This window comes from Cupressus sempervirens, chromosome 2 (assembly GCF_028749045.1).
Source record: "Cupressus sempervirens isolate cs-2001-9-10 chromosome 2, ASM2874904v1, whole genome shotgun sequence".
Lineage (NCBI taxonomy): Eukaryota > Viridiplantae > Streptophyta > Pinopsida > Cupressales > Cupressaceae > Cupressus > Cupressus sempervirens.
Genome location: NC_143119.1, coordinates 557,896,102 through 557,968,190, shown reverse-complemented (window position 1 = coordinate 557,968,190; position 72,089 = coordinate 557,896,102).

The following is a 72,089-nucleotide window of genomic DNA, read 5'->3' as shown; positions in this document are numbered from 1 at the left end:
AGATGGATATTATATCATTATAGAAGGTAATGATCCAAAGGAAAGAAAATCAACCAATTAAAAAATCAAAAAAAATTGGCAAAATGAGATGAATTATAAACTATTGATTATGATCCAAAACTTTTGAAGATTTCCTATTTAAGGAGGGTACTAATCCTAGGATCATGATGGAATGCATGGAAGAATGAAAGTTTTTATGTGAAAGTGAAGGAGAGAACAAGGATAAAATAGAGTCTGAAATGAAATCAGATAGAGCAATCCAAGTAATAAAGGACTAAATGGAGATATTAGATTGAGAGATTAGATCAAGACATTGCATAGAGGAGATCCAAAATTATCTTACAAAGAAAACTAAGGATCATGTACTAAATCAATTTTTAAAAAGATTGAATCAAGGAAAATCTATTAACTAAGTGATCATCACATATCTATGTAAATCTCCTAATAGATTCCTTACTTTATTGTATGTGTAAAATCCTTCAATAGGAGAAACCCATCATAGGGTAGATCATACATTATGATCAAACATTATAACCCTAACAAGTTAACTTTACTATTGCAATAGTGAAGATTTGTTTGTTTCATCCTGACCTCATTTTAACCTTCACATTGACGTGTTTCAAGGTTACCAAATCATTCTTATGTTTTGAATCTTTCATGGATGTTATTTTTAGCATTACATTTTTATATTACATTTGAGATATGAAATTAATTTAGTGTGCATTCAGTAATTTGGTTTTTTAAGTAAAATTTTAAGATCCTGATTCACACCCCACCCCCCATGCCTCTTAGTATCTTATTTCCCATTAATCCTTCCAATAATTGGTATCAAATCTTTTTTTTCTTGGAAGAAGCCTAATAGTTTGAGAGGATTAGATCTTGGAGATAGAGGAATAGAAGATGAAAAAAATCATTAAGAATCAAATGATTGAAATCCAAATCATATTGCAACAACTTGAGTGAGCAAGAGAAGAGTTAAGATAATGTAATACCTTGCACAAAGGTCCTTGGAACAAGGATTCAATACAAGCCAAGATTTAAAAAATTAAATAAGTATATATGTACACAACACTCAACATACAAGGTTCATAAAGATCACAATGAAAGACTTAACCATAATCCTAACAACCAAAAATCTCCAAATGACAGTACCAAATTGACCAACACAATAGAGAAACAAAAACCAAAGGAGACAATAAAATAAAGAATCTAAGATCTGTCAAAGCATAGAAAATTACATAAACCCAAAGGGTACTTAAAACAACAAAAAGTGATCCTTGAAAACTAGTGGAGATGCCCCTATTTTTCATGCAAAGACCAACAGTAGATAGAAATCTTGCACAAGGAAGTACAATACACCAAATGAGAAACCATCTTTCACATGAGGAAATACACCAAATGACACAAGGAAGTACTTGGCTCAAGAGCCAAAATACCAAAAACTAGTGTGAGGTTTTGCATGAGGAAGTACCAAGGAGTTGTACAAGAAAACCCAACACATCATTAAAACTTTTGCACTTTCGTGCAAGAAGGTGAAATTTTGCGTGAGGATACAAAATAGTGATTCAAAAAACATTAAGGTACAAAGATAAGAAATGAATTTCCTCCATGCCAAGAAGTACCAAATCCAAAAATTAAGGCATAAGCACTCAAACACTAAACTACAAGATTTAACAACAACAACTATTTGAATCATGCAGTAAAAGGATGTACTAAAATAACATCATAGTGAATTGAAACAATATCGCAATGACTAAAACAACCGAACAAAGTGCATGGTTCTCCCAATCATAATAGCATCATGAGACCTCAAAGGCCCTAGCCATCCCCCATACATAACACCCCAAACTTCCAACTAGATAGTAAAAGTTGTCTTATAAGGACGTCACTACTAAAGTGTAATAACATCATAAGAACAAGAAATCTAACATGCTAAACCAAAAGCAATAGATACTCCAACTAAGCAAATAACATCATAACATCATATGCTAAACATCATAATAAGGAAATGTATCAATACTAACATCATCTAAACATGATATATAAATATTCCAATGAAATCATAAATCACAAGAAAGCATACTCCAAAATCAGAAGTACCAAGTGAAAACATCCAACAATGGTCACTCTGGGATAATAGATTGCCTCTATATACTAGTCCCGAGCAGTGGTATAATACCTACACTTTCCAACCATGTGGAACCCATAGGTCCCCTCCTATCTAGAGATAATGATCCAACTACTAAAACACAAAAATAAAATGTCCATGGCTAACACTCATGCCAGACAGTATGATGACTAAAACCAAGATCAAAGACAATGAATAAACTACATGTCATGGTTAGACACTAAATGGGATACTATGTAGGGGTTGACATCATGGAGAGTCTCTTAGTATCATAGGGCCCAAGCTTAGATCACACACCTCAACTCTCCAATAGAAGGCGCTCATAATAAACATTTTATTATCTTAAATTTTATCACCACCAAGTATTTTATTTAGTTATCACTTATTTAAAACTTCCTCTTCCAACCCACTAGGAAATAGTCACCAAGCTGTAAGATAGAATCCCCCTTCATAATCTACCCTATTCTACCCATGCTCATCCAACAATGAGGGCATGTAGACATGCATATTCCTAACCCAACCCCAAATGATCATAACTTCTTACAAGTCCACTAAAGATTGGGCCTTGCAAGTTACTCATCAAATGTACATGTACATACTCATGTGTGGCACACCACCATCATGAATATCATTACACAAGGACTAGATGAGAACACAAGAAAAATATCTTTCAACCAAAAAAAAGCTTGGGAGGATGGATGTGAAACATATCCCAATGTAATAGAAAAGTACAACAATGATCTAACTAACATCCCAATGGATAATCTAGGTCCACAACCAACATCATGCCAAGAAAACCTAAGAAAATAAGGTGGTACAAAAAATGAGGTAAAAACCCCAAAAATTGGAAAACATCAAAATTAAAACCCATTTTTAATAAAATTTGGGTTAAAAAACATATGAAAAAATGACAAGCATAATAGTATGAAATCCCAAACCCTCAACCCAAAAATTGGGAAAATGTTCATACCTGATGAATTAGGATTAACTAGTAAATAGAAACAAAGAGGAACACTAGTTCTCAACTTCCAAACCAATAACTACTAGAAAAAAATAAAGAAACTAAGCTAAAACAAGAAAATGGGAAACCCCTACCTAACAACAAAAGGGGTTGAAATAGGAAACAATAAAATAAAATAAATCACCCACAAAAATTGCAAAAAATCATGGCATAGTAAGGTCTCCTCAAGCTAGATCCAATGAGACTAACCTCATGAAGATCCCATGCTTGTAGCTCTCACAAAAAATAGAAACATGATCCTTCAGAGAGGATTCTCAAAAAATATCTCAATTTTGTATTTTGCAAAAGTTAGAAGTGAGGAATTAAATTCCTCTTTCAATACTTATTCACTTTTTAAGTTAATAATCGATTAGGGTAAATAGCCAATTAGACTAGCTAGACTCCAAATCAACCCAAATGAAAATAGGCTATTTCTAGTAATAGGAATTCATCTATGGCAAAGCTATTAGAAATTAAATTCAGTAAAATTTAAACCTCAAAACCCAAAATCACTAAAATTTCCTTAACAACTTTTGTGACAATGCAAAACTTTAAATGCACAGACATTCTCATAGGTCTAATCACATAATTCAAATGAGATCAGATTTAATAATCATTAAAAGGTTTAATTTATCAATTAAATGAGAATAAGTTGACCATACACAGATGACATTAGTAAAATATGAATAGTTGAATCACTAACTTCATGTGCCACTACTAGGGATATAAATCATATACACTAAAAGACATGATCAAGTGTAATTGCATATAATAACATAGCCAAAGCAATAAATTCATTAAATATATAGTTTAACCATTTACTCAATTATACTTAAATAATCCATTTACATCACTCACATTCAGACAAAGCATAATGAAGCAAGAATGAAGTAAATATCCATAGCATAAGATCCATCACATAAAAAAATTAGAGATATGTCCATATACTAGATAACCAAATATTATCATAGACCTACTATCATCTCAAAAATGGAATCAACATGCAAATATGATATACCAAACAACATAGTAGTATAGCATCTATGATACTGAAATAAAAGTATAACATCTAGCCCTTAGGTTATCTCAAAAGGTAACATAACAAGAGTATCAAGAGCATCAAGTATCTCTTGAATCAAAATATAACAAGGTTTAGACTACAAACACAAGAGGTACTATAGAAAATCACTGAGAAAAAGGAAAGAAATAGCAATACAGTAAAATGACACTCTATACAATAAAATAGACATAGAAGAACTACTTGACAGTAGAAAGATTAGTGATAACAATGAAGAAATAGTAGAACTATTGGAGGGGAACAATATACTAAGAAAAGAGGCAAAAGAAATCAAGAGAGAACAAGAAACCCAATCAGCAAGATTATGTGAAGTAATAAAGAAAAACAAGAAAGTCAAAGAAGGCAAATTCATGGTTGGAGAAGATAAAAGAAAGATGGTAACTAGACTTGAAGAGAGGGATCATTTGAAGAATAAAAGCTTGCAAATAATTAGTTGGATATGATGAATCAACTGATACTTTCAACTCAAGAAGCAAATAGAAGGGACATGAAAATCACAAACTTGAGGTCACAAAATGAACAACTAAGAAATGAGTCGAGGAATGAAAAGAAACTTTTGGAAAGAATGAATAAACTAAGTGAGGCTATCAAATACTTTGAAGAACTATTGAGATCATCTTGATCAACAAGAGATACTTCTAGATAGGCATACAACAAGTACTTTCCATCTATTGAAGAAGGTGAATCATTAAAGTGGAGAACAAAGAAATGCAAACATCAAAGCCAAGCCTATATGTCATCATTATGGAAAATGTGGACACACAACCAACATATGCAGAAGCAAGAATGGTATGCAAATTTCTAAACCTAAGTCCATTAGTAATATTTTTAATTACAAGAAGGTGGGACATCAAGAACATAAATGCAGATCAAAAAAAAAGTGATTCACTCACTAAATTTAAATAATATTGCTATAAATATTAGAAATATGGACATAGAGAACATGAGTGCAAATTCAATAAAAATTATGATTGGATATCTAAGGAAAAAAGCTTGTGCATCATGAGGAAAAAAAAATTCCTATAATTAGGACTACAACACATGGTATACTTGTCTCTATTGTGGAGAGTATGGACACATTCTAGAGAATTGCATAAAGATGCATTTTAGAGGAAATTACAAGATGTGGTTCAAGGGAGAACTAGTATGTTTTAGTTGTCTCAAAGTTGGATATATTAGTAGAAACTACAAAACTAGAGCACCAACACCAAAAAATGGAAATGAAAAAGGCATAGACAGAGTTGAGGTAAAGAAAACATGGAAAGAAATAGTGAAAGCTAGAAGTAGTTGAGCAAGCAAAGTTCAAATCTCTCAATTCAATGGATTAGGTGATCACACCACAACTAACTAAATAAAGAATGTATGTAGGAACTGTATATTCAATGGTATATTTTACATCAGTCCCTAACATATATGTGCTAAAATTTCATATTTGCATAAGCAAAGATTCATCAAGAATAGATCTATAAAGAGAAAAAGAAAAAGAAAATTATTTGCAACACAAAGTACTAAGAATAAGTGGTATAGTATGTATTGACTGACCATTGTAGTATGGACCAAGTGATCGACTAATTTGATTGGTTGACCAAATGAATTGGCATTGGACAAGTAAGGTATTTATCAAATTTTAGCATTCATTCTTATTCACCAAGTACTTTTAGAGCTCACATGCAATTTAAAGGTGATTAAGAAAAAATTAGTGATGAAATGAGTGAAATATAATGGAGCATTGGTAAGCCTAACAAGATTACTAAGTGTTACTTTAGGTATTGAGTAAATTGTTCTCTAAACATATATTAGAAGAATTTGTTTTTTTGAACCCTAGATTGAAATGGCATTAGTGAGCAAAATTTTCAAAGATATAAATGCTTAGATTGTAAGGAATGACTAGTGTCCTCTACCAAATTTTAGGAATAGTGTAAATGTTGAGAAGACTGAAGATAATATTGGTGCCCTTTCATCAATTCCACCCAGAGCTTTAACTATTCAGGATGAAATATCCTTCTATCTATGAAAAGTAGGAGAGATTGGAGATTTCATAGATTAGGGCAGCTTTTCAAAAGCTATGCAACTATAGAATCTTGAAAGATGAAAACAAAATCATTATTAAGAAAGGGCTTACCTATGGCCTAGGTTTTCCAAAAGTTTTTAAAGTAGAATGGATAAAAGTTTTACTTAGTTGCATCCATGACATGAAGATATGGTTAGAGGGAGAACCAATTTAAATCAACAAATCCATATTACATTGAGTTATTGGATACCCCACCTTGGATTAGCCAAAGAGCATAAGGAGTGGAGCACGAAATGAAATTTAGAAGTTAACCAAAGAAAAATGGAATGGTCGAGGGATGTCGACTTTTAGAATTGAAGACCCTCTTATTGAGTTTGTAGTTCATGTGATAGCACACAAATTTTAACAATCTAATTGATTGAACAACATACCATGCATTTAAGTAGACCTAGGATAAAAGATTGTGAAAAAGGATCATGGTTATGACCTTGTCGAGCTACAACTACAACAACTAGCAGAGAATCTAGAAGCTATATGGAAAGAAAAGAATACATCATATAAGATCAAATATTTTCTAGTGTGTATATTTTTCTATGTACAAAATTTATTCCCTACAGTTGGGATGATAACATGGGATAGAAGTTGACTTGCTATGGAGAAAATAAATGACTTAATTAATAGCTTGGGAGAAAATTTTAGAGACCATACTAGATAATTATTTTAAGAATTCAAAATAAAGATGAGAAAGAGAATGAGAATTGCCAAATCCATCATAAGTAAACATTATGGTGAAATATGTTTTGTAGTAGATGCAAATTTTGTACATGGTCAAGTAGTATTACCAAGAATTGCATTGTTGAGACCTATGTCATATGAGGTCAACATTGATGAGGTTACAATAGTAGTGACTACTCTTTTTATTCAAGATATAGGTACAAATGCCACAACATTTGGCATATATGAGACAATAATGGATAAACTAATTGTAGAAACAAGAACACCCAAAATAGAGAAGAAAAGAAAGAAGAAATGTCTTGAGGGAAAGGATGGTGAAGAAGGTGAAGGATCAAGACAACCTACTAAGGTTGATGAAGGAAAAGGAAAATAACTAGTTGTTTCCAAGCCCAAGGAAACCAAGAAGAAGAAATTAATAATTATTGATCCAAAGGCAAAACTTGATCTTAGTAAAGATGTAAAAAAGGTTATTACACCTCAGAAGTCAAAAGGAAAAATCATAACTAGATCAAAGATAGCTTAGCCCCCAATTGTGAAAACAAAAGGAAGTCCATCCAAGAAGAGACCAATCAACTTACCAAAATAGAAAATACCATATAAGGAGAGAAGAAAACTAATTGTAGAACCAAAGGAGGAAGAAGATAAAGAAACTAAGTTTGATAAATTGAGAAAACTGCCAATTTTGAAAAGACTTCCTCCAATGATTATGTATCAAGTATGTAAAAAGATTAGATAATAAAAAAAATTTGTAAGATTCAAGGATATTACTTATAATTCTTTGAATAATGATGATCAAGATAAGCTTGAAGGACCTATGATTGATATGATGATCAAACTTAGATCTACGCCCTTGGAATTGGGAGATGGATTCCCTATAAACTTGTATAAATAGATTGATGCCAAATGGAAGTGGGCATTATCTATAGAAATAAAATAAGAGAAACTATGTTGGCACAAGTTATGCTAGACTTAGGGAAGACATGTATATCTATAATCCTTAAATATTTTGTAAAGAAATTCATGCCAAGGGATAGAGCATATAAAATTTTGAGAAATAAAGCTCATGAAGTTGAGCAAGATTGTACTCATATATGGAAAGAAGCATTTGCTCTACCTACTCCAATAGTCAAAATTAGAGATGGTAGAGATGCAATAGAATTTGAAGATGCCTATAAGGAAGAAGTTGCAAAACTAATAAAAGAAATATGAAAACTATTAGATTAGTGTGAACAACAAGAGGTTGTTACCATCAAAGATGTATCTGACACATTTCCACATAATAAAAATGTACTAATTGATGAAGACGTGAAAAGTTTAAATTCAGAGACAAATCTACCTTGTACAAATCCAACTTTTTTTTACAAATTGTAGATTATCCAAGGATTTAGAGTACAAAGACTAATAATTTTGAGGTTACATCAATTATGGAGGATACAAATATTGAGCAACAGTGAAAGGCTATAATTATGTTTTCATAATTAACTTGTACACCTATTCTTCAGATAGAGGTGATGATAGAAGAAGTCAAAGGCACATAGTTAGTAAAAGAGGATATGAGAAAAAAAGAAAAAAAAAGATTTCCAAGCTCTTATATAGCTACTAAGTGCAAATCCTTTAGAACCATTGGCTAGAATACGTAAGTAGCAGGTGACACCAAATCAAAGGAGACAACAATAGGTATCGAGATCAATTGAGTAGGGAAAACAATTATAAATATCATTACCCACTGATACAACCCCAAGATCTTAGATTATGACTCACTCAAAAGAAATGGTTGATGATTCAATAAGTTTAGATGAGGTAATTACTTTACCCATGTATGACTTGAACAATTTGACACTAGAGAAAATGCAAGAATTACAAACTTTGCTAAGTCACAAGGCAAAGAAAGAAGAGTTGTGAAGAGAGTGCAAGAAGAAATAGGTATTACACACTCCTAAGGAAATTTGTGTGGATGCATTTCGCATAGCTGACATAGATAGTCAAAATCTAATTTTGGATCAGTCAGTGTATATAATTGATAAAGTTCAATTAGGAGATATAGATGTTGACATTATAGTCAAGCTTGTTTATTAGCGACACACACTTAATCAAATGGTTAGTAGCTACTGGGTGTATCTTATAATATACAATGTTAATCAGGTAATTTAGGTTCTACTGAGTTCTAGAAATAGTATTTAGTTCACACTAAGCAATATCTACCAAGTTGATGATTATTAGCGTAAACTAAGCTTCATAGTGTTTATTGAGTTTCTTGGTGCAAACTGAGTTCTCCAGTGTTTACTAAGTTTGTAGCTTCAATAATATGAGTCTAGTGTCGACCAAGCTAGGATATGTCAACCAAGTGATTCAATTTATACTAAGCTCATACTAATAGTGTTGACCAAGCTATGCAGTGTCAACCAAGTGATTCAATTTATATGTCAAGTTTTGCAATGTTCAATGTGCCACTAGTGTTGACCAAAATGAGACTACTTGGAAGTGATTAGTATAAATTGAGCTTCTACATCTATCGAGAGCATGATGATTTCAAGTATTGACAATAGTTTCTGAGTATCAAAACCTTAGCAAGTTTGTCTTTAGAACCCAAGATCTAGTAGTTGGGCCGACTTTGTGTATTTTGGTAAAACTTGTATTGTAGCCAACTTTGATGAATTGTGATTTGGATTGGTATATATGTAATGTATTGTATCACATCCAAAGGAGAATATGAATAGTATGAATATGAGACATACTAAGAGAAAATGTGTGAATTAAGAAGGCTACCAATAGTATAATGAGCAGTAAAGATTTATCTATCATAGTAGGTGATCATTAAACTCCAAAGGAATCCCAACCAGAAAATCAAGTTACAAATCAAAGATTAGCTACTAGTTCATCCTAATAAGTGGAATAGTTAAATCCTTTCACAAGGTAGACTTCACAGTCTTTTTTAAATCTCTTTACTGAGTGCATACTTTAGTGTATGTTTTGTAAATATTTTTAAAAGATGGACCTGGTAGTCCTTATTACTCCTAATAGGGAAGATCATTAGAAGTGATCATTGTAAGACTTTTTATACAATAGTACTAAAGCTTTTGGGTATCATCCCCACTCCAATTTTACTTTATATTTGTAAGGTTTTTGGGTTACTGTATCTTGTGTCAAAGTGTTATGAATGTTTTAATTCTTTTAATTTTTCATGCATGCAATTAGATTAGAATACTTATGAAGGATTAATTGGTGAATTAAGAATAAATTTTATTGCTTCCTGATTCACCCCTCCCCTCTTGATAACCTAGCCTATCTTATACTTCAAACAATTGGTATTAGAAATTTTTGGTTCTCAAAGAAGAAGTTTAAAACCTTGAGCAAAGATTAGAGGCAATGGAGGTATTCATACTTGATAAGGCTATTGACAATGAAAAGATATATTTGAAATTTTCTATTTAGAAACTTAAGAAAGGAAAGGAGAAACTCTCTCAATACTTAAAAAGAAGAAAAGATCTTGCATTACAAATGAATGATAAACTGTGCATTGAAGAAAGAATTGAAGATATCAATTTAGAAAGTAATTTAGATGAAGTTAATGAGGTAATCAAATAACTATTAGAAAAGAATGGTAACCTTCAAGAAGAACTTAGAAAGCTGAAAAGAGAACAAGAAATTTAGTTAATAAGATTTTGTGAAGTCATGGAAGAAAAACAAGCAAGGATGGCAAGTAGGCATAAGATTTAGAGGATCTCATGAGGGTGGATGAGATATTAGGCAATATCAACATTGACACACACCTTGAAGGGTAGTGGAATGATGGAGGAAATATGGATGAAATAGATTGAGGCTTAGATATATGAGGTAGCAAAGCCATTTTGGAGGAAGGTGGAGTAGAAGGATTTGAAACCTTTTTAGGAAGATGTTGGGAAGAAGGTGGAGTGAAAGCCTTTGGAAGCTTGAATGTCAACTTTGATTTGTTTTCAATATTCAAGTCCTTCAAAAGAGACTTGGGAATCCATATAGCTTTTGATTTTTCATTAGATGCTTTGGAATGCATTTCTTCAATAACAGATTTAAGAACCCATACTTTGTTTGGTTGAGCTCTTTGAATAGTGGACCTTTGTAGTCTCTTTTGCATATTTTTCTTCTTGAAATTCACATGTCGATTAGGGGAGACATAGTTAACTTTTGAGGATGGATTCATGCACTTGTGTTCGATTTGATCATCCAAATTTCTTCCAAAGGACTTGGGATTTATGGATGAATGAGGCCAATATGATTGGTTTAGATGGAAAGTTGAATGTGAAGAGTTCAAGTATGTGCATCTTTGTTGATCTTGGGGTAGGGTAGAAGGAATGTGTAATGAACTGAGAGGGGAAGTAGGAGATAAAGGAGCATAAGGTCCCAATATGGATGGAAGACTTGAAGAATTTAGCTTAGATGGATAGGGACCAAGGATAGATTTAGAAGATGTGAATGGACCATGAGTATGGATATCAGCATCTTTAGAGTGAGCAACAAGACCAAAGCCATCAATAGATTTATGAGTAACTGTTATAGGAGCAATACCTTTGACAAGAGTATTTAAAGCTTGAGCATAGTTTTGAAGTGAATGTAGCAAGGTAGAATAAGAGACTGAGGGAACACTTTTATCTTCAAAAGGAATTTTGGGTAACATAGGAAAAGTATCCTTCTCTTGGTGTTTTGTAATCTCCTTAAGGATGGTGGAAGGAATATCTTGATCTTGCTTAGTAGGGGTGCATGACATGGGAGATGGAGGACTATGTGCCTCTTGAGATGGAGGCACAAGATCTTGGAAGATTTGAAAGGGGATGAATGAATCTTGGTCTTGATCAACACTTGTTTCATCATCATTTAAGTGGTCCTCTTGACATGAAACCAAACCCAAGGATGAGGAAGTATCTGAATCTATATTCAAATATATTTCTAGAGTCTCCATAATAGGCTCTTGAAGGGACAATGGACGAATAGTTGGATTGGGGATAATAGGAGGAGCAACACATGAAGGTTTTGGATCTTTTCTTTGTGTAGTATGGGAGAGGTTTGTAACTAAGTCACGATTAGCTTGAGTTTCCTTTAAAGGTAGTCCTTGAGGGTACACATAGTCAACTGGGGGAGTAGTGAGTTCTTCTGGTGAATATGTGTTGGAAAGATTGGACAATTTAGAAGGTTGATGTATGTTGGAGGAAGTAGAAGTTGTGTTTGAACCATTGCTAGACATGGTTTCATGATGTTGATCCTTCTTGAGAGTAGAATATTTAGTAGCTAAGAGCTTAGAATTCTCAATTATGCCATTGTCAAAGAGATCTTGGATCTTGTTTTTCAGCTCCTTACAATGTGAAGTTTTGTGTAAATTATGTCTGTGATAGGCACAATAGTTACTCATAAAGGAAACTCTTGCGAAAGTGACCTTAGGTAACACAATGAGTTTCTTTTGAAGAAGTTCTTCCAAGGTTAATTCATAAGATTTTCCCAAAGGTGTGAAATCATGCTTTGGTTTAGGTTCCCAAGGTTTTTCTTCAAAGATATTTCTAGATTTCTTGGGTCTATGTGAGGTGCTCTCAGATGTCTTAGATTCAAGATCACAAGAATGTGATTTTTGGTTTTCATAGAAGGAAGGGAAAATTTCTCTTAAGGAGAATTTTTTTGATGATGTGTCATCTTCCTCCTTCAGTCTTTGAATTTGAGCGCTCATTGATTGAATTTGTTGCTTCATGTTTGCAATAAGTAGCTTTTCTTCCTCACTAGGAATATTGGATTTAGCGTAGTTGTTGTTAGCCATTTTGATGTACTATGTTTCAAGTATTGACAGCCAAGTTTTAGAACATAAGTCAAGTTGCCAGAGTCATAGACAATGACAAAAAACAAAAGCTTAGACAAGGACCACATTAGAATGTAGTCTCAGAAAAGCAAGATAAGAGTGCAGTATACTAAGGTACAAATAGTTTGATTTGAAGGCTAGAATAGCCAAATATTATGACTATCATGACATGGATTACAAAAAGCACTAAAGGACAAGAGCAAGATAACTGAGAGACAAGACTAGTTAAAGCATGGATCACAAGTCATTAGCTAAGAAGGATGCCACTGTTTGGGACTATTTTTAGACAGAGAAATAGTAAACCAATGTAGGAAACAAACTTGGTATAGAGCACAGATAGCTCTAAGAAAAAAACTTAATAGTTTAGACTCAAGATCTCGCATGAAGATCCTCTGAAAGGTGGATGAGAAAGTACACAGGGCCATGCAAAGACTCAGGATATCATAAAGATTTCACGTGAGGATGTGTTGTAGGCCATGAAAAGTAGTGCAAGGTTAACTTGGATAGCATAAAGATCTCACATGGAGATGTGAAACTATTTGCATGAGAACTTGGACAAAGCTGTGTGAAGAAGTAGTAGGAAAACAAGTATTCGCACAAAAGTTTGCAAACTATGTGCGAAAATGGAAACCAGACTGACAACTAAACTGGATTTTGAAAAGACTTTGAAGATTTTAGATAGTTTTGGATAGATTTTTGATTTGTTTCAGTAACTAGGTAGATAAATAGGCACGTAGAACAACAAGCAGGTGATTTCAAGCACGTCTGAAAATAATGAGCAAGGGCAAAAGCAACCTTGCACATGAACAATATAGTGACTTAGTTTGTACTAATTCTTAGGAGAGCTATTTGTGTATATTTTCAAAGAGTTTTTCAATCACGCATACATCTCTAGAAAATAAGAGTTGGTCTCTCTAAGGTATTTAGTAATGGTTTGACTCTGCAACTTTTATGACTCACAGGGGTTACCTCCAATCCTAGTGCATTGAGGTTTTGACACAGTTCGAGAACTTAATCTTCAAAAGCTACTAGGGAGATCTGACAACCCACAATGAACCACACCCATGGAGATTTCTTCCACAAGGACATTTATATAGCGGTTTTCACTACCATGGCAAAAATGGCTATTACCGCTTGAGGTTTCGTCAACCCAATTTTCCCTAAAGAGGGATTGTATGCTATAGTTAACCCTCTCTAAAGGTGACTGACTCACAATAGTATACCATAGGGGGACTTAGCTTCCAGATTCAAGGTTTTGATACCTTTTCACTTTTAGCCCAATCAAAGAAAATAGATTAATTCAACACGCTAAACTAAGAGTATCTCTCAAAGATCTATGATACCATCTCCCAGTGATCTATCAACCTCTCCGGAGAAAGGATGCCTCAATCAACAAGTTGAAGATTCATCTATCTATGAGATGCTCAAAGTATCCTCCCCACCCACAAGGAATTCATCTTAGAGAGGAGTTTCACTAGGAACCCACTCCCTCAAGATCCACGAATAGTGTTCATGGGGGCCTAATTACTATGTTTGTACAGATGTTAATTCCCCAAAGAAAATCTATCCAAAAGTAATCAAAAAGCACAAGGTGGTACACTTAATGCTTTAACTAACGTGAGGTGATTCCAAAGATGTGGAACATTTAACCCCTCACACAAGCCAAAACGAGTTCACAACTCATAAACTAGTGAGTTTTGGAAAGCACAAAAGGGTTGCCTAGTGGAGCATTTAATGCTTCTTTCCTATAGACCCCTCCCCTTTAACGTGGTGCTAATCTTGCAACCACAGGGTGGAACAAGGGGCTGAAAGATTAGCAAGTCCAATAACCCAAGATAGCTAATTAGATCTATCACTAATAACTAAGCCTGCTAGATGAAACTAATAGAGATCACAACCTAGTATCAAATTATGCATGTGTTGTAAAATGAGAACAAAGAAAGAAATACACACAAGCTTGACACAAGAGATGTTTGTTTTAGCTCCAAATGAAGTGTTATCAGTTAAAGAGAATTACCTAGTAATCCTCAAAATGCGCTTAGTAGATGTTTTACCTATTTTTAGCAACTTTATCATGCTTTTCCAATTGTCCTACAAATCATTGTTATGCTGCAAAAAAATCAAAAAAATGGAAATAAAGATGCTTAAGAGAAGACATGTTAGTGAAAACTAAAGCTTAAGAGATTTTGTTGAGATATTTAATTTAATAAAATGAGATATGCTCTCATAATTACCTTTTCTATTTAATTAAATCATTCTATTTAATTAATTAGAGGCACTTTTCTTATTTATTTAAATAACTTCATTTAATTAATTAGGAATAACTTCTCATTTAATTAAATAAATTAGTTTAATTAATTAGAAGTAAGTTCTCCATTTAATTAAATAATTTTGTTTAATTAATTAAAATAAGCATATTTATTAAATTAAATAAATTTAATTCCATAGTACATGAGCCTTAGGATATAATTCAATTTAATTAAAGTATAAATACTTTATAATTAAATCAAGTAGGTTTAATGCGACTAATATGAGTACGTACTATAGGAATTAAATAAGAAATATGATGAATGCAGATTACGGTTTTTTGCATCTAACAATTAAGTCAAGTAGCGAATAGTAGAATGAGAATTGCCTATTAGAATAGGACTTAGAAATTATCAGAAATAGACTAGAATTGGTTGAGATGGCAATGAGCCAATTTTGGGGTATTACACCTACCACCTCTGACAACCTACACAATGTTTAGAAAATTTAATATGGGTAGGTGAGTTTCAAATTTGGAAAAGAGGGGGAAATTTTTTTGGAAAAGAGACAAAAAGGAATGTATTGATTCATTTATTCAATTTAGTAGATTAGAGAGAGAAGAGATCAAAAATTGCAGAGAAGGAAGAAGAATAAAGTAAGTGATCAGCATATCTAGTTGTGTAGAAGACAGAAGGAAGTTTGTGTCCTGCCTACATTTGCACATGTTCCCTTGTTGGTTGTTCTATAAGTTTGTGTTTGTTGGATTTATCCTATTGAAGTAGTGATTGGTCCAAGTGCCTTTTGTATGCAGCCTGTTGGTCTGATTTTTTGTATGATAAAATTTCCTTTGTCTAGGTATAAAAATTTAGATTGTATCCATTAATTGTGAATAGGGTTTTTGGTCTTTAGTCATCCATATTTGTTATCTTTTCAAAGTACTTGTTAAAACCCTATGTCTCATTCCTTTAAAAACTTTAGGGCACAAAATCCTTTTAAAAAAAGAGAACTTTGGCAAATATTCTATTTTTTGCACCCTCAAGATAGTTTTTCTCTCATGTTCCTCACCATCCAATTTGGAAAAATCTATAGTTATTGCTATCTGACTATAGAAAGATATGCACTTTTTATGCATAGCGAAGTAGCAAGCATCAAAATTTTTAAAAGAACACGACAGTAAAATAAAGGCACGACAATCAAGGATTTATGTTGTAGTAGAATTTGTAGTTGTGAACACCTTATTAGTACCATTAGGTAGGAAAAGGGCCCCATAAAAAACTAGCTAGAAAGTGGCACCAAAATAAAGTTTTTTCTGATCCCTCGCTACCTCGCTATCAAAAAAACTAAGCATCTCACCATTAGTGAAGTAGCAAGTAGTCGATAAATCAAACACACAGTGGCCTTCAAGTTTCTTGATAACTATAATTTGTCCAAGTGGCATATTGAGTAATAACTACTACTATTAAAAGTAGATAATAACGGTGATGGTGATTCGATTGGTTTTTATTCTTCTGGTGTCGAGTTTTGTTAATGCCACTAGAGCTCGCTACCTCACTATCAAAAATTTTTAACATCTCACCATTAGTGACATAGTGAGGCACTGTGAAATGAACACATGGTGGGACCTCAAGAAACATGGAAAGGTGACTAGGATTGAAGAAAGGTTTTGTTTGCTACCACCAGTGTAGAATTACCTATGTCATCAGTGCTCCAAACCCACAGCCCATTCATAAAGCATATAAGGGAGTTTGATTATCAAATCAAGCTTGAATCAATGATCCTCACTATATCGCTATGGACAGTTGTGTGTTGTTTAATCTATGCAACATAGAAAGTATGGGACCCACCACTCTTCAAAGTACTTCATGCATTTTTTTTTACCTTTGATTTGATTTTAGATCGACGGTCGTCGCTATTTCATCATGAAGAGTTGCTCAAAGGATATGTATAGCGAGGTAGCAACCTATTGACATGTGTCCTCAGTCGCTAGTGGGTCTAGAAAAAAATTCTATCAAGGAAGGAGCTATGTACATGGTCCATTCTCATTGGATTAACTGGCCAAATTGTCAAGTGGAATGCCAAGTTATCATTTTTTGCATCCCTTGATCGCAATATTTTTAAGATCGATGGCGCAAATTTGAACGTAGAAGGTAGTGCTATTCTTTGTATTAATTAGACATGAAAGATTTGTGTGTCAAGAAAAATAGCATATAATACAAAAAAATTTCTCATTTACACCTTACGTGAACAAATATTTTGAAACTTTTTTGAGTAGAAGAAATTACTAAGAAGATCATGCCAAAGTTGGTAAGATTGTGAAATAGTTTGCTTGCGAAAAATTTGTAGAAATACAAAGAGAACTAGAGAAGAATTCAAATAAGTATTTTTACTGCAATCCCTATAAGTGTTTTTAGTTTTGCAAAGCATAATCAAAGATGCCTCCAAAGAAGGGATTTTCAAGTTAGGAAAATTATTTGGATAGAAATGTACATGATGATTTTCTTGAGTTGCTTCCTAAGTCTACTATTGAGACAGTACAAGTTAAGAAGTTGGCCTCATTAAACCCTAGGTTGAGGATAGCAGATAGATTGTTTGATAAGGGTAATTGGGTCTAGCATGCTCATACCTCTCAAACTAGTTTAAAATTGTTCAAGAAATGGTTTATGAAAAGGAAATTGTTCACCCCGCATGCCAATATATGGAATTTTGACCTACAAAAGCTAGTGGTCCACAGTGTCTTTATGGATTGATCTCCTGGAGGCCATGACAAAGAACTATGATCAAGTCACTAGGGTGGTGAGAAGAATAGATGGTGAAATTATAATATCCATCATTCTAGAAGAGATTAGAGAAGTTTTTCATTTGGCACTTCTCACTAGGTATCATGTGCCCATTAATTTGAAATATTTAGAAATAGAATATATGTCTAAGAAGGATATAATTAGACAAGGTGCACTAAAGGCCCACATTGGTAGAATTGGAACCCTACCAGCAATAACATCATCCTCTAAAGAACCTTTCAACAAAACATGCTTCAATGCAAGGGTAGTAGATATATACAGGACACTATGTTGAGTTTTTGGATTGGGTGAAGAAGATTTTATTCCTATGAGTTTCATGTATATGATTACTCAAATCTCCTCTTTCTGTGTGGAAATAATTTTTGATTTTGCTTCTTACTTGGCTAATGAGATTCATGATGGATTGGTTGGCATTGCTAAGGGAAAAGTGGAGAAGCCTTGGGGCCATTAATCTCTATTGATGCATATGTTTTTGTTTAAAGGGGTTACATACTTTGGTAAAGAAATGGCTTTAAATAGAGAACAAGAAGGGGAAGCATTGCTAGTTCTATTATAAAAACCTCCTGTGATCAAATTGAGAAAACTTTTGATATTGTTTTTTATACTACTAATTTTGATAATAAGAGAATTAATTTGCAAAGAATACAGTTGGCTACTTAGATAAGTAAAAGAGCCAAAAGTTTAGTTTGTTTCCTTGTGCCCTAGATAAGAAGGATAATTTGAAAAGTAAAGATGAATGGGCTAAGGAGCTAGATGATTTATTTTGTTTAAGAATGAATGAAGTTATTAATGAAATAGGGCATGCATGGTGGGCCACAACAACTAAAGAAATAGTGAAAGTTCAAATATTCTTTGATTCTTTGAAACAAAATTTTGTTACTATTAATAATGAGGCTAAGTATGTGCTCAAGAGGTAGGGTGATATTTTACAATTCAATTAGCTAGATGATACACCGTTTGACAAGTGGATGGTAGAAATAGCTCTTTAGTAACAATTTGAGGAAATAGAAATTGATAGTGATGAGTTATAGGGAGATGAGATCCAAATCATTGACACCATCACTACACAAGGCCAATAGGAAGAAGAAGACAAGAATGATCATTCACTTTCAATTGTAAGCACAACCCATAGGACACTAATACAACCAAAGAAGAGGGAAAAATAGAAGTTACTCCCACCATACAAGATAAAGATGATGAAGACCCATAGGTGGAGACTAAGTTGCAATCATCAGAACAAACTTCATCATTAGCTAGCTTGGCAGTTGCATACACAGAGGAATTCGAATAGTAGCCAAATCAAAAACAATATAAGATGTGACAGAATTGGACCCACCAAAAGGAATGTTTTGATCTGGACATCTTCTATTACCCACTTTTTTGTCATTTTGTGATAGGTATATGTAATTATCTCTTGTAAAGGACACCTATCAATTTCTCTTAGCCTGAAGCTTGTTGCATCTCACATTATATAAGTGAGATTCTAGGGCTAGAGAATGGTCTAATTTCTAATGATCTCGATGGTATATTTAGTTTATTTTTGGTCCAATTTTTTAGAAAGATTATGATGTATTTTCTCTGTTAGTTCTTGAGAATACATTAATATATAATGATCTTTGTGTTTCTTCCTAAGGTCATTCTGAGTTTATTGCAAATGTATACGATTTTTTAAAAAAATGAATACAAAATATGAGCTATCTCTATATCAATTCTTTCTAAATTTTGTCTCCTTTTGGTTACTTAGTTATCTTGATATTTTATGAGTAAAAGCTTGTGCAATTGAATGCAATCCATTTAGGTTGTATATCTATCCATCACTGTTATTAGTGCAATGGATTAAGTAAAAGCTTTGATGAATTTGATAAGGTTGTTGCAATAATAGGAAGGATGCTTAGAATGATAAATTCTTATAAGAATTGCTGATAATGTTTTTTGTAAGGCAACAAATTAGATCTATGAATTTGTAGTAGACTCTGAACCCTAATGGATTAGGCACTAGTCAGGTTGATTCAGCTGGAAGAGAAGTATGTCATAAATAGTTTTCAAATGCAGAATTATAATCAAATTTACTTTGTTTCCTAAAGATATTCAAATTTGGTTGATAATTGTTTGCATGGAATGTTTTATCTTTAGTTAGCCACTATTTCTGAGAACACGTGCAAATCTATAGAAGAATTTTGGCCAAATCTATTAAATGGGATGTGTTTATCAAAACGTTAGTATTATGCATGTAGTTGAGGATTTGAGATGAGAATTAGAATGAAGCTAAAGTAATTTTCTTATAGTGTTTTCCAGTCTTGAATCATCCTTGGGTATACCCACCCTAGTTTTGTAGAGCCTAAGGAGTAGAAAACCACCCTTGGTTTTTTTGAAGTTGGGTCCAAATGGGTTGCACATATAATTGTTAATAGGAATTGGCTAATCCTTAGGTTGTTTGACTAATATCATTTTGGTATTGAGCATTTTCTTGTTCAGTAGTTTTAAAACACCAACAAAATGGTGACTCTACTGGGGAGTTGTCCAACTCATTTATGAAACATGCCATAGTTTCTTTGGTCCTATTGTGTATGTGTGTGTTAGGTTATCTAAGTATTTCCCATGGTTATAAGGGGATGTTTTAGTGACAAACCTTGAGAATTTAAAAAAGAAAGAAAGAATAGCCAAAATATCATAGTGTATCCAACTTCACTAGGTGTCTTATCTAAAAAGCAAGAGTTGCAGTCATACAATATTAGTAATTGGTCCATGTGTATCATATATTTCTACATCTACTTGTGTTTTTCCTCAAATTCAAGAGTAATTTTAACTATGTATTTTTCCAAATGAAGGGTGGAAACTCAATCAAAGTTTTGAAGCTAGTGCTTATTTAGTATATAGTGAAATGGCTAACAAAAGAAAAAACACAAGAGCTTACACAAGAGCTCATCTTGATGAACTATTGTATATTTATTTGCCTAAAGGTGGTAGGAAGAACCTAAATAAGAGAAGGATATATCCAAATGCCACTTGGAAACCTAGAGGTAGTGTATCCATCAATTCCTAGTATCAACCAGTGATAAGGAGAGAGTCTTCTTCACTCAGATTTGAATCAGAAACCATAAGACTCTTAGGAGGGATATTTACTACCCCAATACCAAATTAAAGAGCATATCAAGATAAAGATATGTCACCAGTAGGAAATATATCTCCTAGATTAGACCTCATAGCTGAAATGCATCATAGGTTAGCATTCAGGAATTCTTTTGGAGATCCCTCTAATCCTAAAATAGTGCCATATGAAGAACCAAATCTTATAGATCTGGATGACCCTGTTGATTTAGAAGCTACTTATATAGATCTTGCAAAGGTACAGTTAGAGATAGGATGTCTAAAGAAGTGGGTTGCTGAAGAAGAAGATAAGTGTGTTCACATTGAAAAAGAAAAGGAGCAAGCGACCTTGGATGCTATAATAGAAAGAGATGCTCTACTAAGAAAATGGATACCTTGAAAGGATAGAACAAAAAGTTAGAAGAGAGTACCAAAACACTCCACACTAATGTATTTGGAGACATGGACAGTTTAAGAGCTAAAGTTCAAGAAAAAGAAAAATGCCTAAATCAAAAGCAAAAACTAGTTATGGCTTAGATCGAAGATTATAAACCTGTCCAAGTAAAACTTGTAGAACCCATTGTAAAAGTTGTAGACAAAGAAAAGGGTAAAGCTATAGGAGTCTAGATAAATGAACCTCAAGCTCAACCAAGAAAACCCACAAAACCTTCTATGTCAAAATTAGATCTAGATCTAGAGAAGGCTAGAAAGGAGAAGGAAGATATTACAAAAGAACTTGAAAAGGTGGAGAATGAAGCTCAAGCTATAGAAACTAGGATAAAAATTTAGTTTATTAAGTTTAATTCTGCCATAGCTTCTTGGCCAAATTTATCCACCCCAACTTTAGTTTATGTACCTCCTAGTGGACCAATAGTTTCAGTTCAAGGAATATCTCAGTTTGCTCCTGCCTCATCATCCACCACCTATACTCAGGCCCCTATTGTCCAACCTTGAAAATCCCAAAGTGTTCCTCTAAACCAAGCTAACATAGCAAGTAGCTCAAATATTCTTGGTTTCCAGAGGAAACTTGTATACCTAGAAAAGTATAGACAAATATCATTTGTTGGTATTCTTGGTGCTCCACATCCCATATCATTTGATTTAAGAGACAAAGTGGTTAAGTTTTTTGGGAATAATGTTGTTACTAGTGAAGAACATTTGAGAATTTTCATAGACATGTTAAATGATTATGAATTTGAACATGAAGATGTGGTCATGAAGTTGTTTGTTCATTCACTAACTGAGGGTGCAAGGGATTCGTTTAGAAGGTTGCCTGATGATAGTATTAGCTCATGGGGTGATTTGGAGAAGTTATTCAAAGAACAATATGGAGATAGCACTAATGTCGGATTCATGTTAAATAAATTCAACAATATAACAAAAAAATCCTAACGAGCCTACATTCGACTTCAATGTGAGATTCTAGAAAGGTATATACAAATTGTTTCAGGTTATGAGGTTGAATGTGGATGTTTCTCTTACAAAATATTTTAATGCTTTTGGTAGCAAAATGGCTTACCAATTGAGGGATAAGGATCCTAAAAATTTAAAGGATGTGTATAAGGTTGCAATAAATATAGAGAATAATAGGAAGGCATCTGGAAAACTAGGTAGGAGGGATGATCCAAAGCTTTTTAATCCCAAGAATAGTAACAAAAGGGAGGGTGAAAAAACTCCTATAAGAAAAAAGCTAGAAGAACTTGCAATAGGCCAGGTATTGAAGTTTCTTAAAAAGATGAATCCCACTAGTTTCAATAAGCCAAATATTGCTAAGAAAACCCCTGTGAATAATAGCAACTTCAATAGCTATCCTAGAATGCAAAATTACCCTTATACTACCCAATGGAAGGATGGAAAGCCAATCCCTAACCAGACTCAAAATGTAAAGGATAAAGGTACACCAGACCCTCTGCAAAGAAGTTCAATAAATATGAATGATAATGTGCCATGGTGCATTATTTGTTAATCACCCCATTTAGTAGAATATTATGCGGTTGCTCAATCATTTGTTTCTAATTATAGTTTACAAACTAAGGAGGATGAAGAAGAAAAGAGTCATGATGATGTAAGTTGTAATATGGTAAGCATGTGTGGTGACTATGTTGATTTTGATTTAGAAGAAATAGAAAGTGATCTGGAGAATAAGAAAATTACTTATCAATTACATCATCAGCAAGTTTTTTTAGACAGTGAAGGCTATGACAAAGATTAGGTATGTGTTACATCTTCTAAAGTGGGTCATGTAACTTTATGAATGCCTTTCAAAGAAGAAATTGATAGGATCATTGTAGAAATGATTTTCCAAGTGCACATAAACTATAATTTGAGAAAAAAAATAGTTTAAAATGAAACTAAAAAGCCTTTTGGTATATTCATAAAAGATATCACACATAAGATGAAATATGAAGATAAGAAGGCTAGTATAGAAATAGTCAAGGCTAAAGATATTCAAACTAAGAAGTGGGAACCTAAGAAGAAAATGAAATTCCAAGCTAATGAGACATCAAAAATAATTGTGCAAGAGAAGGGATCAAGATCTGATAATTCCAAGAAAATAGTAATCCCTACTACTCAGAAGGCTCCTACTCCAGGTATGATTGTTAAACATACTATTTCTAAGTCAATTGATATGATATCCATATTTTCCCAAATCACTGTTAAGGTACCTTTGTCTAAAATATTTAGAATTTAAGAACATAAGAATAAAGCCTTGTCATGGTTGGGAGGGATAGGAACTAGCAATAAAAATGTAGAACAAAGTGTTACTCAACAAACTCCCTTAGTAATAGAGGATAGTGGTATCATGTCCCAAATTCCTCAAATGTTTTTGGATGACTCATTAGTAGCATATATAGAAGATATTCACCCATTCTTTCTCAGTCTAATTATAAAAGGGAAGACCTTAAAAAATTGCATGATAGACTCAGGAGCCTCTAACACCATAATTCCTTTCAAAGTAATGGAAGCCTTAGGGTTGAAACTATATACTAATTAGGGTAGATGTAGAGGTATGGATGCTAGGGAAGTCCTAGTCATAGGTACTATAAATTTTTTGCCATTTAAACTAGATATATATCCTAAGGTAGAGTTGACTATGTCAGTCCTTGTAATTGATATACCTCCACACTATGGAATGTTGCTTTCTAGAAAATGGAGTGCTACTATGGCAGGTAGCCTGCAATGTGACTTAACTTATGCAACTTTTTAAATAAGTGATAAGGCTATAAATTAGACAAAGAGCCAAGGGTTAGTTACATCTTGGGTGAAGAAATTGACAAAGATGCTACTTTCTTTTTAGACACTAGTGTGAATGCATTCAAAGCTGAATTGATTATCGAAGAAGTTGAGAATTTGTCTGCTATAGTTGAACATGAAGTTGAGTGTTGTATGAATTCACCAAAGTTATGGACAATGTTCTTTTACAGGGCCAGTTCTAAAGAAGGTGCAAGGGCAAGGGTAGTTTTTTTATCTCCTAAGAAAAACAATTTTAGATACTCTTTTACCTTAATCTTCTCATGCACCAACAATATAGCTGAGTATGAAGCCTTGCTGTTAGGACTAAAAGTGGCTACACGTCATGGGATCATGAAGTTACATGTTATAGGTGATTCAAAATTAATTATTTCACAAGTAAGGGGAATATATGCTTCTTATAAAATAAGGCTAAAATAGTATAGAAATGTTGTGTGGGATCAGATTGAATTCTTTACAGCATTTGGTATATCATGGAGGGATAGAACTCAAAATAAGATGGCTAACTTATTAGAAAATGTAGCCATCAAACCTAAGGAGATATTATTTGCAAGAATCTCTCAAACTGAAGTACAAAATAGACCTTTGATACCTAACAATATTTAAAATTGGCAAGTCTTTGAAGATGACAAAGACATTGCAGATTTTTTGTTAAATGAAGACAAATACCATGGTCAAGAAATGGATTGCAATGATTTAATTGAAACTATAGATGGTAAGGAAACCATTTTTGGCCAGGAGATTATGCATTTGAAAACCAACAAGGTTCCAAAGGGGTTAGTGGTTTTGGAAAATATTTTTGATAACCAGGATAGAGTAAAACTAGGAGTCAAAGGCCCTAAGCCTTAAGAATTAGAAGAGATAAACCTAGGTACTGGTCAAGCTCCCAAGAAAGTTTATATTGTTAGTGTAGTTTTTTATTTTTCCTTTTTTGCTAGGTTTTTCCTACACTTTTTAATAATCTCGCTTAGGTTAATAAAGCATGTCTTATTAGGTGAATGGTTGTGAGGTGTCACCTTCCTACATGTGAGCATCCATTAGCTATCTTGGGAAGATACTTTGCTATCTTTAGTCCGATAGATGGTTGCTCCTTATTGGTTGGTGTTGACACCTCCTCCCTCTTCCTAGCCTATATAAGCATGCTACCTGGCTTGTATTTGCATCTCGTATTTTTGCATCATCTTAATGCTATTTTGCTTCAAGCATTTGCATTACTCTCTTGGAGACTAACTCTATGATGCTATTTTGATTTTGTATCATTTGCATTCATAGTTTAGATATTTACTCTTTGCACTAGTTTTCTGGGTTATTAATCTTTTCAGATTCTAACATGGTATCAGAGCTTTTCTATGTGCAAGAGTAGATTTTAGTTTCCTTATTTGAGAGATTTGGGGGGGGGCAAATAAACTTTATTGTAGTTTTTTGAAAAAAAAAGTATGCTCTTCTCTTGCATCTTTGGATGATCCTGAGAATCAGAAAAGTTTTGACAAAAACAGTTTTTCTCTGGGGTTTCAATCTCAAATTTGACAAGCAACTTGCATATTTGGAGTTTTTAATCAGTTTTGCAGGTTCCAGCATGCCATTTATGGACTTAAGAAGCTGATCCAGCATTTGCATATCAAATTTTGGTTGCTGGGGTCATTTTCTGATTTTTGGAGCCGTTTTTTATTGTTAAAGGCGTCTGATTTACACTATAGCAACATCTTCTGTTCATCAGCAAGAAAAATGCTTTCTAGGTTTTGTTCGCAGCCCCGAAAAACCATCTGGGTATCTTTTAGATTTTGCATGCAAGCTGTATATTTTTCAAGATCGAGCATGCAAAGCTACAGCCATACCCCTCTCCGTTGGCAGCTGCAGATCTGAATGCAGTTTTCAAATGTCTCGTTCTTGCTCATACGGACTCCGATTTTGATGATTCTTGTTATAAACTTGGCTTTTTTTTTGTGCTCTATCTATTAATGGAGTTAGTTTTTGATTTTCATGCATGAATTCTTCAGAAATTGCAGATTCTCAGCCGTGACTGTGCACAGTTCTCGTTTTGAAAACTTCGAAGGATCATAACTTTCTCATACGACCTCGTATCGAGGCGATTCTTTTTTTGAAAGTGCATGATTTTTTGAGTAGATCGCAGTGGTGCTATTTATTTCCTTGATTATTGTGCCCAAGTTTCACTTTTAGCATATGCTCTTCATGAGGGTTTGTAATGCATTGAAATCAAGACCACTAAATATCTCTTTCTAGTGGTAATTGTAAATGCACTAAAATAAAGTGCCAAATCATATTTCTTTGGGGGGGGGGGGTTCTTTGATTGAGTAAAAAGGGGGGGGGGCATTGTCGTGGTTGGATTCTCTTCCTTTTAGCATTTCTTTGCATTCCTTCATCATGGATCAAACAAATATGCCCATCCTAACTCCATACAACTACTTTGAGTGGAAATCACGCATGATAATTCACTTAAGGAAAGCTGGATTAAATAGGATAACTATGGGACTTGAAACTAAACCTGCTAAAGATGAAGACAAGCCTAAGTGGTTTAACAAATGTGATGAGGCATATGGAACATTGTGTTTTTCTATTTCTCCTGACTTTCTATTTCACATTGAGTCTTTGGATACACCAAATGAAGTATGGACAAAGCTAGAAACATTATTTGGCACACAAGATTCAATGAGGGGTCATATGTTGGAAAATGAATTAATTAGTTTGAGTCCAGGAAATTTCAACACAATCCAAGATTTCTTCACCAAATTGAAATCACTAAGGCTACAGTTAAAATAATGTGGAATTGAAAAGAAAGATGAACAACTGATTCTCAGTATTCTCTCTAAGCTAAGTTCAGAATATTCTGTGTTTGTCTCTACCTTCTATGCTACTAAGGGTGCACTTGGTACTCAATTCACCATGCCATCTCTAGATGATTTTGCTGTCAATCTTACTCGAGAACAGGACAAGCTAATCCAGATGGGCACTCTTAAGTCCTCTAAGTCACATGCCTTAGCAACCAACCAAGGCACAAAAGAACAAAAAGGACAAAGTAGTAACAATAATAGTAAGGATGAGAAACAAAATAATAGTGAGGAAAAGAACGATCAGATACCAATTGCTTCAAAAGCAACTATTGATACCTCATCCTCTAAGGGCAATAAGCCTAAGAAAGAAAAGGTTAAATGTGCCTATTGTAAAAGACCTGGTCATGATGAACATAAATGTTTGAAGAAACAAATTGATCACTTGACATACATTCTTGAGAAGAATAATATTAGTGTTTCTGAGTCTATCAAACAAAGTTCTAATGAAGAGTCTAACAAGGCAAAAGAAAAAAATAAGGGGAAAGGAAAGGGCAAAGCTCTTGTTGCAGTTGCTTCCTCACCATCCACTTGGGTTCTTGATTCGGGTGCTTCACACCACATGGCTTCATCTAAGGAAGAACTTGCATCCTTAGAGCCATGTGCTATGCCTTCTATTTTGATGGGTGATGACACTCCTATTGAGGTGTGTGGGAGAGGGTCTGTTGATGTGGGGGATGGCACATTCCATGATGTTCTTTGCGTACCCTCATTATCAACTAATTTCCTATCAATATACCAAATCACTCACACAGGTTTAGGCAAGCGGGTTGAGTTCACTCCTGATTCAGTGGAGATATGTGAGTTGCATAGTGATTCTGTAGTTGCAGTTGGGAGAGCAGATCATCAGTCACGGCTCTATCTGTTTTCTCACTTTGTTCCTGATCCTCCTTCATCTGTTTTGCTCACTCACTCTAATGATGTGAGTAAATTATGGCATGAGTGGTTTGGCCATCTTAACTTTCACTATTTGCATTAGCTCAACTAGCAGAGCATGGTCACAGGGTTGCCTTCAGTTCAATTCTCAGGAGGTGTTTGCCAAGGTTTCATTCTTGGTAAGCATCCTAAGGAAAAGTTTGACAAAAGTAAGGCATGGAGAGCTTCACAGATACTAGAGTTAGTTCACAGTGATTTGGCTGGTCCATTTCAACATCCTTCTTTCAGCAGGGCCTGATATGTCCTCACATTCATTGATGACCTTTCTCGATATACATGGGTGTACTTTCTCAAACAGAAGTCAGAGGTATTTGACCATTTTCAAGACTTCAAAAATTTTGTAGAAAAGCAATCTGGGAAAGCCATCAAGATTTTGCACACAGACAATGGTGGTGAGTATGTCAACCATCGGTTTGAAAGATTTTTCACTTCAGAGGGGATTGATTTACAACATTCAGTTCCATACAATCTTCAGCAAAATGGTGTTGCAGAATGGAAGAATAGATCCTTGAAGGAAATGGCAAACTGTATGATTCACTCTAGATCTCTTGCACCACAGTATTGGGCAGAAGCCATTAATTGTGCTTGTTATATCCAAAACCGTGTTCCTCACCGAGCCTTGAAGGGAGTTACTCCTTTTGAAGCTTGGAGCGGTCGAAAACCATCAGTTAAGCACTTTCAAGTTTTTGGCTCCCCTGCATGGGCCCACATTCCTATAGAGAAACGTAAGGCCTTGGATCCGCAAAGCAGACCTTGCATATTTGTAGGTTATCCTGATGGTGTGAAGGGTTATCGGTTGCTCCACCCTACTACACATGAGTTATTCATTGAGAGGAGTGTTCAGTTTGAGGATGGATCTTCAAGCTCACTTTCTATCACTTCTCCAACTTCTACCTTGACATTAGAGTCACTTGGAATACATGACAGATCTTCTGATGAGTCAGATTCACGATAACAGTCTTCTACCTCTACTTCTGATGCAGAAAGTGATTCAGAGAACTCACCTCCTTCTTCTCCTAGTCATCATTCAGAAGTTAATGATTCCCCTCCAGATTCTCCATCTTCTTGCCCACTTTGGGCTAGACAGACCTTACAGTCTGCAGGTGATTGGGTTGGGGATCCATCAGACACCAGGTGAACTCGTTCACAATTCCAGGATGCTCCACATGTCTTCATTGCTACTACCTCAGATCCACAGTCCTTTCATGAGGCTTCTGGTATTTCTGAGTGGGATACAGCTATGCAGGAAGAGTATAGTTCCTTGATGAGGAACCACACTTGGGATCTTGTCCCTCTTCCTAAAGGAAGAAAACTTGTTCGATGTAAGTGGATCTATCGGACAAAATTTGCAGTAGATGGGTCAGTTGACAAACACAAGGCTCGCTTGGTTGCCAAAGGATTCTCCCAGGTTCCTGGGATTGACTACTCTAAGACTTTTGCGCCAGTTGCCCGAATGAATTCCATTCGAATTGTTCTTGCCATTGCTGCAGCTAATCGTTGGGAAGTACATCAGATGGATGTGAAGAGTGCTTTTCTTCATGGTGACCTTCATGAGGAGATCTACATGGAGCAGCCACAGGGCTTCCTTCAGGATTCTTTACTTGTGTGTCATCTTCGAAAGTCTCTCTATGGCCTCAAATAGGCTCCTCGAGCCTGTTATGCCAAGATGGACTCCTTCCTTCTATCAGTTGGGTTCACTCGGTGCCATTCTGATCCTAATGTGTACATTTTGCAACAGGGTGATTCACTTCTATTTTTGGTTTTGTATGTTGATGACTTGCTGATCACAGGAAGTTCTTCACCCACCATTAAGGCTATCAAAGTGGCCCTTCAGGACAGTTTTTTGATGACTGACTTGGGCTTGTTGCATTACTTTCTCGGGATTGAGATCCTTCAGTCTCCTTCTGGGATCACCATCATACAATCCAAGTATGCTCTAGATTTACTCTCGAGGTTTCATATGGCTGACTGTAAGCCTGCTCCGACTCCCTTCCTTTCTGGAGTCAAACTTGAGGCTCAATGTTCTTCTCCACTTGTTGATGGCACTTTGTACCACCAACTTGTTGGGAGTCTCATTTATCTAACTCATACGAGACCTGACATCTCCTATGCTGTAGGCATGGTCTCTCGATTCATGCAGGAGCCCCATGAGTTACACTGGAAAGCAGCCAAGCGGATCCTTCACTACATTCAGAGTTCTCATAGTTGTGGGATTCACTATGCAGCAGGTATTGAGCTTGATTTGGTGGGCTACACAGATTCAGATTGGGTAGGTGATTCTGAGGATCGCAAGTCTACTTCAGGGTATAGCTTCTCACTTGGGTCAGGTCCTGTTTGTTGGTCGAGTAAAAAGCAGTCTACTATTGCTTTGTCTTCTACTGAGGCTGAGTATCGGGGGGCTATAAATGCAGCCACTAAGGCCATTTGGATTCAACATCTTCTCACTGAGTTTGGTATCCAGATCAGACGGCCATCAGTCATATTTTGTGACAACTAGAGTGCCATTCAGATCTCATGAAATCCAGTTCATCATCAACGGACCAAACACATAGAGGTCCACATGCACTACATCCGGGAGCTCATCCATGGTCATGTCATTAACCTTCGCTATTGTCCGACTTTCGAGCAAGTTGCTGATATCTTCACCAAACCCTTCACTGAGAGCAAGTTCCTTCATTTGCGAGCTTTACTGGGGTTGCGGGATGCTTCATCTTTTGGGGGGGCCTCTTCCTCTCACTCGGAGTCCTGATTTTTTTGTAGGGGGGTTTCTTTTCTCTCTCTCTTTTGAGAAATCTTGTGTACATGGGTACCTCATCAGGCTTGACTTGTCGGGACCCATTTCTACATCCACCTAAGCTTCGCTTATGGGGGGGTGTTAGTGTAGTTTTTTATTTTTCCTTTTTTGCTAGGTTTTTCCTACACTTTTTAATAATCTCGCTTAGGTTAATAAAGCATGTCTTATTAGGTGAATGGTTGTGAGGTGTCACCTTCCTACATGTGAGCATCCATTAGCTATCTTGGGAAGATACTTTGCTATCTTTAGTTTGATAGATGGTTGCTCCTCATTGGTTGGTGTTGACACCTCCTCCCTCTTCCTAGCCTATATAAGCATGCTACCTGGCTTGTATTTGCATCTCGTATTTTTGCATCCTCTTAATGCTATTTTGCTTCAAGCATTTGCATTACTCTCTTGGAGACTAACTCTATGATGCTATTTTGATTTTGTATCATTTGCATTCATAGTTTAGATATTTACTCTTTGCACTAGTTTTCTAGGTTATTAATCTTTTCAGATTCTAACATATATTGGCCAAAATCTGCCTGCTAAAATGAAAAAACCATTGATTGAGTTGCTTAGGAAGTATAAACATGTTTTTTCATGGTCATATGATGACCTCAAGGCTTATAGGGAAGATCTATTTCAACATGTCATACCACTTAAGGATACTGTAAAACCTTTCAAACAAAAATAGAGACCAATGAAACCTACCTTAGCTCCCAAAATGCAAGAAGAATTGATGAAGTTAAGGGATGGTGGGATAATCAAACCAAGTAGACATTCCACCTGGGTTTCAAATTTGGTGTCTATTAGAAAGAAAAATGGAGATATATGATTATGTGTGGATTTTAGAAATCTAAATGTTGCATCCTTGAAGGATAATTATGGATTACCAAATATGGAAGCCATGTTGTAGCAAGTAACTAGCTCTGAGCTAATGTCTATGATGGATGGTTTGTCTAGGTACAACCAAGTCCTGGTAAAGGAAAATGAACAATTTCAAATAGCCTTCACAACCCCATAAGGAACCTATGTATATGTAAGGATGTCATTTGGCTTCATCAATGCAGGAGCTACTTTCCAAAGAGCCATGGATGTGGCATTTCATGATTATATCAACAAATTTATGGTTGTATACCAAGATGGCCTCATAGCTTATTCTAAAAATGTTGAATATCACTATAGGGATTCGGAGAAGTTTTTTATCAAAGCCTTGGAATATGGAGTATCATTGAACCCAATGAAATGTACATTTTGGGTGATAGAAGGCAGGTTACTAGGGCATATAGTGTCTAAGGATGGGGTGAAGATAGATACTAAGAGAGTAGCAGCTATTGATAAAGTCCCCAAGCCAAAGAATGTAAAAGGAATTCAATATTTCTTTGGCCAAGTTAATTTTCTGAGAAGTTTTGTTACTAACTTTGCTGAAATTAGTAGACCTATCTCAAAGATGCTCAAGAAAGGAGCTACCATAGATTAGAATGGTGAGCCTTCAAAATCATTCCAAGATATTAAAACTACAATAAAAAAATGCTCTAGTCCTTAGAACCCTAGATTACACAAAGCCTATGCACATTTTTTCTTTTGCATCCTTTCACATTGCAATCGCAGTCTTATTGCAGAAAAATGAAGAAGGATATGAACAAGCCATTGCCTTTTTCAGTAAGTCACTACAGCCTACTGAATTAAAATATGAGATAAATGAAAAATAGGCATATGCTTTAGTAAAGGTTGTTAAGGCTTTTAGATGCTACTTGATAGGTGCTATTGTCATTGCATTTATGCCTAGTGTCGCTATTAAAGACATGTTTTCTCAGCAAGAGGTGTTAGGGAGAAGATGTGGATGGATCAACAAGATCTAATAATTTAATATTGAACTATAGATAACTAAGTTGGTAAGAGGTCAAGGTTTAGCTAAACTCATGGGTGAATCTAATTTGGATGCCAATAAGATAAATGTGGTAGTTGATGACCTTATATCTTACTTATGTGATATGGATCATTGTGATTGGTATGTTAATGTTATCTATTACCTTCAACACATGGAAGCTCCTTCCCATTTGGCTGAAAATAAAAAGAGGAGTACTAAATTGCAATCCACTAGATAAATAATTGTCAAAGGCAATCTATGGTGGAGAAATTTTAAGGGAGTGTTACTGAAATGTATTGATCAAGAAAAGGAAAAAGAAGTATTAAACAAAATGCATGCTAGAGTTTTTGGAGGACACTATATGGCCGAGACCACTACATATAAGGTGATGAGATCTGTATTTTGGTGGCCCTCTCTTTTCAAGGATGCCCAAATCATGATTAGGAAATGTGATGCTTGCCAAAGATTTGCTGGGAAACTAAAATTCTTTGGTAATACTCCATTGAAGCTAGTTGAGATTCAGACACCTTTTCAACAATGGGGTATGTTAGAATTCTTTAGAATAACTGAGAAGGGGGGGGGGGGTGAATCACTTATCCAAGGTCCAAATGCCCTATTAATACTTTTTCACTACTTTTAATGAATCCATACACTTTTCATCCATCCAAACTTAAATCAACCATATTAGCAAGTTACAGTAAATCAACATGCAAAGATAAAACATGCAAGATCAACACATGACACAATGTTTTATGTGGAAACCCAATTTGGGAAAAACCACCAGTAACATGCTACTTGATTCTCACTCTTCTGAAGTGATGCCCTGTTAAAATCCTGCCATGTTAAAGGCTTACAACACACTGTTAAATGTGACCTTGTTAGAGGATTTCACCAAACTATTAGGAACGGGCTTGGTTAAAGGAGTTTAGAGCATTCACTTGGAATGTCACCTTGTTAAAGGATTTATCTCATGGCTACTAAACCAACCTAAGTCCATAGGATTTAAACTAACTGTTACAATTGCTAGAAAGTAACAATAATGGACTTTTGATTTGATATAACTTACAACATACTTTGCATATTTCACATCACACTTTTAGTTCAATCCTTATACGTGGCTTCAATCACTTCAGCTCTGACTGCTTTTCTTCTTTTCAAACTTTGTCTCCTTGAGTCTTCTTACTCATCATGCCAATACATCCATATCTAGGGTCTTCTTATTAAAATAGAGTAACTATTTTCTCTTTCCTCCTTAGCACCTTTTTCAGCATTTTATGCTTTCATGCTTGACCGCCTCTCTCTCAATTTTTTTATTAACTTATGACTCCTTAAATAGAAATCTGATTTGTCTTTACCACTCAATTTTCCCTCTTCAATTTTAGGGTTTCAAATGGATTAGGAAGGATACATTGTATCTACCTCATATCTTGTTCTTATCTATAAAATTCATCAGTTGTAACCTTAAAAATGTTCTACATGGTGTTCTGTGCCACCAACTCATCATTCTTATCTTCCTTTTAATTCAAAAACTTCTAAATAACAACCTTGTTGGCTTAGATCTGGTGAATCTTTGATTATCAAAATAATGTAGCAACTCGACATTGTTGATTTTACTGGTGCTCAACATTTTTGTGTTACTCGGCACAATTGGTTTTACTAATGCTTGTCATCTCTGTGTTACTAGGCACTAGTGCTCAGCACTTAATATCACTCAGCACTTGATATCACTCAGCATCTGAAGTTTACTTGCTCGGATCCTTCTTTCTAATGATCTTTAGTTAGGCTTAACAGATGTCTTAACTAAAACCTTACATCTTTGATATGTTTTAGTGTGCCCATTCTTTGTGTCTTATAGTATGTCATCAAATACACTTTTTCATCAATGGCTTAGCTGATCCTTGTACTTCTTTACAACATCATAACTTCAACCTTTCTCTAGGTGTTCTAGTTACATCTTATTGATTGCCTCCTCCTTGATAATCAACTAATTGATAGTATTTGGATCACTAAAGCAATTTTCATTCTTGCAAGTAGCAAGTTTGACATCAATGACAAAACAATGATTGAGAACATTCTTTACCAGTTCCATATATCATTCCAATCACTTTCGTTATGATCATTTCAATCATTTCCAACAGGGTATGGATTTCATAGGTGAAGTCTCTCCCAAATCTAGCATTGGTTATTCTTGAATTATGATTGCTACTGACTACTTCACAAAGTGGGTAGAGGCTATCCCCACAAGAAATGTAACAACTAAAGTTGTCAACAATTTCTTGCTGAATAACATTATTTCTAGATTTGGTTGTCCTTAGAAGATTGTAATAGATAATGCAATGTGTTTTAGATTTGAAAAATTCAAAAAAAATTGTGACAAATATGGAATCACTAGATCAACATCTTCCTCATATCATCCATAAGGGAATGGACAAGCTGAATCCACAAATAAGAGTTTATTTAAAATAATAAAAAGGACATTGGATGATAATAAGCCTGGGATTCTAAATTGTAATTAGCCATATGGTTTGATAGGGTGACTGTTAAAAGGGCTATTGGTGTGGCACCATTTGATCTAGTATATGGAATTCAGCCCAATATGCCTCAGAATAACTTGGTAAGACTACAATTACATTCAATTATATGATGAAGATATTACCGATGGCATGCAAGAAAGGTTGGATGAGCTTGTAGGATTAGTAGAGACTAGAAGAGAAGCATCTCTTAAGAAACATAGTTGTAACTACAAGTTAAGACACTCTATGATAAAAGGATAGTAAGCAAAAAGTTTGAAGATGGAGATCTAGTCTTAATGTGGAATATCAAAATTGAGGATAAAGGAAACCATGGAAAATTTGATCCTATCTGGTTAGGTCCTTATCTAGTTGAAAAATCATGGGGAGAATACTCCTATATTCTTAAAGATTGATCAGGCAACATTCTTAAACTGGTAGTTCATGAACAGTTCTTGAAGAGATATTTCTGCTGAAATACTTATTTTTCCATGAACAATAGTTTAGGGTTTTTTTGTATATGTGTAAATCATTTTGTCTATGTGTAGTTTTATGTGCATAGTTTTCCTATGTGTGTTGTTCTCTTTGTAGTGGTTAGTTTGTAGGGATCCTAGTTGGTTTGCTTCTCCTAGAAGTTCTAAGCCCTCATTTAAATCTAGAGTTTTCAATGTCCCCAGAAAGAGCCACTGTTGGTCTAATTTTTTGTATAATAAAATTTCCTTTTTCTAGGTATAACAATTCAAATTATATCCATTAATGGTGAATAGGGTTTCTGGTCTTTGGTCATCCAGATTTGTTAGCTTTTGAAAGTACTTTTTAAAACCCTATGTCTCATTCCTTTTAAAACTTTAGGGCATGAAATCCTTTTAAAAAAAGGGAACTTTGGTAAATATTCTATTTTTCATGCCCTCAAGATAGTCTTTCTCTCATGTTCCTCACTATCTGATTTGGAAAAATCTACAGTTATCGCTATCTCACTATAGAAAGATGTGCACTTTTTATGCATAGCAAAGTAGCAAGCATTAGAAATTTTAAAAGAATGGGACTATAAAATGAAAGCACAATGGTCGAGGATTTGTATTGTGGTAGAATTTTTAGTTGTGGACACCTTGTTAGTACCATCAAGTAGGAAAAGAGCCCTATTAAAAAGAAGCTAGAAAGAAATGCCAAAATAAAATTTTTTTAATCCCTTGCTACCTTGCTATTGAAAAAACTAAGCATCTCACTATTAGCAAAGTAGCAAGTAGTCGGTAAATCAAAGACACGGTGGCCTTCAAGTTTCTCGGAGACCATAATTTGTCCAAGTGGCATGGTGAGTAATAACTACTACTATCAAAAGTAGTTAATAAGGGCAATGGTGATTTGATTGGTTTTTATTCTTCCAGTGTTGAGTTTTGTTAAAGTCACCAGAGCTCACTACCTCACTATTGGAAATTTTTAACATCTCACCATTAGTAACATAGTGAGGCACAATAAACTAAACAAATGGTGGGACCTCAAGCAATGTGGAAAGGTGACTAGGATTGAAGAAAGGTTTTTTTTTGTTGCTAGTAGTGCAAAATTTCCTACATCATCAGTGCTCCAGACCCACACCCCATTCATAAAGCATATAAGGGATTCTAATCATTAAATCAAGCTTGAATCAATGATCCTCACTATCTCACTATGGAAAGTTGTGAGTTTTTTATTGTATGTGACATAGCGAGTATGGGACCCACCACTCTTTAGAGTTCTTTGTGTAGTCTCTTTACTTTTGATTTGATTTCAAATCGACGGTTGTCACTATTTCATCATGAAGAGTTGCTCAAAGGATATGTATAGAAAGGTAGTAACCTATTGACATGTGCCCTCAGTCGATAGTGGGTTCAGATAGAAATTCCATCAAGGAGCTATGTACATGGTCAGTTCTCATTGGATTGACTAGCCAAATTGTCAACTGGAATGCCAAGTTGTTTTTTTATGCATCTCTTGATTGTAGGACTTTTAAGATCAATGGTGTAAATTTCAACGCAGAAGGTGGTGCCACTCTATGTATTAATTAAACATGGAAGCTTTCCATGTGAGGAAAAATAGAGTATAATAGAGAAGATTTTATCATTTCCACCTTATGTGAACAAAGATTTTGAACCTTTTTCTTAGCAGAAGCAATTACTAAGAAGATCGTGCTAAAGTTGGTAAGATTGTGAAACAATTTGCTCGCAAAAAAATTATAGAAATACAGAGAGAACTAGAGTAGAATTAAAGTAAGTATTTTTACTATAATCCCTATAAGTGTTTTTAGTTCTACAAAGAATAATCGAAGATGCCTCCAAAGAAGGGATTTCCAGGTCAGTAAAATTATTTGGATAGAAACGTACATGATGATTTTCTTGAGTTGCTTCCTGAGTCTACTGTTGAGACAGTACAAGTTATGAAATTGACCTCATTAAACCCTAGGTTGAGGATAGAAGATGGATTTTTTGATAAGGGTAATTGGCTCCAAGATGCTCATACCTCTCAAACTAGTTTAAACTTGTTTAAGAAATGGTTTGCAGAAAGGAAATTGTTTGCCCCACATGCCAATATATGGAATTTTGACCTAGGAAAGCTAGTGGTCCCTTGTATCTTTATTGGTTATGATCTCCTTGAGGCCGTGAAAAATAATAATGATCAAGCCACTAGGGTGGTGAGAAGAATAGATGGTGAAATTCTAATCACCCATCAGTCCAAAAGATATTAGAGAAGTTTTTCATTTGGGACCTCTCACTATGTATCATGTGCCCATTAATTTGAAATATTTACAAATAGAATATATGTCTAAGAAGGATATAAATGGAGAAGGTGCACTGCAGGCCCACATTGGCAAAATTGGAACCCTACCAACAATAACATCATCCTCTAAAGAACCTTTCAAGAAGACATGCTTCAGTGCCAGGGTAGTAGATTTATATAGGACCCTATGTTTAGTTTTTGAAGAAGGTGAAGAAGATTTTATCCTTATGAGTTTCATGTATATGATTACTCAAATCTCCCCTTTTAGTGTGGAAATAATTTTTGATTTTGCTTCTTACTTGGCTGATGAGATTCACTGTGGATTGGTTGGGATCACTAAGGGCAAAGTGGAGAAGGCTTGGGGCCATTAATCTTTATTGATGCATATGTTTTTTCTAAAGGGGGTTACATACTTTGGTAAAGAAATGGTTTTAAACAGAGAACAAGAAGGGGAAGAATTTCTAGTTCAATTATGGAGAGCAGATATGATTGGGGAAGTAGAAAATGCTAGTTTTGTTAGATTTGATAGGTACTTTGCCTCAAAATTGAGGTGCCTCATATTAAGGGATAATCCTAGGATCCCTAAGGCACTGATGCACCTTATTAGGCCTATGGCTAAACCCCATTATTTGAAAGTTTAACATAATTGGGGAGACATTATCCCATATTCAATTTCAACTATTATCAAAATTTATGGATTCAAAGGAACACCCGATGTACTACCTTACCAGGTGCCCCTAAAGTAGGAGTAGCTAAATTCTTGTGGTAGTTGGGAGGAGTAGAAGAAGCTTTTTTTCACAAAAGGGGGACGAGATCAAATTTTCCATCTTACATAGTAGCCCACCAGTTCGTGATAACCAAGGAAGGGTGGGTTTCCCTCTACAAATTTTTAGATTAGTATAAGATGGTTCATTTTTGTGATGTAGAGGGTTTCTTTATTTTTGCTCTTATGCATAGGATCAAGCTTCATTTAGTTGAACATGAATTTTATTTTCCTAAAGATGTAATAAGAAATGAGTACTCTTTGCAGGAGCAAGATACAAAGAAAGGAAAATGGAGAGTCTATTCAAAATTTTTGAATTTTATTAATTATTTTTATGAAGATTACAATGCTCTAAGTAATGTTGTAACTACTACAAATAAAATTAATAAGATTATGAATACATTCCCTGAAATAATTGAGGCAATGAATGAGAAGAAGAAATATTTCATTAATTCTTTTCTAGATAATGCCAAGGAAATAATGAGGAGATTGGGCTTTACTCCCAATATAGTGGTAGGTCCATTAGTGATTCAAAGGAAGCCAAGATATACTTTCATTTAGGATCAAAGTCACATTGTGGATAAAGGAAAATAGATAGTTGAGTCTACTAGTGTTGTTTTTGAAGAGAGGCATCCTGAACCTTCTCCTAAGAGGAGAAAGATAATAAGGGAAGAGGAACCTCATGATGAGAGTTACTCACCTTCCCAAACCCCCATGAGAATTGAGGAGGAGCAACTCAGTGATGAGGAAATTGAACAACTTGGATCACAAGGGGGAGTTTTTGTTACCCAAGAAGAGATTGATGAAGGAACCCCTAGGAGCCTCCTATGCCAAGTTTTGAGTTCACTATAGCAGATTTCAAGGGACAGGAATTGGATCCTATTTTGGAACAAGCTAATCATCAATTTTTGTCTGATGATGGTTTTGCAAAGTCTAGGGATTTCCATCAGTTTTCTTGGAGGGAAAACATGAATAATTTTGACTAAAGATGTAGGAATGTGAAAATAGAGCATCCAAAAATGGATGAAGGCTACATTCAAAATCAAATAAAGGAACAAATGATTCAAGAGTTTCAAAATATAACCCCTAAAGAAGGGAAGCAGATGGTAAAAGCTACAAATATTTTATTATTGCCCAAGTGAGCCATTGTTGATGCCTTGATTTTCAATTCTATGTCAAATAATTTGGGATTGCAAGATCCAAATAAGAAGGTGTTCTTGGGAACTTCATTTAGTAATGACCAAGTTGCTCTTATCATGTGGTCATTGAGAAGAGGATCCAAGGCTATTTCATCATAGCCTGATGATTCAAGACTAACATGGAATATCATTATAAGGAGAGTTGTGGATACCTCACATGTATAGGTGGCCCACATGAATGTAGATTACTCTCAATTTTCCTTGGCTACTATAGAAAGGGAGAAAAAGGAAATGATTGAGTTGTAGAGCAAGTATGAGGTAGTGGTGGATGCATACAATAAGAGGTAAAAAAGAGAATTGAGTTTGAGAATAAACTAATGGGGAGGTCCACTACATCAAGAATACCATACCCCCACCCCCCAGTTGAACCCAATCCACCCCCCTAATAGAAGTATCAGATACACCCTAAAGGTTAGAGTATTACATTGCTAAGTACTTTGAAGAAGAAAAGAATAAACTTTGGGCCTTACATGTGGAGTTCAATGTGAAATATGAAGATAAATTAATAAAGGCTCTCACATATTGATGTAACACCCCAACCTTGCTTCCAAACCCCAAGCTCTCTCTCAGGGCTACCTTAGGTCATTCACTAGACCCACTAGGGCTTCTTCACACCCTATAATTACTAGTACCTTGATCAAGAGATCCTAATCCTTCAGTTGGGGGTACACCAACAAAGTAACATCAAATTTCTTACTAGCCGGCTCCAGTCCGCTATTAACCCTCAAGTCCATCTATAGCTCCAAGGGTACCAGTTCTTCATCTAGGGTTTTTTTAGACTCCTTCTAACATCCATGACCCTAAACAATTCTGATTTCATAGGCGCATTCAATCTACTAGGGAAGATACACCAAATTGCTCCAAAAAGGCTACTAGGAATTAGCCCTCCTAATTAGCTAGAAACAAGATTTATTGAAAAACTTCTTAACAACCCTACAAAAAAATTATATTTTTGGATACCCTTTTTAGAGTACTTCAAGATTCTATAATTTTCTAGCCTCCAAAATTTCCGTACAATGAAAGTACAGTTTTAGGCCAAAAATGAGGATTTCAAGTGCTTTATCGCTGTTGTGATGGAAAACCACCTTAGACACCTTTCCAAGACCTCTCCTTTGGACTGGAGCAAGGTTAGACCTTCTCATTACTCACTGTGTAGCCAGATTAAGGTATTTGTACACTCAATCCTCTCCATAACTCATTTTCCAACTATGATTCCTAGCCAAGTTGCATTTGGCTTGCCTAGGGCATCACCTTAAAAATGCTTGCTGATGCTTTCAAGGGCCCTCCTTCTTGATACATAATGTACATGGATCCTAGTTCCAAATCCCAAAATACTAGAGGTTTCCAATGGTGGGAAGTGGCCCTAAGATCCCATTTTCTAAGTGCAGCCCTGTTCAGATCAGCAATTTGCCAAGAACAAAAAGATTTTTCTACACTAATGCAAACGAATTAAAATGATAAAAACAACACTACAAAAAGATTAAAAAAAATATTTTAGAACTTTTCCAACACAAAAATCAGGCCATTCAATCCTCCTCTATTAAAAATGCCTTCAAATGCATAAAACCGGCAACAAAATACTTGCTCAATTCGTACAAAATGCAAAATCAACTTGTCCAACCCCCTGAAAATGGCTGTCCTCATGTTTTTAAAGGCTCCTCCATCAGTTCCATAACTGTTCTAAACAGTTAGGACATTCTAAACACACAAATGCCAAAAAGTTGCTTTTTGCAAGAAAATGTTGTCATGACAACATGACAACATTTCAGCAACTTTTGTTCTACATGGAGTTAGACCTCCAAATTTGGCACAAAAACAAAGTAGAAATATAATATGCATAAAATGACTTCAAATAAACAATTCAAAGCCATTGGAACCTTTCTAGACCATTTTAGCCTTTTTCGGACCTAAGTCACCTAGTTGACAATAGTCGGCAACTTCTAGCAACTTGGTCACTTTGGGTCTTGCCAAGTCTCCTAAACACACCTAAGGACCACATAGGACCTATTATTAGAATAGTGATGTGGGTAGCATAACTACAAGCCAAAAATAAAGAAATACCTAGGTTTCACACTTAGCCTACCTAGGTGCTCCTGCACCACATATTTGGGGGATAAAATTGAATGGCCACTAGCTTATGATCAGTTGGCTAGGGTGACCAGTATCTGGGATAAAATGAAAGCTAGTTATGAGGCCTTGAAGCCTATTGTGAATAAGTGGGTAAGAAGGAGGAGAGAAGTGACATTTTTATGTTATTCTATTATAAAAACCTCCTATGATCAAATTTAGAAAACTTTTGACATTGTTTCTAATCTTACTAATTTTGACAATGAGAGAATTCATTTGCAAAGAATAATAGTTGGCTACTTAGATAAGTACAAGAGCCAAAAGTTTAGTTTGTTTCCTTGTGCCCTAGATAAGAAGGATAATTTGAAAAATAAAGATGAATGGGCTAAGGAGCTGGATGATTTATTTTGTTTAAGAATGAATGAAGTTATTAATGAAATAGGGCATGCATGGTGGGCCACAAAAATTGAAGAAATAGTGAAAGCCCAAATATTCTTTGATTCTTTGAAACAAAATTTTGTTACTATTAATAATGAGGCTCGGTATGTGCTCAAGAGGTAGAGTAATATTTTTCAATTCAATTGGCCAGATGATACATTATTTGACAAGTGGATGGTAGAAATAGCTCTTGAGGAATAGTTTGAGGAAATAGAAACTGACAGTGATGAGGTGTAGGGAAATGAGATCCAAATCATTGATGCCATCACTACACAAGGCCAACATGAAGAAGAACACAAGAATGATAAGTCACTTTCAATTGTAGGCTTGGGCCCATAGGAAACTAATACAACCAAAGAAGAGGGAAAAATAGAAGTTACTCCCACCATACAAGATAAAGATGGTGAAGACCCACAAGTGGAGACTAAGTTGCAATCATCAGAACAAACTTCATCATTGGTTAGCTTGGAAATTGTATACACAGAGGAATTAGAATAGTAGCCAAATCAACAACAATATAAGATGTGACAGAAGTGGACCCACCAAAAGGAATGTTTTGATCTAGACATCTTCTGTTACCCACATTTTTTTCATTTTGTATAGGTGTATGTAATTATCTCTTGTAAAGGACACCTATCAATTTCTCTTAGCCTTAAGCTTGTTGCATCTCACATTATATAAGTGAGATTCCAGAGCTAGAGAATGGTCCAATTTCTAATGCTCTTAGTTTATTTTCAATCCAATTTTTGAGAAAGTTTATGATGTATTTTCTCTGTTAGTTCTTGAGAACACATTAATATAGAATGATCTTTGTGTTTCTTCCTAAGGTCATTCTGAGTTTACTACAAATGTATACAATTTTCAAAGAAAATAATACAAATTATGAGCTATCTCCATATTAATTCTTTCTAAATTTTATCTCCTTTTGGTTACTTAGTTATCTTGATATTGTATGATTAAAAGCTTGTGCAATTGAATGCAATCCATTTAGGTTGTATATCTATTCATCATTTCTATTAGTGCAATGGATTAAATAAAAGCTTTGATGAATTTGATCAGGTTGTTGCAGTAATAGGAAGGATGCTTAGAATGATAAATTCTGATAAGAATTGCTAATAATGTTTGTTGTAAGGCAACAAATTAGATCTATGGATTTGTAGTAGACTCTAAACCCTAATGGATTAGGTACTAGTCAGGTTGATTCTGCTGGAAGAGAAATATGTCATAAATAGTTTTCAAATGCAGAATTATTATCAAATTTACTTTATTTCCTAAAGATCTTCAAAGTTGGTTGATACTTGTTTGCATGGAAATTTGGTTGATACTTAGATAACCAACACAACCATTAGAGCTGCAAGTTTAAAGTTTTAGGGTTATTTTAGGGTTTTCTAGTTGTAGCCAAATGCTCCCAGATTTTGTAATAGTTTCAATCAAAGTTGAATAGGAAGAAAGCAAGCATACATGAATCCATTGATCCTTATTCATTACATTTGAGAAGTATATTATTGAATATTTTAAGCTTTGACTCTCTATTTTTAATGGTGGTAACATTCACGTTATAAGCTCTATCACTCGACATCTTCTTATTCCAAGCTAGCTCGACACCTTCTCATATCACTTGACATCTATAGGTACCAAGAAAAATTGGCACTCAAAAATAGTTAGTGCCAAGAAAATTTGTGATTTAATATTTCTCAATATCAATGTTAGAGAGTTTGACTAGGTATAAGATTTATTTGTTTACTTTTTTCCACTAGACGGTTCCAACATCATATATAGATCCTCTTAACTATATCACTTGAGTTATGTTTATTATATTCCATATTTCCTTAATGAAGTGAAATTTATTTTGCATATCTTTCTTTCAAAATAATTCAATAACATATTTTAATTTTGTGAGTATCACTTTCTTTTTTGTTCTTCATATACAATTGGGTGCCCTGTTCTTTGTTACATACAATCACTACTATATGGTCATATATTATTGTCTTCTTTAATAATTATTATTATAAATGATATCTAAGTATGCATTTTCCTCTATAAATTTGTATGAACATGATTTGTGCCTCTGCCTTTATTATGAACCATTTAAAAATGTCTTTCAAAATTGTCATCCCTTTGGCATCTATAATGCTTTATAGCTTTGTTCATATTTGTGAAGTCCTTTGGCATCAATTACAATATCAATCTACTAAATGCCTTCAACATCAATGATAAAATTCTACATCAATAATTTTCTGAATACCTTTGACATCAATGACAATACTTCCATTAGTTTTAGTTGTGCAATATATTAGAGAATGGTGTTATGCTTCATTTATATAATGTTTAGTTTTCTTAGCCCTTCCTAATTTCAGCTATTTTCTAATCATTTCATGTGTCACTAGAGATTTGAGACACATGGGGAATAGTGAAAGAAATGTCTGTTACAAGTTCCCTTGTTAGCCATAATGAAAATAATTATACAAAATAATCTAATGTTCATTTTATAAATAATCCAATCAATGACATATCAATAGATTATTCTGTGCAAAAATACTACTTAATCTCACTTACATTTTAAATACTAATGTTTTTGCTAACTAAAATTCATGAAAGTGAAAAATTTCTAAGGATATACCCTATTATTCCAACTAAAAAATCTAAATATTGGTAAAATGAAGAAAATTTTTACATTCTAATGCTAGAGAAGAATGTTCTTTTCTTCAAGTAATTCCACATTATTACAAATCATATGCTCCTTTTGCATCCCTCTTGCAATAACTATTTCTTGTAATATTGTAATTAAGAATGTTTATTCGATTCTATCATTATTTTGGGGATAATTTGTAGACATGATAGCTAGCATATTTTAAATGTTGTTGGATTGTAATGTTTCATGGAACATTACAAGAAATAGTAGAAGAGTAGAAAAGAAAGATATGTAAAGGGAAGTATGTAGCCATAGTTGATTACAAAGCCAGATTGAGGACAAATTAGAGTATAGGAAGGAGCCTATTGTAGGATGTGAGATGAAATAGAATGATAATTTGCGAAAAAATATGAGGAAGGATATTTGAATCTTGAACCATAAGGAAATATTTGGGAATAAGAAGAAACTTATGAAAAGGCACTTAAACTTGAAATAGGTGTGTTCAATGAAATCATCCCATCAAAAGAAGAATCATGAAGGACCCAAGAGAAGATTGGAATCAATAAAGTTGGAAGCTAAGAAATCATTCCAACAAGTGATGGATATTGTCAATAGCTAAAATAATGCCTAAAATGAAGATTGACGATACTCTCTTGAACAAAAAAAGTTATCAATGAACTCTTTATAAAGTTTCAATGAGTTTGATTGGTATTAGAATCCTTTAGATCTTGAGCAGATAGAATTTAGTAGTGTTTGATATGGTTAAGATTCAATATAAAGATGAAGATTTTATGGCCATTTTCACCTCAAAAGAACCCCAAAAATTAATAATGTCATATATCCTGTAGCTTTTAAGATATGTCAAGCCTACGGTAAGATGTTGGAGATTTCACAATATAGAAAAAGAATAGAAGGTTGAAACCCTTGTTTAATATGTTAATATGGCCTTATAATGGAATATTGACATTAGTAAATCCTCCATCACATATAAACACATATCATTATAAAAACCTCAATACTTTCTATATCAATGAAGATCATTTACAAACTTCCTAGATAATTCATGCATCCAAAATCCAAAATAGAATAAATAAGAGTTTCTAATATTTATAATTGTCCTTGTTATGATATTTTTTATAGCACTACACCTTGTCATACATAACTTTCACCAAAAACAATATTATCGAAATTGCTTTAGTGAAATTGTAGGTAACTTGGTCTAAAATAGCATATCCAAAATCAATAAAGATCTAATGGTGAAATAAAAATTTGTTCCCATTTTACAGAGATCATTTTTTATTATCACAAAAAAATCAAGAAATGTGTATGTTCAGTCTACCTAGCGAATTAGATTTCTCTTGGAATACACAACAACTCTATATGAAACAAAAAACCTATGAAATAATATGAATCTACCTTCATAATAATCAAGAACTAATTTTTTCCATTAGGTAAATTACAAGAAATATAAAATCCTTAGAGCTTGAAAATGCAAAATTATAGTTGAGAGTTGGATTTGCCAAAACTTTGACATCTACTAAACTTTTAAAGTTTGTTACTAGGATATTAATATGCATTTCTCACTTGGCTCCATAAAGCATTGTGTTTCTTTAAAGTTATTCAAATCAATTTTTTATCTTAAGATTTGTTAAGAAGCATTAGATTTCTTGAAATTTATTCAAGTAAAGTTTTTGTCAAGATCATTTATGAATCCTATTGTGATTTATTGTTTTTATGCTCTATTTCCATGGTCCAATGTAGTTTTGTAAATCTATGTCTTCTAATCTTTTCTAAATTATAATCTGTTTCAGCTAGACTTTTACCACTTTGTACTTACCTAAATTTTTGAAGATTGTTGCTAGGCTATTTGTAGTCATTTCTCTTTTGTCTTAATGCAACATTGCATTCCTTGAAAGTGTTCCAAACTAAATTTCAATCCTATGAGGATATTTTCCTAGCTTAAGAAAAATGATAAACCTATTGATTCCCTAAGATTATAAAGTTTTCTATAGGTTAATATTGCAAACATGCATAGAAAGCAACAAATGTGATTAGATGTGAGGGATTTGGTAAATTTGAGCTCATAGTATTGATGAGGGATTGAAGTTTATTGATTCTATTGACTAATTGATCTTTTTTCTCTTTATATCATACTTTTTTTCTTTTGAATGGATGTTATACTAGCCATTGTGTAACATATGGTAATTAGAAAATCCTTGCTTAGAGAGTAGCATTCTATTTCTCACAAGGAATACTATGTGAAAAGTTTTCTTATAGACTTGTCACATTATTTCACCGAAGTGGGTGTATCCTAACCTATTTTTTTAAAGTTTGTTAATATTTTTCTCTCTTCAATTACATTTCCTATTATCCTTTTCAATGATATTTTTTTTTCAGATAAATAATTTTGATATCTTTGATTCTTGTTTTCTATTTGCCCTTAAAGCTTGGAACATGGTGACGTGGGTAGAAAATACTCTGATTTTATAATTTTTTTGCTACATTATAAGAAAGTTTCTAAGAAGATGACCATGTAGATTTAACATTTGTATGCATTGAAATTTCATGTTTTAAGAGTATTTGTGCAGCTATAATATGTTACATCTTAATTTTTGATGTAGTGTTAACCATTGTATCCATACTAGAGCTAAAGGTGAGGAATTTATCCTCCAAGTTATCAATTATGTAGAATTATTTTTTGTAAAGAGAACTATGCATTCCCTAATATGGTTAGGTAATATCTAGTAATGGTTATCAAGTTGATCATGCCATCCCTTGTGAGGCTTTTGTGTCTTGCCACCTATTTATTTAGGTCTAAACTCTAAATGTAAACCTAATATGGAAGAGGTTGCAAGTTACCATCTAAGAAGTTACTTTTGTCATGATTTTTTTTTATGTCTTTGTTTTCTTATGCTATTTTTGATGTCTATGTTCATATATACCCAAAACTTGTAGGTGCTCGAGGGTCAAAAATCATTACACTTATCCCAGACTAGTTTTAGATTATTTTAAATATCAATAAATTTGATGCTAAGATTGAAGGTAAGAGTTGATTTTATTACTCTAGTGACGACAGCATGTTAGCTACCAATTTTGTTCCCTTATTTTTAATTGCAAGTCCTTAAATGGTCATCTATTGACAATTTGTGATTCATTATACAAGATACTATGGGAATGTTTCCTAATGAATTTTTATACCTATAAATCCAATAAATGTCTAATAATGTTAGTCTAGCCAGAAATTATTTCCATTTTGTTCACATATTTTTCTTATTTTAGTTATAATCTATTATACCCATAGCCAAGCTAACCATGGAATCTATGAATACTGTTAATGACCTCATTTCATGTATGACTAAGAAAATAAAAGTAGCTCTAAGATGTGATGATCCCTAATACTCTATCTCCATCTTTTTAAATCTGTTGGGCTAACCACTTTACATGGGAAAAAAACATGAATATAAAAGATAAAATAGGAGCTAAAAATAATATTAACATAGTAGCTTTTTTATATATGGTTTCCTATCCAAAGGAACTAGAAAAAATATCAAGTTGACATGGTTCCCTCATTTTTTTGAAATTACTGATGCTGAGCAATATAAGAGAAAGAGTAAAAACTTTCTTGCTCTCTCATGATCTCTAGTATGCAAAAGATTCATGCTACCTAAGCTGTGACCTGAAAAAGAAATGATCTAGAAGCCTTATATCCTTAAGAGAAATTTACTTTGTCACCTTTTTTTTGGTTTTATACTATGATTGTAACATTGTAATACAAAATTCAAGTCTTAACCCAAGTGAAAATTATAGCTAAATCCTTATTGTTTTAGGGAGAATTTAAATCTCTTCCACTTTTGTTACAAAAACTTATGCATGATAAATTGTACATGTACAAGGATACAAGTTTTAAACTTTGGCTCCCAAACTATTGGATATCATTTGAAATGTACAATAAAGATTTAGCCTTGTGATGGAAAACTTTGCTTACGGGCTACCTCAATTGAGTAGTCTCAAGTGTAGTCTTCCCATTGGGAAGAACAAACACTAAATATACTAAATCTAGAACAAATTATTTTCCTTACATGTGCTTTTTCCCCTCTTTGCTTGCTTATGATAGTTGTTACAACACCCAGTAGCCATAAGAGCATGATGAAACTTGTTGAGAGGATGGAAAATAAATTCTATGGTGGAGTGAGTGTATCTAGCAAGCACTCTTGAACTAAACTTTCTCATGCTAATGGGAATGGTTATGGTGAGGATGGTATCCATGTAATTATAAGGAAGAATTTTTATAGTCTTAGAGAGCCTACATGTGCAATTTTCATTGTAGCAACATCTATATGGCTTCTTATTTCTCTAGATCAACTATTTATATTCTTAAGAGATGAGAGACTTAGAAATGAGGTAAGCTAGATTAAAAATTTCTCTTTCAAATTATGAAATTCTCTATCTTGTTACTATGAAAATAGTCATATTACTATCCAAAAATGACCAAAATATTTTAGCGAGACTAAAAAAGTGCACCCAAATTAGACAAGATATTTCAATGGGTCTTCAAACCATAAAAGAAAATATGAATAAAATGTTGGAACTGGTCTCAAGAAAATAATTTGCATAAGTACCCACAAAAGAGAGATATAGTTTTTGTAGGATTCTAAAAGTAAATCTAACATAGAAATCTAATACATTTTTAGTTTACTTTTGTAGAAATGAGTGGATTCTTTGGATTGTGATGATCTGATCCTTGATTACCCTAAAAAGAAATCAATGTCTGATGATCTAATCTATGACTAGCCTAATGGAGGAAACTCTTTTAATCTCCACATATGTTACGATGTAGAAGTTTTCTAAGAACATCTCTTATCTATTGTAACTTGTTTGAGAGGAGAATAGATAACATATTTATTAATCCAAACTATCCTCTCTAAAACAATAGGAATGTAAACTTTTTTATGATCTAAAAATGATTGTGAGAAAAATTCTTTTTTGATTAATTGTTAGTGATGTCATTGACCACGTGTAACTTTACAATTATGTCATATTATTTTTAATCTTCTTCTTCAAGATAAATGATATGGATAATCTTGGAACCAGAAAATCTTGAGGCATATTATTTTGTTAGACTATAAATTGTGTTTGTCCTCCTCTCCTATTGATGGATTTTGGATATTTATGAATCCAAATTTGAAGTTACTTAACTCTTGTTCATTCAAGTCACTATAATTAGTCTTGAGGTAAGATTGAATTGTATATTTTATCTTTTTGGATTCCTAATTGTTGTTTCATGTCTATACAAATTTGAATAATCTTGGAGGCCTTGTTGTTGTTATTGAAGAACTCAATAGAAAAGAACAAGTACTATGAACAATTGTTGCATGGGTTCTTGGAAAAGCTAGTCAAAATAATCCCATTGTTCAAAAATAAGTATTATTTTAGTTTCCTTCTATAGATATATGATTGAAAAGATCATTTGAATGGAAAGATTGCTAAAAGAAGACTGTGTGTTTTCAATCATTATTTTGTCACTAATGTCAAACCTACTACATGTCGGTAAGATAATTGCTTATATGTTTCAAGAACTATCACTTAGTTGATTGGTGAGGAGGATTCAATCAACAAGATGTAACAAAAGTACTTAGAGGAAAGGTTGAGTTATGATTATGTATTGAAATGTAAGAATTAGTTAAAATAGTGAAAACATAATTAATTGATGATCTACTTAAGGTTGCAAAATGACTAACTATACTTAGAAATTTTACAAGAATAAGGTTGAAATTTTATTTGCTAAGCTTGACCAAGTTGATAAAATTTCCAAGAAAAGTTAGTGCAAGCTAAGCAAAAAGTTAGTTGGAGCCGAGTGAAAAAAAATTCTAGTGAATACTGAGCAAGTTAGTAGGTGTCGAGCAAGATAGTTGAAGCTAAGTGGTTTTTAGTTGATGTCAAGCACTATCAAAATCCAAGTTGATGGTGAGTGATTTTACAATAGATTTTGAGTAACATAGTATGTGCCAAGCATCAAAAAATTGATAATGTCAAGCTATTGCATTATGAAAAAGATCGAAGATTCACTATTTAAAAGTTGAAAAGTTTTCTTTCTTGGAACTTATGAATCAGAATGAAGATAAGATTGATGAGCTGGAGGCGTAGAATCTTATGTAAACCATTTTGGAGGTGAATTCAAATGGATTCTATGAGAAGTTTCTAGAAAAGACAAGATATGGGGTAGATACATTGTATCCTACCTAATCCATTGTAAACCCTAAATTTTGTGATGGATAATGAGCAAGAAAAGAGTTCTAATTTCCTATATATGGGATATCTAGTCATGAAATAGAGAGGTTAGAGAGTTTTGAATGTGAAAATCTAACAAGGAGAAGGAAGAGCATTCACTTCATCAAGTGACCCAAAAGAAGAAGTCTGTAATGGTGAACTAAGCAAGAAGGCTTAAAGAGAATGAATGCTTGAAGGGTGAACAAGTTGTCAAAGCTGCAAAGATTGGAAGCCAAGCAAAGTTGAGGATTGAATAGTGATCCATAATCTGCAAGTAATGTTTCCAGTTGTATCATATCAAAGCCCTACTATTACTTTCTAACAATTGTATCAGATTAGGGTAAATCCTTTGGAGTAAGGTTGACTTAAGAGTCATTAAGAAATATTTACTAGGGTGGCATTCCAAGTGAATGGCCTAAAGTCCTCTAACAAAGCTCACTTTTAACAGGTTGATTGAAATCCCTTAACCAGGTCACATTTAACAATGTGTTTTGTAACCTTTAACAAGGTTTTCCTTTAATAGGGCATCACTTTAGAAGGGTAAAAAATGAGTAGCATGTTACTAGTGGTTTTTCCCAAATTGGGTTTCCATGTTAAATAATTATGTCAAGTGTGTTGATGGATATGTTGTGTTTTATGCTTTACATTTTTGCATGTTAATTTTATAGTAACATATTAATTTTGGTTAACACACAATGAATGCATGCATAGTTAAGAATTTTATATGGGTTCACTAAATTATTGGAATTCTTTTATTTGTACATCTGGACCTTGAATAACTAACTCACCCCCCTCTCAATTATTCTAAAATAATTCCAAAATTTGGTCTCAGAGCCATATGCTTAAGAGGATTAATTTTAAGGTACTAGAAGTACAAAGATCAAGATGTCAAAAAGAGAGGTAGCCAAGCTCAATAGAGATAAGTTTTCTCCATGGAAAAGTTTGATGAAGCTACACCTTGGAGGACTTGGAGATTATGCACAATCTTTCAAAAATAGAACATGTTGATCTAGTAGGAGCCCTAACTACTGAAGATTTGAAGAAAAAGAAAGAGCACAATTAGGCAATGTTGGAGATTGCCTCTACCCTAAGCTATGCTGAGTTTGATGATATCAAAGATCTTAAAAGTATAAAGTAGATGTGGGATGCCTTAGACACCATCTATGGAGGAGACCAAAATGTTCAAAGAGCCAAATTAGAGATCCTTAGGCATAATTTTGATGACATGAGAATGGAAAAAGGTGAAAATATTGCTAAATATGTTTCTAGAATAAAAGAAGTTGTTAGTGCAATAAAAGGTGCCACTGGTAAAATAGATGATGATAGTATGCTAATTAAAGTCTTAAGAACACTATTTCTTGTGTATGCCATTAGAGTATCTGCAATTCAATAGTTAAGATGTATGCTAGGAAATGATCTAATCCTTGAAGGTCTGGTAGGAAGACTCATTTCTTTTAAGTTATCTAATTTTAAAAACTACAAACTAGAGAGCATTAAATCAGACTTCAAAGCAAAATTGTTATTGAAAGATTCTAAGGAGGTAAAGCCAAAGAAGAAGAAAAGAAAGATAAAGTATGTATCTAGTGATAGTAGTATGAATGAGGAAGATATTGAACAATTGGAAGCATAGCTGGCAAGAAGATTTCATAAAGGAAAACTTAAATTCAAAGGCAAGCTCCCTATCATTTGTTTTAATTGCAATGAAGTTGGCCATATTGCAACAAGATGTATATAGAAGAAGAACTTCAGAGAAGGGAACAAGTGCAAAAATAGAAGAGAAGATGAAGGAAGAGATTACAAAGATAAAGGCAAGAAGTCATGCTACATTTCTAATGAACATGAGTTTGATGAAAATGATGATGAAGTGGTATATGTCACATTGAAGGATGAACTAGATGAGGATGAGGCTATTGCACTTATGACTTGTGTGAACAAGAATGACACATGGATCATTGGTAGTGGATGCCCACATCACATGACTCTAGACAAAAGTAAGTTCATTACTTTAACCTATTATGATTAAAATAGTGTAAGATTTGGTAATGATGCACCATGCTTGATAAAAGGAAAAGGGTCTATCAAACACACAAATAAAATTTCATGTGATAATGTTTATTATGTTGAAGGATTGAATTAAAACTTGTTAAGTGTGTCACAATTGAACAACTTGGGGTGAAAAGTTGAGTTTGAAAAGAAATTAGTAAAGATATATGATACAAATGGAAACTTGATTGGAAAAGGTGATCAAACTAGGAGTAATCTATTATATTTGGATATAGAAGATACTACTTGTCTTATTACAAAATTTGATGATGTATGGCTTTGGCACAAAAGATCATTTCATGCTAACTTTGATAATCTAATTAGTATTAGCAACACGAAAAGAGTTAGAGGTTTGCCTAAGTTGAAAAAACTAGAAAATATAATGTACAAAAAATGTCAACTAGGCAAGATGACAAAGTCAAGCTTCAAAAGTAAAGTTTATACCTCTAAGGAAATACTTGAAATTGTTCATACTGACTTGTGTGGACCCATTGAAGTGAAAAGCTACAAAGGAGATAGGTATATAATGTTTTTTGTTGATGATTACTCTAGAATGATGACAGTCATGTTTCTAAATCAAAAATTAGATGCTTTTCAAATGTTTAAATGGTACTTGGCAAGAGTTGAAAAAAAAATAGGTAAGAATCTAAAATGTTTGAGATCAGATAGAGGAGGTGAATTCACTTTGCATGAGTTTGAGATGTTATGTAATGATAGAGGAATCAAGACATAGAAATCAGCACCTAGGACTCCTCCACAAAGTGGAATTGTTGAAAGAAGAAACAAGTCAATAATGGACTATGCTAGAACACTCATGATGGAGAAAAATTTTTCTATAAAATACTGGAGAGAATTTGTAAGTATTATAGTATAAACCTTGAACTATGTGCAAGTAAAGAAAGGTACTTACTCGACACCTTTTGAACTATAGTATGATCATCCACCTAATGTGAAATATTTTAAAGTATTTGGATGTAAATGTTATATTATTAAAGATGTTAGGAGTGGAAAGTTTGATGCAAAGAGTGAAGAAGGTAAATTCCTTGCTTACTCCAAAAGAATTAAAGCTTATAATTGTTTAATTACTAACACTAAAAAAATTGTGGAAAGTGAAAATGTGAATTTTGATGAGTTTACATAAGCACATGAGGCTGAAACTACAAAAGAACTAGAAGATTACAAGGAATTTGTATACTATTATGAAGTAATGCCTATTGAAGAAGATGCTAAAAATCACACAGCAAGCCAACAGTAAGTCTCAACAACTATTAAGTCACATCCTATGAATGTCAAGTTGCAGAATGAGGAGAATGCACAATCTGACTCTAAGATTAGAACATATGAAAGAGATGCTAAAACACCTAAAAAAGATGTACATAGTGATACTAAAGTTGAGAGACAAAATGTAGCCACGAGAACTATGCCTAGACTATCCAAATATGTCAAAAGACACCATCCTATAGATCAAATCATTGTAGACAAAGATGCAAGGAAAATGACAAAAATTAGGTTGAGAAGTGAATCATGTTTTTTAAGCATGAAGGAACCGAAGATAGTGATAGATGCATTAGAAGATGATGATTGGTACAAGGTTATGGAAGAGAAAATTCAGAAAATAGAAAATAACAAGACTTGGAGCCTAGTTCCTAGACTAGAAGACAAGAATGTGATTGGTAAAAAATGGGTATTCAAAAACAAGCTAGATGAGAATGGTGAAGTGACAAGAAACAAAGAAAGACTAGTTTGCAAAAGGTATGCACAAGAAGAAGGAATTGACTATGGTGAAACATTTTCTCCTATTGCAAGAATGGAAGGAGAAATAATTATACTTTCTTATGATGCATATAAAGGTTTCAAATTTTATTAGATGGATGTTAAGTCTACATTTCTAAATGGCATATTAGAAGAAGAGGTCTACGTAGAATAGCTAGAAGGATTTGTGGATAAGAGCAATAAGAACATGGTATGTAGACTACACAAAGCCCTATATGGATTGAAATAAGCACCAAGAGCATGGTATGAGAGACTTCATACTTATCTTGTTAAGATTGGATTTGAAAGAATAGATGATAATAGCAATGTGTACATGAAGATAGATAAAGAAAAAGGTATATGTTATTTGAAATATTTGTTGATGACATCATATTTGGAGGAAAAGATGTCTTTTATAAAGATTTTACAAATCAAATGAAGATTTTGAAATGTCAATGTTTGGTGAGATCAAATTCTTTGTGGGATTATAAGTCTATCAAATGAAATATGGTGTATATATCACTCAGTCAATATGTCAAGAAGATATTGAAGACATTTGGTCTTGAGGATTCAAAACCAATAAGTACACCTATGGTAATAGCACTTGAACTATCAAAGATAGATGATTTGGATGAGGTCAATCAAACATTATACAAATCTATGATTGCAAAGTTGCAATATGTAGTACATAGTAGACTTAATATTGAATTAGCTATGGGGATAGTTTCTAGATTCTCTATTAACCCTAGAGAGAATCACTTAATGGCTATAAAAAGGATAATAAGATACTTGAAAGGAATAGAAGAATATGGTTTATAATATAAGAAGAATGAAAAGTTTGAACTAAAGTTCTACACTAATGCTGATTGGGCTATAAATATTGATGAAAGAAAGAGCACTAGTGGAGGAGCATTTTTCTTAGATAGAAGACTTCTTACATGGACTAGAAAGAAGTAGATTTGTACTTCCTAATCTAATATTGAAGCAAATTATGTTGTTGCTGCTATTAATTGCATAAATATTGTATGGATCAAATAGCTATGTAAGGGAATGAAGGAAGAGATCACTAAACCAGTGACATTTTATTGTGATAATACAAGTGTTATAAATATATCAAATAATCCTATAATGCATACAAAGACAAAGTACATTGCACTAAAGTATCATTATGTAAGGGAATTTATTGAAGATAAAGAGGTGAAGATGGAATATATTAACACAAAGGATAATATTGATATCTTCACCAAAGCATTACCTAAGGATGCTTATGAGTATATGAGACATAAACTAGAGGTGATAACCCTATCAAAGGCTATGTAAAAGATAGAGGGAGTACCCTACATTAAAGAAGCTGACATGCATTTCATACACATTGATATAGTGGATCTTACTCTAGGAAACTACGTAATGTAATCACAGAGTTGGAATTTCAAGCAATCACAAGCAAGGTGATAGAGGGAGAAAATTGAAGAGCCAAAAATAGCTTATGTCTACATATATCAAGATGCCAAGTTTTGAGTATATGTCTTTGGAATTTTTGTCAAAGAGGGAGAAAGTACATTAAACTAATCAAGAGAGATAATCAAGGGATCAAGTACATCAAAAGTTCAGTTTGATAAGAAAGAGAGAGTTTGGTAAGAAAGAAAGAGGGAGAAAGTAGAAAGGACTCAAAGGAAGGATCAAAGAAAAAAGAGGGAGATATTGAGATATTCTAAATATCCATGGAAAGAGATAATATTATATTTTGTAACATAATCAAAAGAGGGAGTTGTTGATAGAGGGAGAAGTTTTATTCACAAACTTCAAAAACTTTCTTTTTGGTATTGCCTTACTATTTTAACCAGTTAGTTTGATGGAACAAAATGTTTATCATTTGTTTCACTAGTTGATTAGTTTGGTTTTCCATCAATGCCAAAGAGGGAGATTATTGATAAATGATTGAAAAGATCATTTGAATGGAAAGATTGTTGAAAGAGGACTATATTTTTTCAATCATTATTTTGTAACTAATGTCAAACCTACTACATGTTGGTAAGATAATTGCTTATATGTTTCAAACACTATCACTTAGTTGATTGATGAGGAGGATTTGATCAACAAGATGTAAAAAAAGTACCTAGAGGAAAGGTTGAGTTATGATTATGTATTTAAGTGTAAAAATCAGTTAAGATAGTGATAGCATAATCAACTAATGATGTACTCAAGGTTGCAAAATGACTAGCTATACTTAGAAAGTTCAAAATAATAAGGTTGAGCAAAGCTCATTTTCTAAGATTGACCAAGTTGATAGAATGTGCTGAGAAAAGTTAGTGCAAGCCAAGAAAAAAGTCAGTTGGAGCCAAGTGAAAGCAAATTCTAGTGGATGTCAAGCAAGTTAGGAGGTGCTAAGCAAGATAGTTGAAGCTGAGTGATTTTAAGTTGATTCCAAGCACTAGTAAAATCCAAGTTGATGCCAAGTAATTTTACAATGGATTTCAAGTAACACAGTATGTGTTGAACATCAAAAAATTGATAATATCAAGTTGCTACATTATGAAAAAGATTAAAGATTCACTAATTAAAAGTTGACAAGTTTGTTTCCTTGGAATTGTGAATCGGGAGGAAGATAAGATTGATGAGTTGGAGGCACAAAATCTTATGTAAATAGTTTTGGAGGCAAATTCAAATGGATTCTAAGAGAATTTTCTAGAAAAGACAAGATATGGGGTAGATACATTGTATCCTACCTAATCCATCATAAACCCTAAATTTTTTGATGGATAATGAGTGGGATAAGAGTTCTAATTTCCTATATGTAGGGATATTTGGTCATGAAATAGAGAGGTTAGATATTTTTTAATGTGAATATCTGACAAGGAGAAGGAAGAGGGTTTGCTTCATCAAGTGATCCAAGAGAAGAAGTCTACAATGTCAAACTAAGAAAGAAGGCTTAAAGAGAATGAATACTTGAAGGGTGAACAAGTTGTTAGAGCTACAAAGATTAGAAGCCACGTAGAGTTGAGGATTGAATAGTGATATGTAATCTACAAGTAATGTTCTAAGTTGTATAGATCAAAGCTCTACTATTACATTCTAACAATTGTATCAAATTATTTTAAATCCTTTGGAGTAAGGTTGACTTAACAGTCATTGAAAAATCCTTTAGCAAGGTGGCATTTCAAGTGAATGTCCTAAAGTCCTCTAACAAGGCTTACTTTTAATAGGGTGATTGAAATCCCTTAACCAAGTCACGTTTTACGATGTGTATTGTAACCTTTAATAGGGAATCACTTTAGAAGAGTGAAAAAGGAGTAGCATGTTACTAGTGGTTTTCCCAAACTAGGTTTCCACATTAAATCATTGTGTCAAGTGTGTTGATGGATATGTTATGTTTTATGCTTTACATTTTTACATGTTCATTTTATAGTAACATATCAGTTTTGGTTAACACACAATGAATGCATGCATGGTTAAGAATGTTATATGGGTTTGAACTAAATTGTGAAAGTTTTATTTATACATCTGGACCTTGAATAACTAATTCACCCCCTCTTAGTTATTCTAAATGAATTCCAACAACTTCTCCTTAATTTTAATGATGTTAATAATGTTGTAGTAGAGAACTTCAGTGATTGATCTTGTTGGTTTTCCTAGATATTTTAAAGAAGTCATTCTAAAAAGGGAATCATTCTTTGAATATTTTATATCTTCCATTTATATTTGTTGCATCTATTCTATGAAGATTTAGCTAAGAAATTTGAATTGATAAGACCTTACCCAAATCAATTCAGCTAGTGAATTTAAGCTTTTCTAAAGAAGCAATTAAAGCTCTTTATGTAGTTTTAGTTATAATTAGAAACAATCTAGATGGGTAGGCAGTGTTTTACTCTCAAGGTGGAGCTTATATGCTTCAAGTAAAAAATAACCATTTTGAAGTTCTCCTTCACTCTTTATGCTTAAATTCGTAAATAAATGAGATTGCATTATGATTTTCTTTCTTGTTTGATAGGTTATCATGAGAGATATTAGCAGTGATATGAAGTTGTGTAAAATTCTATTTTCTTGGTAGTTGACTTAGTAGAAGAATAGTTGCAATCTAATTTGGCTCTAGTTTCTTTTCAAGCTAACAAAGAATTTCTAAAAGTAGTGGTAGATCTCATAGTAGTGTCTGATTTAGATAGAAAAGAGAAGTTTTCTATACCCATCTTACCCTATTTAAGATTATCTAAGTATTCTATATTTTTTCTAACTTTTTAAGGTTATAATCATTAGATACTCTTTTGTTTGTTGATGGGATAACATTCTCATGGGGAAAAATTTCCTGCACCTATTAATGTTTCTTTTTAGCTATTTAGTTTTGTGTTTTTGGTTTGATATGCTTGAAAGTATAATGCTTTGATATAAATTAAAACTACAAATAGAAAAATTGCTTCCCTATGGGAATGACAGGAACTTTTTATTTCTCTCATTTAGGGTCTTTTGATGTATTCAAACATCTTTGATTCACTAAATGGTGTTATAAAGCACCATGCACCAAGGTTTTTTGAAGTTTAATGCACTTTTAGAGGACATTTCATCATATTATGAATGATGTTAGAATGAAGCAAGGGTGTATTATGATTTATGATCTCTCCATCATAAAGCATACACATTTATATATTTGCAAAAAAATTGGGGTTTTCTAACAAAAATACAACTTGAATGCATTATAACTATGTGAGAGTATTGTATATGCAATAAATGCACAAAACTCTATCCTACTAGACATCTGCACTCAAAAATATCTTGACAAGTATAGAGCTTTGCACATTTGTTGCATGTACTAGAGGTATCATTTTGTGTGGACATGGGTGTCTAATGGGGTATTGAGTTTCCAATGCACCCTTATTTAGGATACTAAGGATTCCTGATGTAAAACATGATAAGAAACTTTGAGTGGAAAACTTGTCAAAGTGAACTCCGATAGGGTATGCATGATTTTCTTGTTGTCACTCTCTTTATAGCATGCTTGAAATTGGGAATTACGTTAATTTTCCATCCTAACAATGTTTATTTTCACAGCTTTAGTATGTAGTCCTACCATGGAATATCTATTTGGGTTGCTTCCTTTGAACAAATGAGTAAAAAGTTGCATAAACCTTGCTATGTTGGAGACTAAAACCATCATTATTAAAATCTAGTCCCAAACATTTTGATTCTCCAACCTAATAAATTGCATAAAGGATTTTTTGTCACTTCCATTACTTTTTAGTACCTAATCAGCAATTTCAACTAATGGTGATGATTGTGTTAATTTTCTTGAAATGGAGAACTTGTTGGATTATCTTTGTCATATGGTTTGTCTCTCAATTCAATGTTATTTTGGTTTATTTGGGTTTTTTGTTTGGTTGAAAATAAGATGGTTTCTATTCAAAGGATTACATAGTTTATAACTATTCCATGAGAGGCAGCATGGGTAGTTCCAAAGAGTGTGTCATCTCCTAATTGGCCATCTAAAGCAAATATTGAATTGAAGGAGTTGTAGGTGTGTTGTCGATGATAATACTCTAAGAAGTACCATATTTTAGCTTGACAAAGACACCTTGCATTTAGTATCAAAACAAAAAGAATGATATAAGCTAAGATTAGTATTTTTATTGTAAATTGTATAAAAGGGCTAATATTTTCCTATTGTTAAAGGTTCAATATCACCCAAATACTCCCCTAGTTTTGAAAGGAATAAATCTAAAGATCAAGGGAGGGGAAAATATTGGCATTTTATGCCAAATTGGAAGTGGTAAGTTGACTTTCATTCAAGCTATGTTTGGCTTGTTAAGCATGCTAGAGGAACAATAATTGTTGATCAAGTGAACAATACTAAGTTGGGCCTTCATGATGTGTGATCTCAATTTGGAATCATACCACAATAGCTAATTCTTTTGGAGGGAATAGTAAGAAGCAACATTGGCCCCCTTGTACAATACTTAGCTTATCAAATATGGTAGGTAATGATATCCATCCCTTCACATCCTTTTTCTTGTTTGCCCTCCTAAAACAACCTAGAAGGTAATGTTAAATTCAAGATTTCATTCCTTTTACTTGTTTTCCCTCTTGAAAAGATCATGCCCATTCGACATCAAATGAATTGATACAAATTTCTTTTTTGTTCCTTTGGTGTTGGATCACATTTTATCCTAACAATGTAGCAGTGGTTTTCTTTTTTCTTTTTTTGTGATAGGTTTCTTTTATATTACTATAATTTCTAATGTCCCTTCTAAACATTAACCTAGATTTGTTACTTTTATAGATCTTTATTTTTTGAGAGTTTAATTTTCTGGTGGGTATTAATCCAACAAGGGTATTTTAAAGTTAATTTCTCAAAAAAATTCCTTTAAAATATGACAGGGCCTTTGTTAATCTAGTAAGCTTCAAAATAAATTCTAGTCCATTTACATTGTTGCTTAAGTATGTGTTATAAAGTGATTGATTACAAGATGATATATTTGGGTTCTTATAGAGCCTTTAAAGATGCAAGCTTGCCAATGTAGTTGTAACAAAAAATGGGAAACTTGACTCCTTGGTATGTTGCAACTAAAATTCAAGATATAAATGATTTAAACACTAGAAGTGCTAACCATATCATAGCTTTTGAATGTGATTTTCAAAGGCTCATATTGTTGCAATTTTTCTTTTGAAGTTTTTGACAATGGTAGCTTCTTTGTACCATATTTCAAGATAAGTGGCGTAATCTAGTAAGGGCCAATAATTTGCAATTACAAGCAAGCAAAGAGGTAATTTTCTTCTCTTCTATTTATTAAATGTTCATTTTATTTTTTGATAAATGTTATGTTTAAAAATTGATTTGTTCCTTTATACAAATTACTCTATCGTATCTTTCAAAATAATCTTAATAAAGGTAGTTGTTTGAACAAAATAGTTAGTAAGGAGAGAAAGGATTCTTGTTTGTGAGAGGCTTAAGAAAGGTAGGTAGGATTTTTGGTGCCCAATATTAAAGCACACTATAGAGTTTTATGGTTTTAAACTATACACTATATTAGGTAGTATTTTCCTTGGTTAAATATTTATTTTGTTATCATATTAGATAGTATTTTCCTTAATTAAATATTGATTCTATTGTCATGGTATGCAATGCTACCTTGTATGGCTTGGAAGCATTGTTGGCAATTTGACAGAGGAAGATATACATTTTCTAAAGGATGTTTCCAAAGCTATGGGATTCACTTGCCAACTGCTTGTCACCATGGGTAAGCCACTAATGATACCATATTAATTGGTTTTAGCTTTGTACCTATATTAATCTAAATATATTTCTAATTGTGTGTTTTGGTAGAACTTTAGCATTATTTTCATTTATTGATTCAAAAAAGAAGCAATGAATTCATTACTTATAGTCAGCATTACTAAGCTTTTCTATTATCAAATTTCTATATTTTGCAACTACCCATATCAGCAAGTTATGAATTTTTTGTTAGTTAACATTCCTTTTCACTGCTTGCTCTTTAGTTTTGATAGTCATTCTTGGTTTTGCACTATTACTATATTAATCATTAAGTGGTAACTTCTTATAATGTCTCTTTAGTTTATTTGGCTGAATTCTCTTTCCTCTTACTGGGGTTATTAAGAGTGGCATGTGATCTTCATCACATTCATCCATCCCCATGTCTTCATTATACATCCAAATTATTTAATCCCATGGTATGAGTATGATAAAAACTTTTCCATTCTCTAAATCTCCTACTTTTTCCCTTATCAAAATGAGTATTTCTACTCTTAGAAGAAATAATTTCTAATGCTAAAGGCTTTTATGTTAGTTAGATATATGGAAGAATCCTTAAAAAAATCATTCAACATACCATGACAACAAGGGAGTAACAAGGTGCTTCATTAACCTATTCCCCCCATCTCCTATTTCTATACTAGAATAAAGAAGCATTAGTAGTAAATATTGAGTTTTCTTTCTCTTCACCAATCTCAATGGATACATCTTGAGTTGTACCCTTCTCACTTCTAATTCTTGGAATGATGTTAGTTGTTATTATTCCAAATATATGGAGAGGACTATAACTATAACCTATGATGGGTTATACAAAATCTTCCAACTCCTTGTGATTTTTATGATTATTGATGCAAGAATAGTGAGAAGAGATATCTTTTTCATGAGTTCATTTGATTTTTTATATTAGCTTACATTAATTATATATAGAAACTGGTATAAACCACTAAAGAAATGATTAGGATGAACTCAAAAGATAAGAAACCAGAAAAAATAGAAAATAACACACTATATGATCATTTTTTAAAGCGCACTAGCTCAATGGAAGGGCACCTAGTTTACAAGCAGATGGATGGTGGTTTCATTCCATCATGCCCTATTATGACCAAACACACTATTAAATATGCTACTAAATATTTGATCAAATATAATACTAGATATGCTAGTAAATATACCACTAAACATGCGACTAAATATACTAAATATGTGACCAAATATATGATTAAATATGCTACTAAATATGTGACTAAATCAACTATCAAATATACAAATATGTGATTAAATATACTACTAGGTATGTGACTTACCACATGATTAAATATACTACTAAATCAATTACAAAATATACTACTAAATACTACTATATATACTACTAAATATACCACTAAACCAATGATCAAAATTGGTGATCAAATATGTGACTAAAATTGCTTAGTAGTAAATTTAGTAGTGCTATAAATGACTAGATATCAACTACTATTAGTCAAATGACAAAGTCTAGTCACATATTGTTGTTTTTGTACTAGTGAATTATTGTCCAAGTCTATAAATGGCTATGCCTAGATGAAAAACCTATCTTTTGTGAACCCTAGGCTCAAGAATATAGATGGCTTATCTGATAGGGGGAATTGGGTTAGGGATGCTACTCCTACTAAAATAGGGCTTGATCTTTTTAGGAAGTGGTTTTCTGAAAGAAAATTATTTGCTTCCCATGGAAACATTTGGAACTTTGATTTGGGAAAAATAGTGGTCCTTGGTGTCTTTATGGATTCTGACCTACTCATGACCATTGCCCAAAATTATGACCCAATAACCAAGATAGTGAGAAGAATAGAGGGAGAATTCCTGGTATGAATAAATGTTGAAGAAATTCAAGAAGTTCTTTTGTCTAGAACCATTTTTAGAGTATCATGTAACCATTGACCTGCTAGGACTAGAGAAAGAATACTTGTCTAAGAGGGATAAGATCAAGAAGGGTGTACTGAGGGTACACTTGGTTTCAATTGAAAATATTCCATTGGTCATAGTGTCTACTAAAGAGCCCTTTAAAAAGAAATTTTTCACTTCTAGGGTCATAGAAATATATATGACTCTATGTAGGGTTTTTGGCAAGGATGAATAGAATTTTATTCCAATAAAATTCATGTATATGATGACTTAGATCTCCTATTTTGGTGTTGATATTATTTTTTATTTTGCATCTTATATAGCAGAAGAGATCCACATGGATTAGTTGGAATTGCAAAGGGTAAGGTGGAAAAGACTTTCAACCATGATTCACTTTTAATGCACATGTTCCTTTTTAAGGGGTTTACATATTTTGAAAAGGAGATCATCCTGAACCAAAAATATGAAGAAGAGGCTCTGCTAGTCCAGTTGTGGAGTGCAGACATGAATTGGGATGTAGAGGAAGCTAGTTTTGTTAGGTTTGATAGGTATTTTGCCTCTAGATTGAGAAGCCTCCTATTGAGGGACAATCCCAAAATCCCCAAGGCACTATTGGATTTTATCAAACCCATGGAAAATCCTTCTGATTTGAAAGTATCATATAATTGGGCTAATATTTTACCTTTCCCTATTTCTACAATTTTTAGGGTATATGGTTTGAAAGGAACTCCTGATATATTTCTCTACCAAGTACCTCTAAAGGTAGGGATAGTAGAAATGCTAGGGTAGCTAGGGGGATTGGAGGAAGCACAATTGGCTAGAAGAAGTAGAGGCTCAATTTGCCCCACTTGTACTGTAGCCCATCATTTCATAATCACAAAGGATTTTTGGTTATTCTAGTATAAATTCTTGGACAAGTACAAGATGGTTGTGTCTCATCCCCATTTTTGTAATACTGAATGATTTTTTAATGTATTCATAAAAAGGGCTAAGTTTGGTGCAAAAGACCACCAATTTTATTTCCCTAAAGACATGATAAGGAATCAGTTCTCTCTACAAGAGCAAGAGATCAAAAAGGAAAAATGGATGGTTTATTCTAGGTTTTTGGAATTTATTGATTGATTTGATAATGATTACAAGCCTCTAGCTAATGCAAAAATAAAGGCAACTAGGTTAAATAAACTAATGACCACTTTTCCTAAAATTATAGAGGTCATGAATGAAAAGAAACTATTCTTTATCAATTCTTTTCTAGAAAAAGTCAAAGAGGTCATGAGGAGATCATCTTTTACTCCTATAGTAGGATTAGGGTAGTTTATTGTTCAAAAGAGACTTGACTATAGTGTGACCCAAAATAAAAGAGCTACTATAGATAAAGGAAAACAAATAATGGGATCAACTAGTGTTGTTTTTGAGAAAAGAGCTATGAGCCCTCACCCAATAGCTAGAAAATAGCAAATGTCATGCCCAAAATACAAAGGGCAAAAAAACATGTAAAATTATTATTTTTAGAACAATAATAATTAAATTCACTAAGTTCAATAAGATTGTTTTTCATAAATTAAAGTTTAGGTACATTGTAGATAGAAACATGTTCTTAAATCAGTACCTTGACATTCCATTTAGTTTTAAAATCAATGTGTAGGACTAGATTGTTAAATTAAAATTTCATTATCAAATTGATTTTGGCATTTGTTTCATTTCACTTTAAAATATTATTGAAAAATATGTTTAAATTATTCGAATAATAATTTAAATGAATATAGATCTAATTATTTTGAAATATTAAAATCATTGAACTACTAAAAAATGTTACATCTAACATACAAATAAATATACTTTATTTAAACTTTATTCTAATAACAATTTTGTTTAACAATAAAAATAATACCAACTTTAAATTTAAAAACAATATGATCACTAACATTAAAATAACTAATTAACTAAACTCTACTACTAACTTTAATTAATACTAACATTCAAATTAACAATTACTAATTTAAAATCTAACATATGCTATACAACTAATTTTATTATAACTAAATCCTTACCATTTAAATACTATAAATTAAATTAAATGACTTAAACATAAAACTAACTAAATTTAAAACTTTAATCTAAAACTTTAAATAAACTTTAACTAACCTAACCCAAACTAACATCTAACTTGAAAACAACTCCTACACGAATACTAAACTAAATACTATTTAATAATTTAACTAACTTAAAAACATAATGTAAAAATACTAACATTAATTAAAATCTACATTTATTACACTAATTCCATGAACTTTATTTAAAAACATACTAACCTAACTAACCTACACTGACTACCCTCTAACCCTACCGCACTAACTCCCAACCCCTCCTCACCATCCCACATCACCCTTCCCCACATGAGTGCATTGTCCCATGCTACTCGTGTCAACCTAAGGAGGTGGGTGAGTGGGTGGCACCTTATTCCCCCCTTCCTTAAACAAAGCACTTTAATGTGTTGCCAAACAAACTGCCACCCCCCCCCCCCCCCCCTCCCTCCAAAATTAAAGACTTCCTCCTCCAATAAAAAGGCATCAGTCAACTTGGAGAAAGTGCATGGGACTATGACAGTGAAATTTAATGTGCCAAAGTTTAAGGGGATTCTGCCTAGGTTTTAAACAAGATAGGAGGAGTTATGAGTAAAAGTAAATTAGATAGGATTTTAGAGTATTTAGGATATTTAGAAGTATTTTCTTTTCTCTTTTTTTTTTTAATTTAATTTTTATGATTTTTTTGGCTCCTGATTTAACAGTGTTCAAACAACTAAGTATGCAAGGAAAGAATGCGTCTATGGGCAGCTATCTCCAATAATGGGCACACTTCACTAGGAATCTAGGCCAACTATAAGGTTATACTCCTTCTACAATTCAGGCTCTGCAAAACCTAGGCAAGTGGACCTATAGATTCTTTATATGGTACCAGTTATCAAAAAATATACTGAATCTAATGTAAATCAAATAAAAACCCCTAAATATTCTATTCTTAACCAAGAATCACAAGCATGAAATAGCTAAGAACATAACTCATGAAACTGGCAAGCTAAGTGCGGCTTCACATTGAATAGCTTTCAACATAAAAGGGAAAAATGATTTAATATGTTGATAACAACAAGACCCAAGTATGAGCAACAAAACCTAATGATCCTATCTCTTATCAGTGCCTTATCCACTGGGAAATTAAATGAATTATAACCATACATCTCCTACAAATCTTAGACATATCTCTACATCAAGATCCCTAATCTATCCTTCACTTTGTGAACTGACATCTACTACAAAATGAATCTCATACTCAGAACATCCTATCATGAAATCTGCAAACCCTGTGACAAACATCAAGCAATTACACGGTTCTTTGCTCCACCAACAAGACATTTTAATCACATACATTCATAAATGAAATACAACCTAATCTATTATCTTTGATCACAAATTAGAAGAAATAACAGATCCATAATCAGGAGACAAGATTCAGACTGAACTTAAAACCTTTGTTGCTCTTTATTTGCTTTCCTTGAAATCAAATACATGAAATGTACAAAAGATAACTCTTAAATCATCTAACAGACCATAATTATTTGCATAAAATATAAAATGATGTTCACTATAATAGAGAAATGTTGGGTGTGTGGCTTTGATAGCCTGAGTAGAGCTCCAAGAACTGGACATAGAAGACCAACCAACAACCACAAATGAGAAGAAGAAAGAATATGTATAGGAAAGAAGTAATTTCTCAGATTGAATCTGAACATGACACTTTTCCACTCGAAAAACCTTCTCCAAGGTTAAAACCATCTTTCTTATCTTTTCCTCTAACTAAAAATCTCATAAAATATCTCAAAATGTAATGATGAAAGGATGCAACTGATTCTTGATACTAAAATGAATTCATCGTAAAAGTAACAAATCAGTTCAATCTTATGGCATTGAAAATTCACTGAGAATTTATTCTTTCCACATTTAGATCCTAGCAAGCTTTTAAATCTGCCCCCAACCAATTCAGGTGCTCAATGGTGAAAACTGCTTGTTCTATCGCCAATGCCCTAAGTTTTACAAATTGGCTTATAACTTGAACTAGGAAGCACCTGTGCAAAAACAAAGTCCAGATTTGGAAATTTTAGGTTCTCTCAATTCCAACAATATATTGGAGCATCTATTTTGGTTAAAAATTTCTCTAGTTATGGTTGTTTGAAAATCAAGCCTCTGCTCTGTGGTTTGAACAATATTTTGCAAAAATTTAAACTTTTATATATTTTAAACTATATAAAGTTTCAAACTTTATTTAAATGAACCTAACATGAGATTTGAGGAAAAACAATAATAAAATATTAAAATTTGAAAAGTTTGAAATTTCTCCTCATTTTCTACTCGGGTCAAACTTGGTTTGACCATCTGCCACATGTCACTCTTTTACTAGCTCTGAACTCCAGCGAAACCCACATCTCATCCTAACTTTCCTTCCACATCATTGCCAAGTCACCCATGCCACATCAGCATCACTATCTCACTATAGCTAATTGGTGAGCATATTCACTTAGCGAGTTAGCGATGACCCTTTGATCTGGACATGTGGCGTGATCTTGCTCCATCTAAACTCAAATGTTTAAGCCAGATTTTTGGGTTTTTTGACGACTCGCTATGTCACTAGCTAGAAAACCTTGCATTTTTTTACTGGCAAAGTAGCGAGGCACCAAAATTTTCAAATTTTTGATCACTTGTTGTTGCTGACATCACCATTTTTACCTACACATTAGTTTAAAATTATGTTTTGACTGCATCCATCTGTCATGACTGGGACCCACATGCATGAACTTAGCTTTTCAAAAGCTTCCATCTTGTTCACACTAAGGGTGAGTGTGTAAACATATTTAAATATCAAAACATCCATCTACACAGGTGATGTGGGCTAATGATGTTGCTCAAACCTCCTCTCTTCTACGTGGATTGTCTTAGCCCAAAACATGGGTGCTCCTTTTAATTTGTGTGAGGCTTGGTTTTTAATGTGTCTGGGTCTTTGTCTTCTGAATGCATGCTCTATTCTTCCTTTTTTTATGCATGTTTATCTTTACTTTGACTATAGATTCCTTTTATTACTTTGGTGCTTCATTTTTAAACACGTCTGCTCAATATGTGTCTGCTACTGTTTTGCAGATGGTTATCACCTTCTACCAGGGCTTCATGGCATTAAAACGTGAGCTCTTCTTTGCTTTTAATATTGCAATTTCTACTTCAAATCAGTGCCATATGTCTTTTGATGCCTTGGCATGAATGTTCCTTTCTCATTTTAGTTATGCTAACTTCCCTTTTTTCATTTGTTGAAATGGCTTTCTCTGCCTGATTGTGGACTAATGCCTTGTGTGGTCTCTTCCATGCTTTGACTGGTAGATTTCTTCATTGTTGTGATTCCATGAGGCTTCTTGCTCATCTATTCACAGGTTCTTCCCCCTCTTCTTTTAAACAAATTTCAACGGCTTCTCTGTTAGCAGCACATATGCATAAAAAGGCACTTTAGGGCATGATTCTTCAAAATTCACAATATGTGACTCAAAATTGACCATGCAATTTTTAGTCCCAACAGATTTAATAGATTTAAAAAAATTATTTTCAAAGAGAATCTTAAAAAGAATATTCCCTATTACCTCAAGGGATTAAATTTTTTTCCTCATACAAAATCCAAAGAGTTTTTACTCTTAGGATGCAAATTTTTTTCCAAGTGTTAAATTTAAAAGCAAAATATGTTATCATGGCAAGGGGACTATATATATAAAGTCCTTTTTTTTTCCTAACTATTGAATTATCTAATGTACTTAATTAGCCAAGGAGGATATTTTAGTTTTCTTCCTATCTTTGATTATAACCATCGAGTTTAATATTTTGTTTAAGCAATAATGTAGGATTACTTTCCATTCAATCAAATATGAAAATGCGAGATGTGATTTTCATTCATGTAACTCCAAATTTACTTGACATAATTTTGAGTTCAAATTTCTTAATTAAAGTGTTAATTCTGCATTCAGTTTTGAGACTACTTCATTAGTATACATGTTCATAAAACATTAGATAAAATAATTAAACATCTGAAAGTAAAACATCACACAATATAAGATAACATAATAATTTTCAATGTGTCTGATAGTGTCTCAAAATATTGAGTCATGAGTATCAAAATAATAATGTATCAACTATGCTAGGATGGGTTGGGGTGAGTCCTCGCATCCTCCCCCACTAGGCATGAACTTCCTCATGGAGTTCATCAAAAAGAAATGGATACTGAGATCACATATATCCTACATCCTCCCATGAAGTTGTGACCTCATCATAACAATCCCACTAGACCCTAACCTAGTCCAGCTCTCAGCCTTGAAGAGCTAGGGTCTGTTAGGTAATAATATAGATAGGCTCCAGTGCTAACTACCCATCTGACTCCACCTATAAGGCATTCCAATATATAATGTAAGACTCATCATAAATGTATTCTCTATGTACTAAAATGTGAAACACATCATGGATGCATGATCAACTAGGTGGCAAAGCTAGATGGTATGCAACTAGTCCTATCCTCTCTAGGATCTCGAATAGTCCAACAAATTGAGGTGCCAACTTAGAGCCCTTTCCAAATAAAATTGGACTCTTATGTGGTTGCACCCTTAAGAAGACTCTTGATCTATCCTCTTTGCATTAGCATACTTCTTCTGCCTATCATGTGCCTCTCTCAGGTGATGTCTAATCAAGCTCACCTACTACTCCATCTCCTTTGCTATCTAAGGGCCAATAGATACTTGATCCTCAATCCTATCCCAACTCAAGGGCATTCTGCAAGGTCTTCCATATAGGGCTTCATAAGGTGGCATACCTATGGAGGAATGATGCCCATTGTTATAGGAAAATTTGAGAAGATGTAGGTATTCCTCCCATTTGACCTAATGGTCCATCATGTACATGCACAACATGTCCTCCAAAACCTAATTCACTTGCTTAGTTTGACCGTCAGTTTAAGGATGGTACACTATATTGAAATTAAGTCTACTACCCAATGATGCCTGTAACTCTCTCTAAAAGGATGAAGTGAATAGTGAGTCTCTATCAGAGATGATCTTATGGGGAATGCCATGAAGTCTAAAAATGTCCCATAAAAACACCTAAGCTATGTCTCATGTTGTGTATGTAGTATGCATACGTGAGAAATTGGAAACCTTGGTCAACATGTCAATTGTCACCAAAATGGCGTCATGGCAGCAAGATGACATGGAGAGACCAATACTAAAATCCATAGATATAGTTGTTGGAAATAATCAAGACTGCCTAGGTTACTAAGAGGGGAGGGGTGAATTAGTATCCTCAAAACTTTTAAACTAATTCAAAACTTAACCATATAAATCATTCATCATTCATTCTTTTAATCTACTACATACATGAGAAATGATAAACATACATAACACATGTACACAGTATTTTGATGACCCAAAAACTTTCCAAATAGAAAGTAAAACTACAGTGGGGATGATACCCACAAAACTTCACTACTATAGTATAAAGTTGGTCTGTTAGAGCTTACATTGACCACTTTTGATGATCTACCCTATTAAGAGCAATTTGGACTACTAGGTCCACCTTGTTAGAGGTTTTACAAACATACAATCAAGTATGCACTATGTTAGTATATTTATACAAAGACTGTTAAGTCTACCTTGTTAAAGGATTTGGAAAACTAATTCACCTATTAGGATGAAATAGTAGATCTAGCTTAAAACTTCATTGTTGAATATATCTTGAAGTATATATCACCTCTTGTGATTGGTATGTCTTTGCTACTCTCTAATGACCTTGCTGAATACTTTTCTCTACTGTTGATTCAAATTCATTCTTCTCAAACATTACATCTCCATTCCTTAACATACTTGTTATTATCTC